The 72,089-nt window shown below is 47.2% G+C and overlaps 1 long non-coding RNA gene across 2 annotated transcripts; it reads left to right on the top strand.

Moving 5' to 3' along the window:
* Window positions 1-48,604: 48,604 nt before the first annotated feature.
* On the top strand, window positions 48,605-52,497 carry LOC147978682 (uncharacterized). Of its 2 annotated transcripts, none has more exons than XR_015599608.1 (3): window positions 48,605-49,209; window positions 50,392-50,466; window positions 52,277-52,497. It is a non-coding gene; the product is annotated as an uncharacterized LOC147978682 (long non-coding RNA). The 2 variants fall into 2 exon arrangements; XR_015599607.1 differs by lacking the exon at window positions 52,277-52,497 and adding an exon at window positions 51,769-52,091.
* Window positions 52,498-72,089: the final 19,592 nt, after the last annotated feature.

Raw genomic sequence — 72,089 nt, 5'->3', positions numbered from 1 at the left:
CACTCAACTCTCTCTCACAGGATTTGAATTTGGTGGAAAGAAGATTTGAGTGGAAAGCAACTTGGGGAAGGCTAGAGATCAAGATTCATATGGTAGGAATGGAATATCTTGGTCTCAACACATGAGTAGGTGGTTCTCTCTCAGAACATATGGGTTGGAAGTGTAGATGTGTTCTGATGGCTCTCTCCACGAGTGAAGAGGAGGTGGAGGGGTATATATAGCCTCCACACAAAATCTAACCGTTACACACAATTTACCAATCTCGGTGGGACCGAATCAACAAACTCGGTCAGACCGAAATAGTAAACCTAGTGACCGTTAGAGATTTTCGGTGGGACTGACATGCAACTCGGTAGGACCGATATTGTTAGGGTTAGGGCATAACGTAATCTCGGTGAGACCGATTACACAAACTCGGTGAGACCGATTTTGGTAATAAGCTAACCAGAGAGTTGGTCAGGTAAACTCGGTGGGACCGATTTGCTCTTTCGGTGAGACCGAAATGTTACAAAAAGGAAACAGAGAGTTTACATTGCAATCTCGGTGGGACCGATCCGCTCTTTTGGTGAGACTGAAAAGTTACGAAAGGGAAACAGAGAGTTTGCAATCCCATCTTGGTGAGACCGAGATCCCTATCGGTAGAACCGATTTGCTAGGGTTTGGCAATGGCTATGACAAGTGAAACTCGGTGGCGCCGGGTTGAAAGAATCGGTAGGACCGAGTTTGGCTTTGGGTTTAGGTCAAATGTGGATATGGAAAAGTAGTTGAGGGTTTTGGAGCATATCACTAAGCACATGAAGCAAGAGGCTCATTAAGCAACACCTCATCCCTCCTTGATAGTATTGCCTTTTCCTAAAGACTCAATGTGATCTTGGATCACTAAAATATAAAATGAAGAGCCTTGAGCTTTTGAGCTTGAGCCAATCCTTTGTCCTTAGCATTTTGAGGGATCCACTTTCAACATCCATGCCATGCCAATCATTGAGCTTTCCTGAAATAATCATCTTGGAATAGCATTAGCTCAATGAGCTATATGTTGTTATGAATTACCAAAACCACCTAGGGATAGTTGCACTTTCACAGAGCCAGTACCTCTGTACCGTCAGGATATATCCCTCTTATCCTGGAGCCACTGAGCCCCTTCATTGTTCCTATGGACTTGGGGTCACTATTGAGATGTCTGTGCAGGATGCAGCCTATTCAATTATGACTATCATTCGAGCCAGGACTGCCTTGCTTCAGAACACCGACTTCCGTTACATGCCAGCCTCACTTCCTGGAGCACATGGGTATTATCAGGCTTTGTACTATGAATCTTCACATGAGGAGTCACTACTCCGCACCACTGCCGAGATGCTCGAGGATAAGGGCCGCGAAAATCGGGCCTTGTGTATGGAGCTTTTCCACACTCATTCTGATCATTGGGCCACTTTGACTCGGTTTGCACCTGCGGTGCAGGCAGGATACATGGACATGAGGGACTTGTACCCTGTACGGTCTGGATTGCCAGATTGTATGGAGTGGTGCGATGTAGGAGGCATCACCCTCCTCGTGGTCCCCGTCTGCCACCACCTGTGGGACCGAGGCCACATCCGAGTCCCTATGGTCTGCAGGATCCGCAGGACCGTCTGTTCCCAGACGATCATGTTCCACTTCCAGGCTTTGGTGGCGACTTCTATGAGGATTACTACGGAGCCATCTGAGCTAGTAGTAGTATCACTAGTACTGTAATAGTTGTATTCTCCACAGTCCTGCGTGGCCGTGGGATACGACTTGGTGTGTATCACGCTCCGGAGGTGTAGAAATATAATGTATAGGAGCTTGGAATGCCTCCGATGAGATGTAATGTCTTTCACCATAGTTGTACTCTAGCATGGGCTTGTACTAAACTATGTACGGTGTGTATGACCAATGTTATATATATGGCAGTTTCTATATTACGATGTCGTGCAATGAACATCTTAGCATTCCATGTTATCCATTACCTTCTGCACTTCCTTGCTAAGTTTGTGCCATCCTTATCTAAACCGTTGTCTTGTTTTCTCCTAGGATGGTCAACACCCGCAGCAACCCTGCTGCCCCGGAGCAGGGGGAGCCAGTGCAGCTAGGGGTGAAAATCTGCCTCACCCGCCTTCTCTGGCCAAAGTTATGCTGGAGGCGGAAAGAAACAAGCGTGAGACTAACCGCTTGCTGGAGCGGATTGAGCAGAACACTGCACGCCATCAGCGAAATGACTTGGTGTCAATCAATGACTTTATCAAGTTGTACCCACCAAAGTTTAATCATTCCGTCGAGCCCCTCGACGCGGATGACTGGCTCCGCAGCATCACACACAACCTACGTTCTGCCAACGTAGCCGAAGCTGATAAGGTTACCTATGCTGCCTATCACCTCGAAGGCCCTGCTAGCCTTTGGTGGGAAAACTTTGAGGCTATGCGCCCGGTCGGCCAAATCACTACTTGGGCTGAATTCAATGAGGCTTTCCGTGAGCATCACATCCCGGAAGGTCTCATAGATCGCAAGAGGGAGGAGTTCTGCAATTTCACCCAAGGAAGACTGACTGTGGATGCATATAGCCATGAATTTGGGAATCTGGCACAATATGCTCCTGAAGAGGTATCCACCGACGCTAAGAAGCAGGCAAGGTTCCGCAAGGGACTTAGCCCTGAGCTTCGCCGCGATCTTCGTCTGCACGAGTGCACCTCCTTTCAGAAGTTGGTCAATAAAGCCATCAGTGCTGAGACAGGCCAGTCTGACTATGACGCTTATGAAGGAAATATGCCCTAGAGGCAATAATAAAGTTATTATTTATTTCCTTATAATCATGATAAATGTTTATTATTCATGCTAGAATTGTATTAATCGGAAACATAATACATGTGTGAATACATAGACAAACAAAGTGTCACTAGTATGCCTCTACTAGACTAGCTCGTTAATCAAAGGTGGTTATCTTTCCTAACCATGAACAATGAGTTGTTATTTGATTAATGAGGTCACATCATTAGTTGAATGATCTGATTGACATGACCCATTCCATTAGCTTAGCACCCGATCATTTAGTATGTTGCTATTGCTTTTCTTCATGACTTATACATGTTCCTATGACTATGAGATTATGTAACTCCCGTTTGCCGGAGGAACACTTTGGGTGCTACCAAACGTCACAACGTAACTGGGTGATTATAAAGGAGCATTACAGGTGTCTCCAAAGGTACATGTTGGGTTGGCGTATTTCGAGACTAGGATTTGTCACTCCGATTGTCGGAGAGGTATCTCTGGGGCCCTCTCGGTAATAGACATCACATAAGCCTTGCAAGCATTGTAACTAAGATGTTAGTTGTGAGATGATGTATTACGGAACGAGTAAAGAGACTTGCCGGTAACGAGATTGAACAAGGTATTGGATACCGACGATCGAATCTCGGGCAAGTAACATACCGATGACAAAGGGAACAACGTATGTTGTTATGCGGTCTGACCGATAAAGATCTTCGTAGAATATGTAGGAGCCAATATGGGCATCCAGGTCCCGCTATTGGTTATTGACCGGAGACATGTCTCGGTCATGTCTACATTGTTCTCGAACCCGTAGGGTCCGCACGCTTAAGGTTACGATGACAGTTATATTATGAGTTTATGCATTTTGATGTACCGAAGTTAGTTCGGAGTCCCGGATGTGATCACGGACATGACGAGGAGTCTCGAAATGGTCGAGACATAAAGATTGATATATTGGAAGCCTATGTTTGGATATCAGAAGTGTTCCGGGTGAAATCGGGATTTTACCGGAGTACCGGGAGGTTACCGGAACCCCCCGGGAACCATATGGGCCTTAGTGGGCCTTAGTGGAAAGGAGAAAGGGGCAGCCCAAGGTGGCCGCGCGCCTCCCCCCTTCCCCTAGTCCTATTAGGACTAGGAGAGGTGGTCGGCCCCCTCTCTCTCTTCCCCCCCCCCCCCGAGGAATCCTATTCCAACTAGGATTGGGGGGGGGGAATCCTACTCCCGGAGGGAGTAGGACTCTCCTGGCGCGCCCCTTGTGGCCGGCCAGCCTCCCCCCCCACTTTGGTCCTTTATATACTGAGGCAGAGGCACCCTAGAACACACAAGTTGATCCACGTGATCTATTCTTTAGCCGTGTGCGGTGCCCCCAGCCACCATAGTCCTCGATAATACTGTAGCGGAGTTTAGGCGAAGCCCTGCTGCTGTAGTACATCAAGATCGTCACCACACCGTCGTGCTGACAGAACTCTTCCCCGACACTTTGCTGGATCGGAGTCCGGCGATCGTCATCGAGCTGAACGTGGGCTCGAACTCGGAGGTGCCGTAGTTTCGGTGCTTGATCGGTTGGATCGTGAAGACGTACGACTACTTCCTCTACGTTATGTCAGCGCTTCCGCAGTCGGTCTGCGTTGGGTACGTAGACAACACTCTCCCCTCTCGTTGCTATGCATCACATGATCTTGCGTGTGCGTAGGAAATTTTTTGAAATTACTACGAAACCCAACAGTGGCATCCGAGCCTAGGTTATTCATGTTGATGTTATATGCACGAGTAGAACACAAGTGAGTTGTGGGCGATATAAGTCATACTGCCTACCAGCATGTCATACTTTGGTTCGGCGGTATTGTTGGACGAGACGACCCGGACCAACATTACGCGTACGCTTAAGCGAGACCGGTTCCCCCGACGTGCTTTGCACACAGGTGGCTTGCGGGTGATTGTCTCTCCAACTTTAGCTGAACCAAGCGTGGCTACGCCCGGTCCTTGCGAAGGTTAAAACGGAGTCTATTTGACAAACTATCATTGTGGTTTTGATGCGTAGGTGAGATTGGTTCTTACTTAAGCCCGTAGCAGCCACGTAAAACTTGCAACAACAAAGTAGAGGACGTCTAACTTGTTTTTGCAGGGCATGTTGTGATGTGATATGGTCAAGACATGATGCTGAATTTTATTGTATGAGATGACCATGTTTTGTAACCGAGTTATCGGCAACTGGCAGGAGCCATATGGTTGTCGCTTTATTGTATGCAATGAAATCGCGATGTAATGCTTTACTTTATTTCTAAGCGGTAGTGATAGTCGTGGAAGCATAAGATTGGCGAGATGACAACGATGCTATGATGGAGATCAAGGTGTCGCGCCGGTGACGATGGTGATCATGACGGTGCTTCGAAGATGGAGATCACAAGCACAAGATGATGATGGCCATATCATATCACTTATATTGATTGCATGTGATGTTTATCCTTTTATGCATCTTATCTTGCTTTGATTGACGGTAGCATTATAAGATGATCTCTCACTAAATTATCAAGAAGTGTTCTCCCTGAGTATGCACCGTTGCCAAAGTTCGTCGTGCCCAGACACCACGTGATGATCGGGTGTGATAAGCTCTACGTCCATCTACAACAGGTGCAAGCCAGTTTTGCACACGCAGAATACTCAGGTTAAACTTGACGAGCCTAGGATATGCAGATATGGCCTCGGAACACGGAGACCGAAAGGTCGAACGTGAATCATATAGTAGATATGATCAACATAATGATGTTCACCATTGAAAACTACTCCATCTCACGTGATGATCGGTTATGGTTTAGTTGATTTGGATCACGTGATCACTTAGAGGATTAGAGGGATGTCTATCTAAGTGGGAGTTCTTAAGTAATTTGATTAATTGAACTTAAACTTATCATGAACTTAGTACCTGATAGTATCTTGCTTGTTTATGTTGATTGTAGATAGATGGCTTGTGCTGTTGTTCCGTTGAATTTTAATGCGTTCCTTGAGAAAGCAAAGTTGAAAGATGATGGTAGCAATTACACGGACTGGGTCCGTAATTTGAGGATTATCCTCATTGCTGCTCAAAAGAATTACGTCCTAGAAGCACCGCTGGGTGCCAGGCCTGCTGCTGGAGCAACACCAGATGTTATGAACGTCTGGCAGAGCAAAGCTGATGACTACTCGATAGTTCAGTGTGCCATGCTTTACGGCTTAGAATCGGGACTTCAACGACGTTTTGAATGTCATGGAGCATATGAGATGTTCCAGGAGTTGAAGTTAATATTTCAAGCAAATGCTCGGATTGAGAGATATGAAGTCTCCAATAAGTTCTATAGCTGCAAGATGGAGGAGAACAGTTCTGTCAGTGAGCATATACTCAAAATGTCTGGGTATAATAATCACTTGATTTAGATGGGAGTTAATCTTCCAGATGATTGCGTCATTGACAGAATTCTCCAATCACTGCCACCAAGCTACAAGAGTTCGTGATGAACTATAATATGCAAGGGATGAACAAGACTATTCCCGAGATCTTCGCGATGCTGAAAGCTGCGGAGGTAGAAATCAAGAAGGAGCATCAAGTGTTAATGGTTAACAAGACCACTAGTTTCAAGAAAAAGGGCAAAGGGAAGAAGAAGGGGAACTTCAAGAAGAACGGCAAGCAAGTTGCTGCTCAAGAGAAGAAACCCAAGTCTGGACCTAAGCCTGAAACTGAGTGCTTCTACTGCAAGCAGACTGGTCACTGGAAGCAGAACTGCCCCAAGTATTTGGCGGATAAGAAGGATGGCAAGGTGAACAAAGGTATATGTGATATACATGTTATTGATGTGTACCTTACTAGAGCTCGCAGTAGCACCTGGGTATTTGATACTGGTTCTGTTGCTAATATTTGCAACTCGAAACAGGGACTACGGAATAAGCGGACACTAGTAAAGGACGAGGTGACGATGCGCGTGGGAAACGGTTCCAAAGTCGATGTGATCGCGGTTGGCACGCTACCTCTACATCTACCTTCGGGATATATTAGACCTAAATAATTGTTATTTGGTGCCAGCGTCGAGCATGAACATTATATCTGGATCTTGTTTGATGCGAGACGGTTATTCATTTAAATCAGAGAATAATGGTTGTTCTATTTATATGAGTAATATCTTTTATGGTCATGCACCTTTGAAGAGTGGTCTATTTTTGATGAATCTCGACAGTAGTGATGCACATATTCATAATGTCGAAGCCAAAATATGCAGAGTTGATAATGAAAGTGCAACTTATTTGTGGCACTGTCATTTAGGTCATATCGGTGTAAAGCGCATGAAGAAACTCCATACTGATGGACTTTTGGAACCACTTGATTATGAATCACTTGGTACTTGTGAACCGTGCCTCATGGGCAAGATGACCAAAACACCGTTCTCCGGTACTATGGAGAGAGCAACAGATTTTTTTGGAAATCATACATACCGATGTATGTGGTCCGATGAATATTGAGGCTCGTGGCGGATATCGTTATTTTCTCACCTTCACAGATGACTTAAGCAGATATGGATATATCTACTTAATGAAACATAAGTCTGAAACATTTGAAAAGTTCAAAGAATTTCAGAGTGAAGTGGAAAATCATCGTAACAAGAAAATAAAGTTTCTACGATCTGATCGTGGAGGAGAATATTTGAGTTACGAGTTTGGTGTACATTTGAAAAATTGTGGAATAGTTTCGCAACTCACGCCACCCGGAACACCACAGCATAATGGTGTGTCCGAACGTCGTAATCGTACTTTACTAGATATGGTGCGATCTATGATGTCTCTTACTGATTTACCGCTATCGTTTTGGGGTTATGCTTTAGAGACGGCCACATTCACGTTAAATAGGGCACCATCAAAATCCATTGAGACGATGCCTTATGAACTATGGTTTGGCAAGAAACCAAAGTTGTTGTTTCTTAAAGTTTGGGGCTGCGATGCTTATGTGAAAAAGCTTCAACCTGATAAGCTCGAACCCAAATCAGAGAAATGTGTCTTCATAGGATACCCAAAGGAGACTGTTGGGTACACCTTCTATCACAGATCCGAAGGCAAGACATTCGTTGCTAAGAATGGATCCTTTCTAGAGAAGGAGTTTCTCTCGAAAGAAGTGAGTGGGAGGAAAGTAGAACTTGACGAGGTAACTGTACCTGCTCCCTTATTGGAAAATAGTACATCACAGAAAACTGTTTCTACGACATCTATACCAATTAGTGAGGAAGTTAATGATGTTGATCATGAAACTTCAGGTCAAGATACTACTGAACCTCGTAGATCGACCAGAGCGAGATCCACACCAGAGTGGTACGGTAATCCTATTCTGGAAATCATGCTACTAGATCATGATGAACCTACGAACTATGAAGAAGCGATGGTGAGCCCAGATTCCGCAAAGTGGCTTGAAGCCATGAAATCTGAGATGGGATCCATGTATGAGAACAAAGTATGGACTTTGGTTGACTTGCCCGATGATCGGCAAGCAATTGAGAATAAATGGATCTTCAAGAAGAAGACTAACGCTGATGGTAATGTTACTGTCTACAAAGCTCGACTTGTCGCAAAAGGTTTTCGACAAGTTCAAGGGGTTGACTACAATGAGACCTTCTCACCCGTAGCGATGCTTAAGTCTGTCCGAATCATGTTAGCAATAGCCGCATTTTATGATTATGAAATTTGGCAGATGGATGTCAAAACTGCATTCCTGAATGGATTTCTGGAAGAAGAGTTGTATATGATGCAACCGGAAGGTTTTGTCGATCCAAAGGGAGCTAACAAAGTGTGCAAACTCCAACGATCCATTTATGGACTGGTGCAAGCCTCTCGGAGTTGGAATAAACGCTTTAATAGTGTGATCAAAGCATTTGGTTTTATACAGACTTTCGGAGAAGGCTGTATTTACAAGAAAGTGAGTGGGAGCTCTGTAGCATTTCTGATATTATATGTGGATGACATATTACTGATTGGAAATGATATAGAATTTCTGGATAGCATAAAGGGATACTTGAATAAGAGTTTTTCAATGAAAGACCTCGGTGAAGCTGCTTACATATTAGGCATAAAAATCTATAGAGATAGATCAAGACGCTTAATTGGACTTTCACAAAGCGCATACCTTGACAAGATTTTGAAGAAGTTCAAAATGGATCAAGCAAAGAAAGGGTTCTTGCCTGTGTTACAAGGTGTGAAGTTGAGTTAGACTCAATGCCCGACCACTGCAGAAGATAGAGAGAAAATGAAAGATGTTCCCTATGCTTCAGCCATAGGCTCTATCATGTATGCAATGCTGTGTACCAGACCTGATGTGTGCCTTGCTATAAGTTTAGCAGGGAGGTACCAAAGTAATCCAGGAGTGGATCACTGGACAGCGGTCAAGAACATCCTGAAATACCTGAAAAGGACTAAGGATATGTTTCTCGTATATGGAGGTGACAAAGAGCTCAACGTAAAAGGTTACGTTGATGCAAGCTTTGACACTGATCCGGACGATTCTAAATTGCAGACCGGATACGTGTTTACATTAAACGGTGGAGCTGTCAGTTGGTGCAGTTCTAAACAAAGCGTTGTAGCGGGATCTACATGTGAAGCGGAGTACATAGCTGCTTCGGAAGCAGCGAACGAAGGAGTCTGGATGAAGGAGTTCATATCCGATCTAGGTGTCATACCTAGTGCATCGGGTCCAATGAAAATCTTTTGTGACAATACTGGTGCAATTGCCTTGGCAAAGGAATTCAGATTTCACAAGAGAACCAAGCACATCAAGAGATGCTTCAATTCCATCCGGGATCTAGTCCAGGTGGGAGACATAGAGATTTGCAAGATACATACGGATCTGAATGTTGCAGACCCATTGACTAAGCCTCTTCCACGAGAAAAACATGATCAGCACCAAGGCTCCATGGGTGTTAGAATCATTACAGTGTAATCTAGATTATTGACTCTAGTACAAGTGGGAGACTGAAGGAAATATGCCCTAGAGGCAATAATAAAGTTATTATTTATTTCCTTATAATCATGATAAATGTTTATTATTCATGCTAGAATTGTATTAATCGGAAACATAATACATGTGTGAATACATAGACAAACAAAGTGTATCTAGTATGCCTCTACTAGACTAGCTCGTTAATCAAAGATGGTTATGTTTCCTAACCATGAACAATGAGTTGTTATTTGATTAACGAGGTCACATCATTAGTTGAATGATCTGATTGACATGAACCATTCCATTAGCTTAGCACCCGATCGTTTAGTATGTTGCTATTGCTTTTCTTCATGACTTATACATGTTCCTATGACTATGAGATTATGTAACTCCCGTTTGCCGGAGGAACACCTTGGGTGCTACCAAACGCCACAACGTAACTGGGTGATTATAAAGGAGCATTACAGGTGTCTCCAAAGGTACATGTTGGGTTGGCGTATTTCAAGACTAGGATTTGTCACTCCGATTGTCGGAGAGGTATCTCTGGGGCCCTCTCGGTAATACACATCACATAAGCCTTGCAAGCATTGTAACTAAGATGTTAGTTGTGAGATGATGTATTACGGAACGAGTAAAGAGACTTGCCGGTAACGAGATTGAACAAGGTATTGGATACCGACGATCGAATCTCGGGCAAGTAACATACCGATGACAAAGGGAACAACGTATGTTGTTATGCGGTCTGACCGATAAAGATCTTCGTAGAATATATAGGAGCCAATATGGGCATCCAGGTCCCTCTATTGGTTATTGACCGGAGACATGTCTCGGTCATGTCTACATTGTTCTCGAACCCATAGGGTCCGCACGCTTAAGGTTACGATGACAGTTATATTATGAGTTTATGCATTTTGATGTACCGAAGTTAGTTCGGAGTCCCGGATGTGATCACGGACATGATGAGGAGTCTCGAAATGGTCGAGACATAAAGATTGATATATTGGAAGCCTATGTTTGGATATCGGAAGTGTTCCGGGTGAAATCGGGATTTTACCGGAGTACCGGGAGGTTACCGGAACCCCCCGGGAACCATATGGGCCTTAGTGGGCCTTAGTGGAAAGGAGAAAGGGGCAGCCCAAGGTGGCCGCGTGCCTCCCCCTTCCCCTAGTCCTATTAGGACTAGGAGAGGTGGCCGGCCCCCTCTCTCTCTTTCCCCCCCGAGGAATCCTATTCCAACTAGGATTGGGGGGGATCCTACTCCCGGAGGGAGTAGGACTCTCCTGGCGCGCCCCTTGTGGCCGGCCAGCCTCCCCCCCCCCCACTTTGGTCCTTTATATACTGAGGCAGAGGCACCCTAGAACACACAAGTTGATCCACGTGATCTATTCTTTAGCCGTGTGCGGTGCCCCCAGCCACCATAGTCCTCGATAATACTGTAGCGGAGTTTAGGCGAAGCCCTGCTGCTGTAGTACATCAAGATCGTCACCACGCCGTCGTGCTGACGGAACTCTTCCCTGACACTTTGCTGGATCGGAGTCCGGGGATCGTCATCGAGCTGAACGTGTGCTCGAACTCGCAGGTGCCGTAGTTTCGGTGCTTGATCGGTTGGATCGTGAAGACGTACGACTACTTCCTCTACGTTATGTCAGCGCTTCCGCAGTCGGTCTGCGTTGGGTACGTAGACAACACTCTCCCCTCTCATTGCTATGCATCACATGATCTTGCGTGTGCGTAGGAAATTTTTTGAAATTACTACAGAACCCAACAGCTTCACGCAAGCACTCTCGTGATTTTGGCTCTTCATCCGGCTCTGGATCTCAGAAGCGCCGGGTGTGGATTCCAAGCACGGCACTGCCACCCAGGTTCATTCCAAGGCCATCCTTTGAGGTGCCTCGCCCCAACCAGCAGTTTGCTCCGTCCAAGCCCTATGGTGGCCCCGCTGCTAATGCTGCTCCACGCCCCAATGTTGTGACATGTTTCAAGTGTGGAGAGCCGGGTCACTATAGTCGAGAGTGTCCCCAGAACAACAACCCAAATCAGTCTGGAAAGTCCATTAGCCGTGGTAAGCCAGCAGGAAAGACATTCTACACCAAGCCGGTCACGACTGCACGTGGCCATGTCAACTATGTCTCAGCTGAGGAGGCTCATGAGAATCCTAACGTCGTCCTTGGTACGCTCCTTGTTAATTGCCATCCGGCTTCTGTTCTTTTTGATACTGGAGCATCTCATTCATTCATATCTAAGAGCTATGCTCGATTGCATAACACAACATTCTGTGACATGCCCACTACCATGGAAATTCAAACCCCTGGCTCTAGATGGCAAACTTCTAGAGTAAGCCATGGGAATGAAATTCTTGTCGATAGACTTGTCTTTCTTGCATCCTTAATAGCTCTCAAGTCCTCGGACATAAACATCATCTTGGGTATGGACTGGATGTCAGCTCATTATGCCAAGATTGATTGTGCCACTAGAACCGTTCAACTTACTCACCCATCGGGCAAGACAGTCAATGTCTTAACTCGAGTGGCCAAGCGCCAGCTTTACTCTCTAAATGCCAACCCCCTTCCAGACCTTGAAGATATTCCGGTAGTCCGAGACTTTTCGGATGTCTTTCCAGAAGAACTGCCAGGTGTTCCACCTGACAGGGATGTCGAGTTTGTGATAGACCTTGTTCCAGGAACCGTTCCAATTTCTAGAAGACCCTATAAGATGGCACCCTTAGAACTAGCCGAGCTTAAGAACCAACTCGATGAGTCCTTGAAAAAGGGTTTCATCCGTCCTAGTTCCTCTCCTTGGGCTTGCCCCGTCCTCTTCGTGAAGAAGAAGGATGGAACGGATCGGATGGTTGTAGATTACCGACCTGTCAACTTGGTCACTATCAAGAACAAGTATCCGCTTCCTAGGATCAACGATCTATATGATCAGCTCGCTGGATCCTCAGTCTTTTCCAAGATGGATTTGAGGTTGGGCTACCATCAAATCAAAATCAGAAACGGGGACATTCCCAAAACAGCCTTCGTTACTCGTTATGGCCAATACGAGTACACCGTCATGTCCTTCGATTTAACCAATGCCCCAGCCACTTTCTCTCGGTTAATGAACTCAGTCTTCATGGAGTATTTGGATAAATTCGTCGTGGTATACCTCGATGATATACTCATCTACTCCAAGAATGAATAGGAACATGCCGAACATCTAAGGCTGGTATTGACGAAACTTTGAGAGCATCGCCTTTATGCCAAATTCTCCAAGTGTGAATTTTGGTTGCCAGAAGTGACCTGTCTAGGCCATGTAATCTCCGGTAAGGGTATTGCTATCAATCCCGAGCGAGTTCAAGCCGTCCTTGATTGGACTCCACCTGAGATGGTCAAGCAAGTCCGGAGCTTCCTTGGCTTAGCGAGCTATTGCCGCCGCTTCGTCGAGAATTTCTCCAAGGTTGCTAAACCTCTAACTGAACTCCTCAAGAAAGATAAAAAGTTCGAGTGGACCCCACAGTGCGAGTTCAGCTTTCAGGAACTGAAAAGACGCCTAACATCTGCTCCCGTATTGGTACCACCAGATTTCTCCAAGGACTTTATTATCTATTGCGACACCTCGCGACAAGGACTGGGTTGCATACTCATGCAAGATCGTCAGGTAATTGCCTATGCTTCACGGCAATTACGCCCACATGAGGAAAATTATCCCACACATGATCTAGAGCTTGCAGTTGTGGTCCATGCACTCAAAACTTGGCGACATTACCTTCTCGGTAATCGTTGCGAGATCTTCACCGATCACCAAAGTTTGAAGTATATCTTCACCCAACCGGATTTGAATCTCAGGCAAAGACGTTGGGTCGAGTTGATCTCGGATTATGACCTAGGAATAACTTACACCCCGGGCAAAGCCAATGTCATGACTGATGCGCTAAGTCGTAAATCTTATTGTAACAACCTGATGTTACAACAGAGTCAACCACTTCTCCACGAGGAATTTCATAAGCTTAATCTTCACATTGTTCCTCAAGGATTCCTATCCACCCTGGTGGCGAAACCTACCCTTACGGATCAGATCATCAAGGCACAGAAGGTAGATCCAGGAATCTCCCGTATCAAGAGAAACATTAAGAAAGGAGTCGCGAATTGTTTCTCCGTTGATGATCAAGGTGTCGTATACTTTGGAAACCGCTTAGTGGTTCCCAAGGCACGAAACCTGAGGCGCCTGATCCTTAAGGAAGCTCATGAATCCCCTCTCACCATTCATCCCGGTAGTACTAAAATGTATCAAGACCTACGCCAGAGGTTTTGGTGGACTAGGATGAAGAGAGAAATTTCTCAATACATTGCTAGTTGCGATGTCTGTCGTCATGTTAAAGCAGAGCATCAACGGCCTGCTGGCACCCTTCAACCTTTGGCTATTCCTGAGTGGAAATGGGATAAAATCAGTATGGATTTCATTACTGGGTTTCCCAGGACCAAGAGAGGGAATAATGCTATCTTCGTCGTGATCGATCGTCTTTCCAAAGTAGCCCATTTCCTACTTGTTCGTGAGAGTGTCACCGCTATCCAGCTAGCTGACCTATACATCTCCTGAATAGTGTCTCTTCATGGTGTCCCATTGGAAATTAACTCAGACCATGGGAGTCTCTTCACCTCTCGATTTTGGGAACGTTTCCAAAATGCTATGGGAACTCGTCTCTCTTTTAGCACCGCCTTCCACCCTCAATCCAGTGGTCAAGTAGAGCGAGTAAATCAAATTCTGGAAGATATGCTCCGAGCTTCTGTCATCTCCTTCGGAATGGATTGGGAGAAATGCCTTCCATTCGCGGAGTTTGCTTATAACAATATTTATCAAGCTAGCTTGGGCAAAGCTCCTTTCGAAGTTCTCTATGGACGAAAATGTCGAACGCCTCTTAACTGGTCAGAAACCGGGGAAAGACAACTCTTTGGCCCAGATATGATTCAGGAAGCAGAAGAGCAGGTTCGCGTTATTCATGAGAAATTGAAAACAGCCCAATCTCGTCAAAAAAGCCAATATGATCGTAAACATAAGCTCATGACTTATGAAGTCGGCGAGAAGGCTTACCTTCGGGTTACTCCGTAAAAGGGAACCCATCGTTTCGGTATCAAAGGCAAATTGGCTCCTCGTTACATTGGACCCTTTCGCATTCTTGCCAAACGAGGAGAAGTTGCCTACCAATTGGAACTACCTCCACATCTTTCCAGAGTTCACGATGTCTTCCACGTTTCTCAACTCAGGCGTTGCTTCGCGGATCCTATCCGTGGAGTGGACCACGAAACGCTTAATCTACAAGATAACCTCTCATATAGGGAATATCCCGTTCGTATCCTTGATCAAGCCGAGCGTACCACTCGACGCCATAACATCAAGTTTCTCAAGGTTCAATGGTCACACCATTCCGAGAAAGAAGCTATTTGGGAAAGGGAGGATCGTCTTCGACTTGAATACCCCTCCTTCTTCCCGACAAGTCCTGAATCTCGGGATGTGATTCTTTTGAGTGGGGGTGAGTTGTCACATCCCTACTTTCCTGTTATGCATTAGGGTTGGTTGAACTTGTGCATCATGTTTAAATTTCTTTTAAACTTGAAATGGGGGCTAATCAACCCCAACACCCCCCCCCTGAAAATGCTAAATTCCAACAATTGGAATTTCAATGAACCCAAAATGCCCTTCATAAAAGCCCACCATTTTTGGTTCTGGTTTAAACTCTGCCAAAAATGCTTCTACAATTTATGGGGCCATTCTGGATTTTTGAACCAAGTCATAAGTATTTGAATTTGGGCATTTTAAATCTTATAAATATTTTAAAGTGCTCAAATAATCTTGGAAGCATTTTTAGGCAGTTGAGAATATTCTCAAATGTGCCTCTGAATATTTCCAGAGTTTTTGGAAATGAAATAGTATTTATTCTATTTCAAAACATAGTACAGAAAATAAATAAAAGAGAAACAGAAAACAGTGCAGAGCACTTACCTGAACCCACCTGGCCGGCCCACCTAGCAACCCAGCCCACCTGTTGTGCCAGCGAGCTGCTTGCTCTTGCCGGCACAGGCAGGCAGGTGCTCGACGGCGAGCACAACATGCTTGCCACGCAGCTGCCCGTCGCCTAGCCGCTCCCCTCGTCAACCTGTCGCCCTGGGACGAACCCTCTCTCTTTCCCCGAGCTCCCAGACACACTCGCTCTCTCTCTCTGGTTCCCTCTCTCGCCCTCCCCGACATCGCCCGAGACGTCACCGTCGCCGCCGCTCGCCGCAGCCGCGTCCAACGCCGTCCCCGCGCCCTCTCACCGTGTCCGGACGGTTCGCCATCGTCGACTACGTCGACCAGCCGAGCTGCACGACGCCGGAGCCCCTGCATCGTCCCTGCCACCGTCGTCTTCAACCTTCGGCCGGCGTCGATCGTCGTCGTCGATCCGCCACGCCCGAGCTTCCCCGAGCACACTGACCCTCCCTGCGGCTTCCCTGTGAGCTGCTGAACCTCCCCGTGCTTTTTGTTTCGCCCTTAGAACACCATAGACGCCGCGCCTCTTGTGCTCGAACACGCCGCCGCCTGACCACGTCGTCGGCGATGCTCCGGTGACCATTTGGTCACGGGCTTGTGCCCGTCACACTCTCCGTGCGGCGTAGATGCTGTAGGTGCTTTCGCCGCATCGCCTAGGCCACCGCAGCCACGAGCACGAGCACACCCGAGCATCGGCCTCCGCCGATCTCGTCGCTGGCGATGCTCCGGCCACTCCCTGGCCAAACCACCACCGTGGTTGGATGCGGCCAAATCCCGCAGCGCGCCGCCGCGTCTGGCCTCGCCGGCGGCTAAACACCGGCAGGCTTTGACCGCTGACTGGCGAGGTTGACCCCGCTGACACGGGTTGACCTCCCCCTCTCTCTCACTAACATGCGGGCCCCGCCCGACTAATTAGTCTGGTTAGTGCTAATTAACTAGGTTAGTTTAGTTAGTAATCACTAACTAGTGGGCCATGCCCAATTAATTAGGACTAACTAGCTTAGTTAGTAAACAGAGACACTGACAGATGGGGCCCACCAGTCAGGTTTGACCTGGGCTGGCGCCTTTGACTCGCTGACGTCACAGTGATGTAGTGCTGACGCAGTTATTTAATTTCTGGATTTATTTTTATATAGGAAATTCCAGAAAATAGCCAAAACTTCTAAAAATCATAGAAAATCAACCATAGCTCCAAATCCAACAAATTATATATGAAAAATGATCAGAAAAATTCAATCTATCCATCTGTAATGGTTTCATGCATGACAAAACACTTTAACCTTGCTGTTTAGGTGAAACAAGCTAATACACTTATTATGCATAAGAACTTAAGCTTCCATTTGAATCTTTGATTCAATTGGACCCATTTCAACTTGTTTCACATTGCATTAGGAAGGACACATCATTTTGCCATGTCATAGCATGCATCATATTATTGCATATTGCCATGTGTTGATTATCTTCTGTGGTGTCTCTCGTGGTAGGTTCTGCCTCCGAGGATATCTCCGAGTATCCAACTGAAGGGCAGTACCCTACTACTACTCCATCAGGCAAGCAGCCCCATTGATCATATCGATACAATCCCTTGTTCTCGCCTCTACTCTCATTTACTACATTAAGACAACAACGTTTCAAACTGCTGTGTGCTGCGGTAGTTGAACCCTTATCCTCTGCATGACCTGTCATTGCCACAGTAACTAGATGAAACCCACTAGCATGTGTAGGAGTTGATTGAGCCATGTATGTGTTTCCTACCTTGCTATGCCTGCTATGCTTAGAGTTGTGTCAGGCCTGGTTCATCTGGGTGATGGGCTAGAGTGAAATGATTATGTCGGTAATGTGGGGAATGTGTTGAACATGATTTGGTAAAGGTATCGATGAGAGGCCATGTAGGAGTACATGGTGGGTTGTTTCATTGAGGCCGTCCCTAAGAACTGAGATCTGTATGTGTGATTTAAGAATCAGCTACTACCATACATTGGGCCCGAAACCGATGGACCCTCTTGGCTTCTTAATCACCCTAGTACTCTGTCCAGGAGTTGCAATTAGTTTCTGGTGTTTGTAGGTTATGTGTTGGCGGCCGTGCGTAGCGCTGACCCTAGGTGTGGGCTATGTTGCGGTAGATACACCGTGGTCGGGTATGCCGGGCGCCCGTTTGGCGTCTCGGGACCCTGTTCACATCGTTCGGGGCCGTATGTGGAAACCTCGACCGGACTCCCTGCGGATGGAACCAGGATAGGCGATAAACCTAGACTAGAGACTTGAGTGTTTAGGTAGGCCGTGGCTGACACCCTCGTTGGGCTTCCGCTTGAAGGTTGCCGAGTACATGTCGTGTAAACGACGGTAAGTGGTGAGAGCGTGTATGAAGAAGTACACCCCTGCAGGGTTAACATCATCTATTCGAATAGCCGCGTCCGCGGTAAAGGACTACTTGGTTGCCTATACAGTTCATAGAAAAGTTAATGGATACTACTAAAAGACTCAAGATAAGTGTGAGTACCGAGGATGGCCCTCTCGTAGGATGACGAGGGAGGATCCCCGGTGGACTATTGTGTTGGTGATTAGTGGACTTGTGTGCGAAAACTATTTTACTAGTGGTGTCTCGTAGGATAGCTTAGCCAAGAGTCAAAGCTGGCTTGCTGCAATAACTCCACCACCTTCTTTAGAATGAGCATGTATAGTAGGTTCTGTTGTAAGACTTGCTGAGTCCTTTGTACTCATGTTTGCTTTAATTACTGTTTTCAGATGACAACACCGCCCCCTCCGATGGGTTTTATGTAGACCTCGACATCGATGAGTGACTTGCCACCCAGGTGGTGATCCTGGCCATGGAGGGCCCTATGTAGATAGACAGGCTTCGAGAAGCCTTCTTTCTTTCTAGTGTCTGTACTCAGACTATTTGCTTCCGCATGTGCTTGTATGCTTGTATGACTTGAGTGTCGGGTCATGTGACCCCTACCTGTATGAACATGTTATGTATGGCTCTCTGGAGCCTTTAAATAAAGTACTTGAGTTGTAGAGTTTTGTTGTGATGCCATGTTGTATTTGCACATATCGAGCATATTGTGTGTATGATTGAAATGCTTGGTATGTGTTGGATCCGACAATCTAGTTGTTTATCCTTGGCAGCCTCTCTTATGGGAAAATGTAGTCTAGTACTCCTTGAGCCATAGTAGTCCGCTACAGCCCGGTTCACCGGAGTCCTGCTAGCCCAGCACTACTGCTCAGGACACTTGACTGGCCGGCATGTGTTTCACTTTGTTCCTATGTCTGTCCCTTCAAGGAAATGTCACGCGGTGACTTCCGGAGTCCTGCCTAGCCTGCTACAGCCCGGGTTCCCTGGAGTCTTGTTAGCCCAGTGCTACAGCCCGGATTCACACGCTGATGATCGACATGCTCGATGTGATTCATGTATGCCTGTCTCCATAGGTCTGTGCCGCTTTGGGTTCACGACTAGCCATGTCGGCCCGGGTTCTCTGTCATATGGATGCTAGCAACACTATCATATACGTGAGCCAAAAGGCGCAAACGGTCCCGGGCCATGGTAAGGCGACACCCATTGGGGATACCGTGCGTGAGGCCGCAATGTGATATGAGGTGTTACCGGCTAGATCGATGTGACTTGGAATCGCGGTCCTGATAGGCGTAGCCAGTGTCGCCGCCCACGCGTGTAGGTCTCCTCTTCTCATGCTCATACAAGTGGTAGAAGAGCTCCCCTTGTAAAGGCCTACTAGAAAAATTCCAACATTGACCAGGCCGTCCATGAAACGGGAGTGGATGCAGGGGACGTTGCGCCAGTTGAATATATGAGCAAGTTACTATGAGATTTAATCCGAATAAGCACAAAATAAATCATGACGGCTATAACAGAGATGAAACTAATAATGTGGACTAGCATAGTAGTAGGATACAGAGTAGAAACATGAATTCTACCACGATTTTGAACAGGAAGGACAGAAACACATACGGTGCAACGGGAGCAGCACCGTTGGCGTTGAGGTTGTCGCCCATGTCCAAACACCACGTAGACATAGTCTTTGAGCACGGTTCGTAGTCGTTCCATGCTCGGGCATTGAAGTTTGTAACTATTTTAGATTAGAATATACTACTCCTCCGGTGCTAGTAGTAGAGCAGAGTCCTACTCTACTACTCTACTCAAGCAAGTTAGGGCATAGCACTGCAGGGAGTACCAATACTGTGATCACTCAAGCAAGTTGTCTGGCATCGACATGACCCTACGTTGTTGGTATGTGTCTCGTAAGTCAAGCGGCGTGCTGTAGTCATCATCACCTGTCCACTTCCCGCAGCACATATTCGCTTCTCCATCTTTGTCCGCACATAATCTCGTCCAATGTTCCATCCCCGCTAAGGCGCCTCCCCCTCGTCCGAAACCCAAGCACTAACAATGGCAGAGCCGAGCAGCATCCGCTAAAAGAGTGGCTGGAATTCCCTCCCCACAGAGGTAATCAAGCTCATTGTTTCACGTGTGGACAATCTCAGTACCATGCCGCTCGCCACGTGCTCGTCGGGGCTGTACCATTTACTCAAAGCCCTCAGGCTGGAGCTTTTTAAGCCAGCTCCTTGCTTGCTGATGCCGCCTGATCTTCAGAAACGGCGTGTCACGCAGCATAACGATCGTAGGGTGGCGAGCATCAAACCCCTTGACTGCGATCCGATCCCCGTTAGCCTCAACTACATTAACGGTATGTACTGGGTCGGCATGAACACGTCTTGGATGGTGCTCGTCGACGGTCGCGGGAGCTGGATGCTCGTGGAGGTCTACACCCGGCGATTGATCCCCCTTCCTTCGATTAACACTGCACTGCTTTGGCACCGCGGCCCAGAATACTTGAAATCTTACAGTAGCCAACATGATACCAAGTTTGATTTGCTCAAGGTTGTAATCTGCCAAGTGCCCACAAGATCTGCGAATTATAAAGACTTCAGGCTAATTGCATTCTTCAACCGCGGTCTCGCCTATCTGACAGGTCACTGCGGTAAGTGGATAAATCTGCACGTCCATCGCAGGATCATACATCCTCCATGGTTCTCTGATGCAATTGAACACAAGGGCTTCATTTACGCTGTCGACTCCTTCTATGGTTGGACGTATTGCTGCCCTACTCCAGTCATCGCTACAAATGGCTGTTACAGCAGTATGTTACTTTCCTATGATATCATGATGGCTTGCTTATATTACTGTCAATATTTGCTGAAAAAATATTCATGCTCATAACATGCTGTTCTTAAGATTAACTAAATTAAGAGCCCTTTTTTATTTGACTCCAACTTGATATGATGTTGTAGGCCGCCTGGTGTCCCTACCCTTCCTAATCCCAGAACCTTTCAAAGAAAAGCGGCATGGCAGTTGCAAGTGGTTCCTGGCTCGATCAGACGACGGCGAAAGATTGATGATCGTTCGCACATACCGGACGTGTTGTTTCGCGGAATACAATCACAGTCACTGCAAGGTCTTTGAGCAGGATCCCAGCTTCTCTGGGCCTTTAGGAATTTTTTACTGGAGGCTGGTAAGTAGCCTTGGTACACGCTCTCTGTTTGTCGGACTGAATTATCTGATTAACCAGGAGATAACCGACGGCAAGGATCATGATGGCAGCGTGGTTTCGTTCACCAGGCAAAATTGTGTGTACACAGCATACCATGCGTCTCTGCATGTACCATACCCTGATATGTGCCGCCACGCTCTGCAGCCCAAAGTAGGAGAGAGGGTCGCAAGTATCAGACTTCGACCTGCTGGCTGGAGTTTCCCCCGTCAGGCACCCATCTGATTCAAGCCGTCAGCCAATCTCCACAGCTTAATAAATAGTAACGTCTAACTGAGCCAGTTAGTTAGATGCGTACACTTGGTGTAGTAGGAACTTTATTTAGTTTGATGCATACACTTGTTCTTTTTTGGTAGCCCTTTTATAATGACGGCTGATGTTTGGTTTGGAAGAGAGAGCTGCGTCTTCACTCTTCTGGCCTGGTTACTGCTTCTGTTGCACCCCCAACCCTGGTTGCTGCTGCTGTTGTTTTCAATGTACAATCAGTAGTATATTTCGTCTTTGGTTGAATAAATGTGTTGTTAGAACGACAAACACAATGTTTTGGAAGTTGTTGCACGGTTCTATCCTTTAGTGCCCCGTACCGTACGTAGCGCATACTATTTATCGTACAGAACACATTTTTTTTGAAACTCGGAACACATTTTCCACTTGTTGATAACATGCAGCCCACTGATGAAGGCCCAATAGAGAATCCCATAATTAACTGGAAGGGAGGCTCTCACATGAATCTGGCCCAGGTACATGCTCATGGTCCCCTAAACATAAATAAGTAAATAAATAAATAAATAAAGCTAAATGCTCATGCACCAGTTCTTTGGGAAAATAGCTAGCCCAGTATTTCTTTTTGAAGAATACCCAAGCTAGGCCTATTTGTTTTCTCTGAATTACTGGGCAGCAAATCTTTCAAGACGAGGAGGGATGCATTCCGAGCTGGCTTAAGAGTATGGTCAATGTCTGTTAAAAGTAATATCAAAAGGGGTTGAAAATTCCAAAAAATTTATAGCAAATGGGATATAAGTTTCTTTTTTTGTTTTTGTTCTTCACTGATATCTTATACGTATTTCATTGGATTTAACATAACATAGTACTAATTTATTTTTAAATTTGTTTTAGTATGGCTATTAATTTTTGGATTAAGAATATTTCATTCCCCAGCAAAAATTTGTGAATTTTCAAAATTTCCCACATATTTAGTTAAATTTTTGACCCTGGTACTGACCAAAAAATGGCCAGCAATTCTAAAAATGGAAAACGGGCTGCAATAAATTCCATATGAATTAGAAAATGAGTAAAAAATATAAAAATAATAGCAAGTGGGCTGTACACGCCATGGATTTTGAGGATGACTTGTTTATGAAAGGCTTTGTCAGTGAACACACGATTCTAGCAGCAGTTAGTGTTGGATGTCCATCCAACGGCCGACGTGCTTCTTTAATCTCTGATCTTCCTGCTCCAGCCGCCTAAACTAGCGCCGGCGGGACTGCCTGCTCCCTCCTCTTGTGGCCCGCTGTGATGCCACGCAGGCTTCCCCGGCCCACCCTACTCCCTCCGCTGGCCTGGCCGCACGCAATCAACTGCCTCCTTATTACGCGAAAAAATGATTCCTTCCACTGACATCTGGGGCGCACCGGTTGGGCGGCTAACCTGTGGGCCTACTAAGTTGACGCGTATGCATGGCTTATCAACTTAGTCAACAAACGATTCTAGCAGCAGTAACCGTTGGATTTGAATTGAACGGTCCTGCTGCTTCTTCAATCACTTCTCTTCTTGCATCAGCCGCCCAAACCAGCGCCGGGGAGACCGCCTGCTCCTGCATACAGTGGCCGACTATGCTGCCGATGAGGCCTCATCACCCCCTACTACTCCCACCGCTAGCAAGGCCCTGCGGCGACGGCAGCCTCACACTGCAGCCGAACCAGTGAACCCTCGTACTCCTCTCCGTGTGGGCATCCACTGCCGCGTCTACACCGGCTCCGCGTCGTCCCCTTCCTAGGCCTCGCCGTCGTCCACCGCCTTGGTGCTCTCGGCACGGTGTGGTCAACGTGGTCAACGACATTCCATCGGAAGAGTACTGTACGTGGAGAGGCTGACAGCTGGGTCCATGGCCACAACCCAGTTTTTTTGTGATTTTCCAAGTAAGTCGCTTTGTCAGGCCTGTTGGGCTGCAAATCTTTCAAGACAAGGAGGAGAGCTTTCATTCGGCTCGCCGAGAAAATGGCCCATCAGTAATGATAAACGGGATGTACATTTTTAAAACACATCAAACCGGCAATTAGTTTCAAATATCTTTTTTTCATTTCGAGATTTGAAATTACATTAATTTTTATGCATGGAGAATTTGTTGGATTTTATAATGATATACATTTATTTTTAAAATCAGTTTGAATTTGAGTCGAAATTTTGGGATTAAAAACAGTTCGGACTGCGCCGAAATATGCAAAATTTTGTATAATTTTTTAACCGTGGCCACAATATGGGCTGTAATGCTAACAAAAAGAGTATGGGCTCCAAAAAAACCTTAATAATTAGCAAATGGGCTGTAAATTATTAGAAATAATGGCAGATGGATTGTATGCTGTTTCCCACAGATTTGAGACTTTCCTAAAAAAAGGATGACGCACAAGCAGTGACTGTTGGATGGTCATCCAACGACCGTCGTGCTTCTTCAATCTCTGCTCTTCCTGCTCCAGCCGCTCAAACAGGCGCGGGCGGGACTGTCTGCTCCCTCCTCAACGCGGCCGGCTCTGCTGCCGCGTAGGCCTCACCGCCCCACTGTACTCCCATCGCTGGCCTAGCCATCCCTCTACTCACCCACACCTGCTGTTATTCTCCGGCGATGGCGAGGCCTCGTACAGTCGAAACGTTCGCCCCGCTGTCAGCTCAGACTCACCGGAAGTGCCTCCTTATTACGCACAAAAAAATGAATACTCCCCCGGCTAGCTGGGACCCACCTTGGTGGGAGGCTGACTTGTGGGCCTACTAAGTTGACGGGAACGGAGGGCTTTGTCAACTTAGTCAATATGAACGATTCTAGCTCCAGTGACCGTACGATGTCCATCCAACGGTCGTAGTGCTTCTTCAACCTCTGGTCTTCCTGCTCCAGCCGCCCAAAGCAGCGCCGGTCGTGCCGCTTGCTCCTGCCTCCCGTGGCCGGCTGTGCTGCCGTGGAGGCCTCACCGCCCCTACTATTCCCACCGCTGGCCAGGCCCTGCGGTGACGGCAGCCTCACACCGCAGTCGAACGAGTGAACCCTCATACTCCTCTCCGCGTGGGCATCCACTGCCGCGTCTTCACCGGCTCCGCGTCGTCCCCTTCCTAGGCCTCGCCGTCGTCCACTGCCCTGGTGCTCTCGGCGCGGCGTGGTCAACGTGGTCAAGGAACGACTTCCATCGGACGTGGATTGTACGTGGAGAGGCTGACAGCTGGGTCCACGGCGGCAGCAAGGAAGTGCCTCCTTATTACGTGGAAAATAATGATTCCTCCACCTGACAGCAGGGACCCACCGGACGGGCCACCGTATTTCGTGAAAAAAATGTTTCCCCCCTGAGTGCTAGGACCCACCAGCTACACCTTCGCACGCAAGGAAGTGCGTCCAGGCAAAAAAACGATTCGCCCCCCTGACTGCTGGGACCCACCAGCTACATCTTCGCAGGCAAGGAAGTGCGTGACAGTCGGGACCCACCTGGTCGAAGCGTACGTAGCGTTGTCATTCTAGTCGCGAACGTGTATGTACATATATACTGATGGATGTAGAGGCGCGCACGTGTCGTAGTAGAGGCGGCCAGGGTGCAAGAAAGAAAATACGGCCACGTATGTGTACATACGGGCGGGGTCTCGAACGCCTACTCGCGCATACATACGGCGAGGGCTCGTGTACATGGCTGGGTCGGAATGGAGAAACAGCGTCGTCGTCGTGTTCATGGGTCGGAATGGAATGCGTGGTCGTGTTCATCGGGAGGGCTTGGACGGAAGAGGCGATGGAAACGAGGCCTGGCGTACCGCACAACGGAGGAAACGGACCTCCTACGGTCGAAACGGGGGTCCTGTTGATCGGGAGGGGTGTGGCGTACCGCAAAATGGAGGAAACGGACCTCCTACGGTCGAAACGGGGGTCCTGTTGATCGGGAGGGGTGTGGCGTACCGCAAAACGGAGGAAACGGACCTCCTACGGTCGAAACGGGGGTCATGTTGATCGGGAGGGGTGTGGCGTACCGCAAAACGGAGGAAACGGACTTGTGTTGGAGCGCTACAGTCGAAACGGGGGTCCTGTTCATCGGGAGGGGTGTGGCATACCGCAAAACGGGACTCCACGGGATATTGTTCATCTCCACCGTCGACCCCCTCCAGCCTTCACGAGCTACTATTCATCCACCGTCGACCTCCTCCAGCCTCCACGGGCTCCTGTTCATCCAGCCTCCACCGCGCGCTACTCCACCGGCTACTGTTCAACCACCCCTCCACCGGCTACTGTTCATCCAGCCCTCCACACCACGGGGTCCTGTTCAACCACCTCTCCACGGGCACCCCTCCACCGCTACTGTTCATCCTGCCCTCCACACCATGGGGTCTTGTTCATCCACCCCTCCACGGGCATCCCTCCACCGTCTACTGTTCATCCAGCCCTCCACCACAACATGGGGTCCTATTCATCCAGAGGCAACGCCACCGCTCACTGTTCATCCACCCCCTCCCCCCCCCCCCCCGCAACGCTCACTGTTCATCCCATCGATCGGCTTCAGTTAGCAGCAGTAGCCAAGGAATTGCTCGATCGGGTTCAGTTAACAGCCATCGATCGATCACTTGGGTTCAGTAATGCGTAGCCTGCAGTGCAATCGCTCGGGTTCAGTTAGAGCCCAACGCCTCGCTCCGGTTCAGTTAGAGCCAACGCCTCGCACACACGCGCGTACGTGTACGAGAGAAACGCGCATCGCTTGGCCCCCAACCTCCCACCGTAACTGGGAACTCCCCGAAATTTTCCTCCCCCTCGCTTCTACCACGGTTTTTTCCGTCATGGACGGCCCAAAGAATGTCATGCAGCTGCGTCTCCGGCCCGCCCAGGACGAAAAGCCCATTTTCTGTCATGATTTTTTGTCATAGAAGTAGGAGCCCACCACATCTATGATGATACCGGGTTTTGTCACAATTATCGTCATAGAAGTGTCATATGTATGACAGAAAAAAAATTCGTTCGGCCCAAAATGTCACGGATGTGTCTTTTTTTTGTAGTGAGAGTACATCTCAACGACTCCTTCACCATCCTTCATCTTGAACTTGTCAAGTTGACTTTGAAGCACATCCAATTTTGATTCCTTGACGGACTCGGCACCTTCGTGCATATCAACCAAAGTATCCCAAATTTCCTTTGCATTCTCAAGGCAGCTAATTTTATTGAATTCTTCGGGGCACAGGCTGTCGAAGAGAATATCGCAAGCTTGAGCATTGTATTGCAACATCTTCATTTCTTCCGCGGACGCTTCACGATCCGGTTCTTTTCCATCCTCGAAGAAATCACCTTGCAAGCCAATGTGCACAATAGCCCAAACGGTGGGGTTATGACCAAGAATATGCATTTTCATCTTATGCTTCCAACTAGCAAAATTAGTACCATCAAAGTAAGGACCTCTATGGTGGTAATTCCCCTCACTAGATGCCATACTCTCCTAGGTTATGAAACCAAGGCTATGATCACCAAAGCTATGGAAATCAAGGCAAATGGAGATCAAATCTTTGATACCACTTGTAGGATCGAAAGTAGGTCTAGAGGGGGAGTGAGACCACTTGGCCAAATAAAAATTTAACATTTTTCCCAATTTTAGTTATGGGCAGATTTTAGCAATTAGCACAAGTCAAGTAATCGACCTACACATGCAATTCTAAGAGTGTAGCAGCGGGAAGTAAACATTGCATATGAAGGTAAAGGGAAGGGTTTGGAGAGTGCAAACACAATGATGACACAGAGATTTTTGGCGTGGTTTTGATAGGTGGCGCTATCGTACATCCACGTTGATGGAGACTTCAACTCACGAAGGGTAATGGTTGCGCGAGTCCACGAAGGGCTCCACCGACGAAGGGTCCACGAAGAAGCAACCTTGTCTATCCCACCATGGCCATCGCCCACGAAGGACTTGCCTCACTCAGGTAGATCTTCATGAAGTAGGTGATCTCCTTGCCCTTACAAACTTCTTGGTTCAACTCCACAATCTTGTCGGAGGCTCCCAAGCGACACCTAACCAATTTAGGAGACACCACTCTCCAAAAGGTAATAGATGGTGTATTGATGATGAACTCCTTGCTCTTGTGCTTCAAATGATAGTCTCCCCAACACTCAACTCTCTCTCGCAGATTTAGATATGGTGGAAAGATTATTTGAGTGGAAAACAACTTGGGGAAGGCTAGAGATCAAGATTCTTGTGGTAGGATTGGTATATCTTGGTCTCAACACATGAGTAGGTGGTTCTCTCTCAGAAAATGTATGCTGGAAGTGTAGGCACGTTCTGATGGCTCTCTCACAAATGGAGAAGGGGGGTGGAGGGGTATATATAACCTCCACACAAAATCCAACCATTACACACATTTGGCCCAACTTGGTCAGACCGAATAGAAGAACTCGGTCAGACCGATTCAGTTCAAAATGTGAACGTTAGGAATCTCGGTGGGACCGACGGGAACAACTCGGTGGGACCGGTGTGCTAGGGATAGGGCAAAACCTCATCTCGGTGGCGCCGATTGCGTGAACTCGGTGAGACCAATTTCAGCAAAGAGCAAATAGAGAGTTGGTTAAGCAAACTTGGTGTGACCGATCACTCATTTCGGTGAGACCGAAATGTTAAAACGGAAACAGAGAGATTGCAGGGCCATCTCGGTGAGACTAAGATCCGTATCGATGTGACCGAACTATTAGGGTTTCTGGCAGTGGCTATGTCAAATGAACTCGGTGGCTCCGGATAGAATGTTTCGATGGGGCCGAGTTGGAGTTTGGGTTTTGGACATATTTGGAATGAGAAAGTAGTTGAGGGCTTTGGAGCATTATCACTAAGCACTTTGAGCAAGTAGACCATTAAGCAACACCTCATTCCCTTTTAATAGTATTGGCTTTCCTATGAACTCAATGTGATCTTGGATCACTAAAATATAAATGAATAGTCTTGAGCTTTTGCCAATATGTGTCCTTAGCATTTTGAGGGGTCCACATCTCTAGTCCATGCCATGCCATTCATTGAACTTTCTGAAATATTAGACTTGAATGGATATTAGTTCGATGAGCTATATGTTATTATGAATTACCAAAACCACCCAAGGATTAGTTGCACTTTCAAGTGATGATGTTCTTTCGAAGCACTGGGCGTCGTGATGCTAGTTTTCTTTTAATTGATGAGGGGTATGGGAACATTGGGGTGTGACCATGTGATTCGGGTTTTTTTGTGGTATGGTTTGTGTTAAGGTAAAATCCGAGGGCTAAATAATTGAAAATATGCCAAAGAGATAAGGTCCTGCTCTTTTCTCTTAGTTAGAAATCATGTTCTTCCATCAATGGGGGGCGCCCCCGTGCGCGGAGGCATCCATTGGCCACTGCCGACACAACGGTTTAGGTGCCCATGATGCCAGGATGCGTCGCGCACCGGGGCTGTTGTGATAGGGCCGGGAGATGAGGAGCCTCGACCCCGCCTTATGCCTCTCGAGGCACTGGCGTAAGTCACACCTGGTGATATAGAGGATAGTTAACCTGGTCAAAATCCATGCGGGGACAAAATACCCTTCTGAGCTTGAATGAACAGTAAAATCTAAAAAAATCTAAAAGCTTTTTATGGTAAACTTTGACAAATGTTCTAAGTATTTTCAAATCTTCATCATGAGATCACATTCGTAGAAGGCGTGGCAAAAAAAATTAGTGCTCCAAAATGCTTTAGAAAGTAGCATTTTCTGAGCATCGATCTTGTTTTTTTGTCACACCTTCCACGAATGTGATCTCACGATGAAAATTTACAAGCACTTAGAACATTTGTCAAAGTTTACCACAAAAATGCTTCCACGAATGCTTTAGAAAGTAGCATTTGAAAGGATAGGGTTTTTATGGGAATTCTATCAACCAAACAAGGTAAAAGTGGGGATTTTGTTCTACTAATTATAACAAGTATCGTACTTCCTTCGTTCTGAATTACTTGTCGCAGGTATAGATGTATCTAGATGTATTTTAGTTTTAGATACATTCATTTTTGTGACAAGTAATTTGGAACAGGGGAAGTATCTCGAGCGTGTCATTTGTCATAGTGATTTCATTTGGTTCTGCTGCGAAGATGCGGTGAGAGCGTTGTCTAAATGGGCCTGAGCAACTAAACAGAGGCCTTGCCGCATTGCCTGGCCACTCCTAGCCCTTCTGGTCTTCTGGCCTTCTCAACCTTTGGCTAAAAAAAACTGCCATTCTCAACCTGGCTCTCAAGAAAAAAATATTGCAGCCGCCGCCGCCATGGCCGGCGACAGCTCTCCAACCGAGTCGCCTCCGGCGAAATTGCCAACCGCATCTAACCCCACCTACATAGACCGCATCGACGAGGACATCCTGCGTGAGATCTTCCTTCTCCTTCCGTCCCTCGCGGCGCTCGTCCGCGCCGCCTGCACCTGCCGCGCGTGGCGCAGCGCGGTGGCCTCCGCCCCTGCCTTCCGCCGCCGATTTCGCGAAGTCCACCGGGCGCCCCTCATTGGCCTCTTCTTCCAGGTTCCCCCGCCCTCCCAAACACCTAACCTTCCCGCCTTCCCCGCCTTCTTCCCCACCCGCCGCCGCGACCGTGACCTGGTCGCCGCCATCCGCTGCGGCGACTTCTTCCTCACCTCCATCCAGGAGCGCCCCGACGAATCCCTCTGCTGGGACATCATCGATTCTCGCCACGGCTACATCCTCCTCATGAATTGGGACGAGGGTTTGCTCTGCTTGTTCAACCCCCTGCTGCGGTGGAGCAAAACTTTCGATCTGGACCCTATGGACCTCTTTGACGGCAGTAAGGGCGCCTACGCGCAACTGGACCCCCAGTTGGTCTACTCCGACGAGAACCCAACGTCGTTCAGGGTGGTGATGCTTTGCACTGACAGGTCCAGAGTGCCGGCTGGGGTCCTCTCCTCCGAGACCTGGGAATGGTCTGTCCTTCCATGGGTGGAAGTTCCGGCCAGGCCAGCCAAGGAAAAATTGTGGCTTCAAGATGAGTGTAGCATGCAGGCGAATGGATTCCTGTACTGGGTTTACACGAATCAGAAGTTTATGATTACTCTAGACGCCAAAACAATGGAATTCTCTGTTGCTGAGCTCCCCCAGTGTCTGCAGAACCCGCGCTGCCACTTTGTTCTAGGTGAAGCAAATCATTCCAGGCCCTGTATTGTTTATGCCAGTGACTTCAGCATAGGTGTGTTGCTTTGTGAACCAGAGGGTGACAATGCTGGGAGCTGGTATCTGGACAAGGTGTTTGATATGCACGCACCGCTTACGCAGATCCTTGAGGCCATACCACAAGAGGTGAATGTTGTGGCGATCATGGATGGCTTTGCTTACTTGGCAACAGTGATGGATGATGAGCCCCAGAACTCGCCTTGGCTCCTCTCCCTGTGCTTAGAAACAATGGAGCTGGTTAAGCTGTTTCGGGTGGCGTTTGATGCTGGTGTTCATCCCTACGTCCTGGCATGGCCTTCTGCTTTAGTAGGTAACTATGGGGCGTTTGCACTGGGTAATTCTCCATGAAATGCATCATTGGACATCTGGCATCAGGATGAAAGGAGGAGAATCTAGCAAAAGAAGCTGTTATCACCATTCTTGAACAAACTACAATTTCCTGGTGATGTTTGAAAACAATTTCTTTTGAAGCCGCATCACCCTGAAGAATGCAATGCAGTACCACGTGTTTTAGATGCAGAGACATGGCAATCTTGTGTTTTCATCCTTCTCACTACTTACATTCTGTTGGCCACTTAGTACTGGTTAAAATTCTGGACCAGGTCTGTATGATTTATATGTTATCTGTTTTTAAGTGGTGTTGGGATGTAAAATTAGGAGTCTCTTGTGTAGCTGGTATGCAAAACCATTCTCCTCAAAGGAGAATTCTACGTAGAAAAATGTTGGGCATGTTAGCCAGTGCATTTTGCTTTCTGATTATTGGATCTGTGCTGCTTTTAGCTTATATTCCTCCGTCCCAAATTACTTGTCGTAGAAATGGATAAAAATGGATGTATTTAGAACTAAAATACATCTAGGTACATCTATTTCCCCGACATGTATTTCTGGACGGAGGGGGTATATAGAAATGAACGTTAACGGAGGGAGTATATAGAAATGAACGTTAAACTACATCCTATATGTATATATGTTCTTGGATGAAATTTGTTGGGTTGATTCATGACAGGAGCTCTTGGATGGTATAGTTATTTTTAGCGGAGCTTAGAGCATCTACATCTGTGCGCCTCAACCCTCCCCCCAAAATATGCCCGGGTGGACGGTGGACGAGTCGGTCACTGACCGGTCAAAAAAATCTGACCCAGATGAACGCCTCATACCGTCCCTACACGTCCAGACTGACCGGCACCCGTCATATCCAGTTCAAATCTAAGGCGGATATTGAGAGGCTCGAGCGCTTTCGCCATGTTGGATCCGGCCACACCGGCACACTCGGACCCCACAAATATTTGTCCCCATCCGCTCCTCAGATCAAATCCTAGCCACTCCACTCTACTTCGCCCCCAAGCTCCCTTCAGCGATGGCGGGCAACGGGTTTGACTCCAACCACTCCCGATCCGTCTACTGGGGTGACGTCCCATTCGAGACACATGAAGCTATGGTCGTTCGCAGGGCCCTCCGCCGCTCCCAAGAGGAGTACGCACGACCAATGTTGGAATCAGTCCAACGAGAATCCATTGTGTCGGTGCAACTGGCGCTTGGATCCGGTGCCGGAGGCTCGAGGTCTGTCAGCCACCGTATCTTCGGTGCACTGATGTATGAGGGCAGTGACCGGTATGCCCGCCGTCATAAGGAGAGGATGCAGGTGGCTGAGACCCGCCTCACTACCGGCATGGTGGAGGTGGAGGCGGCAGATGTGATGGTGTGTGCTGCCTTGGAGGAGGAAGCCGCCAATGCCCGCATATCCTACAGAAGCGGCAAAGGAGAAACACACGCGCCCACGCCCTAGAGTAGAACTGAGCGGTCCGTGCCATGTCCAGATTGCTCCCCAAAGAGGAGACAATGACGGGGCGGACAACTCCGGCGATGGGCAAATGGCTGGATCCATTTTGCATCTTCGAGCAGTACTTCCGCAACAAAGACGGTAAAGGCGCTGGCAAGGGCAAGGGGAACCGTGGATGATCTTTATCCAGAGATGGACAGCTAATCCAGCCTCTGAAACTTCAACGGACGCCCCTGGGTGTGTCCGTAGATAGTGATTGGTCACCTCTCAAAAAAAATTCCACAACCAGGTACCTCATTTAGCAAACTTTGAATCCATACACACGTGCATTGTAAACTATCTCGATGATGCAACACAAAGCGCCCGGATACTACATTAACAAATGGCATCGGACTACCAAAAATTGGCATGATTTAATACGACAGTAGATTCTCTGGTGTTTTAGAAAGGAAGTGGAGCTTTGAACCAAGACCGAAATCAGGGTCAATGTATTTTTTAAACAGAGGCAAAAGCTTTGTCTCATCCATTAAATAAGAGAGAAAAGTGTTTTTCACAAGTCACCCAATTACACGGCATGCAGATTACTTACGCAAAATTAAAGACCCTAGCTTTTTTGCACCAGCGGCAATCCAAAGGTTGCTCTTAGTAGAGATGGAGGAGAGCAAGATTGTAGGTGAAGCGCTCTTATGTTTAAAAACTCTCGTGTTACGCTTGTTCCAAAATTGTCCATGACACGAGCATGGTGAGGGATGCCTTGGCTTGTCTGTTTGGCATGCCGTCGGCACAAGTACTCGTCCACCAATCTTTAACCGAGTCAAAAGAGGGCCAAGCGGAAGTGTCTAGCGCGAGTATGTAGTATTTCTCAATGACCAATGACCAAAGCCTTCGAGAGTAGTGGCATTTGTACAAGAGGTGAGGTATGCATTCTTGCACCCTCATGCACAGACGGCAAAGATCACTGTTTGGCCACCCACACTTTGCCAACCTATAGGCGGTCCAAATTCTATCTTAAAGCGCTAACCAAGCAAATAATTTGATTTTTGGAGGAGCCCAAGCCTTCCAAACCATCTTATCCATTCCGCTTTTATGCAAAGGTCGCCGAGTATTGCCCACTAGTTGTATGTTTCCAAAGGATGTCATTCTCGATGAGATCGTTAAGATGGACCTCATGAAGGAGCATACAAAGAGGGAAGAATTCCATGATGTGCTCGACAGAAAGGGCATGGGGGTGATCTTGAGGATCCACACTTTGTGCTTGAGGGCCTCCCGCACCTTCCATTTTTTTCTCCTGGAGGCCTCATAGATGAGCGGAACAATGTCCTTAGGCTTGTGCCCAAGGAGTCAAGGAGAGTCCCAAAAGGGGTCTTCAGCCATTTCCAACGATGATGGTGGTGGAAGCATAAAAAAAGTTAAGGTCAGGTTTCCCATCCCCACCCACATGGGTCAATCTCTTTGGTAGCAACAATTGGCATCTCAAGCTTTGATACAAAATTTTGTGGGCATGGGCTTACCAAATTATTATTTTATTAGGTATGTGCCTGTGTGTTGTCACGAAGACCAAATATTGTTTAAGTCAACAAGAGGACCATATGAGACCAACCTTGATCCAAAACAAATAGACAAAATAAGATCATAATTTTGTTGTAAGCATAGATTTCCTGCCATTGCTTTTTTGTGACAAAATAGGTATGCAGTCGTGACTGATCAGTTTTATTGGGTTACGGAATATAAGAGATTAGTTGTTATTTACCATCTCCGTTCGGAAATACTTGTCGGAGAAACGGATAAATATGAATATATCTAGACGTCGGAGAAACTGATGTATCTAGATGTAACACCCCAAATTTTCAATTTGGAATGTTATACATTAGGTCATCATTGCATATCATATTGTATTTCATTTTGGCTTGATCCTAGAAATTCTAGGCAACTTAAGGACCCACGGAGAGAGTTGAGGATTTCGTTATTTTCATATTTGAGTTTTTTCAAATTTTGAAAAGAGGATAGTTTGATTTTAATTATTTTCTCTTCGAATATTTCTTTTATGAAAATAAAAGAGAGGGGATAAAATGACTTCCTAAAATAAAGAAATATTGGAGATTTAATATTAAAATCAAATAAGATTTTTTTCAGAGTTTTATTGCTATTTTTTAGGAAAAATATGCGTTTTTCAAAATTGCATTAGAGTCTCAAATAAATGTTCACCTTGTCCGATATATTTTTAGAGGACGGGGAAAATTTATTTCAGGATTTTTGGAGTCCGTTTATTATTTATTTTATTCATTTTTCGGTGCAGAATTATTTAAAAAAAAGTTACCGACTTGACCGGGCCGTGTCCGCCTGGGACACTGTACCCGGCTGGCCCTTTAAAGGCCGATGGCCCGAGCCGCCAGCCCCCGCACCCAAAACCCTAGCCCCGCCACGAAACCCGTGCCGCCGCCGCTGGACTCGCCGCCGAAACCCGACGTCGTCGCCGCCGCCCCTCGCAGCCACGCCGGCGCCGCCGCTGATCCCGTCGTCGCCCCGCCGCCGCCGCCCCTCGCAGCCACGCCGTCGCCCCGCTGCTGACCACCCTTGCCGGATTCGTCGAGGTAGCCACCGCCGCGGTTTTCGTTAGAAAACCGTCGGTTTTTTTAAAACAAACCGCGGATGTTTTTTATTTAGTTCGTTTTTTTTGGTTTAGTTATTTAGTGAACGCCCGTTTATTCGTTCATTTTAACGAACGATTTTCACCGTTTAACCGCAAACAGCAATCGTTCGTTCGTTAGTCTGTTCGTCAGTTTTTCTTTTTCTCGGATTTTTCGCGATTATTTTCGATCGCGATTTCTAATCCGATTTTCGTTTTAGTTTATCTTTTCGCCCGTTTACCGGAATCGGGCGATTCTAGCACCTAGAGTTTCGTCTCGAAGCCCTCTTTCTGTTTAGTCAACTTAAACAAGTTTTTGCTACTATAAAATTTAACTTTAGTCCAGATTGGTAATCGAACCTTGTTTCTTTCGCAGTTTGAGTTTTGTTGCTTTGTTTGTTTTGATTCTTTTTGCAAACCGGAGTTCTTAAGTTGAACTTTCTGGTTAGATCTTCTTATTTTAGTTTTACCCATGCATCTTTGCTTGATTGCTTATTGTATGCTTGTTTGTTTGCGATAGAGTAACCGGAGTGCGAAGCATGCTACTACGAGTCTCTAAGTTTCACGGATCATCAGCAAGGCAAGTAACACTTTGATCATACCTCTTTACTACCCAGTTTTATTGCATTAGATCAACCCTCAAACAATTGCATGGTTAGGATCTAATTAAATTGTGGGTTATGGGAAGTAGATGAGGTAGTACCTATTGTCCTGTTTATTACCAAACCTTTGGGAGATACTTCTACGTTGCTTATATTGCTATGCTATGCTATGCTTGTAGACATGGTTTGGGTTTGAGTGTATTCATGACAGATGTGAGTATTGTCAATTAATGGTTAACTTAAGGTGGCAAATTTAATACACATCTGGGTGGATTGAGGCACCTGGGGAACCCAGTGCTGCCTGTATTTTTGGAAATCCCGGGGTACCGTGTGATTCTCCTATGGACTGCCACCCAGGCTCAAAGGGATCATAAGATTATTCATGCTAGAAACTTCCGTGTGCAGCCACATGCCATTATGGGCTCTGGCATAGTTGAGTAAGTTGTGGGAAACCTTTCCATGATGGGCTAGCATATGTAGGGGATTGTAGGTGTACAGGCCTATCTATCGGTTAAGGGGACCTCTTCAGAAAGACTGTGTCTCGGTCATCCGTTTCTCAAACATCATGTAGTGCAAGAAATCCAACGAAGGAGATCGAGTCTTGTGGGGAAAAGTGTGCAAACCTCTGCAGAGTGTACAAACTAATTATGGTTAGCCGTGTCACCGGTTATGGACATCTTGAGTATCTACTTCTTGGATTATCATGTGAATCTCATCACTCTTAATATAATTTGATTGGTTTTAATGATGATGCTTAATTGGGATTGAGTTGGCTGAACCTTCTCAATGTTTAACAACCACCATGATAGTTAAATAAAATTTATTCCTTTGTTGTAGGGAAAAATTGGCTTTCCGCAAAACATATTAACCATACAGCCTCCACCAGCCATATGTAACACCCCGGTAGTTAAGCTAGAGTAACCACACACTAGTGGTGCCATGACATCGCAATTAAATTTCTAAACCTCACTTTGATTCAAACCGAATTCAAATTCAAATTGAAAAGAAAGTCAAATATTTATTTCTTCAAACAGTAAAACAAAAATGTCCAATGGGTTGCAAAAATTCACTAACAATTTTCCTGAAAGAAACCAACATTTTATGAGTAATCAAAATGCCCTTAAACTAATTAAAATTGGACCAACAACCTGTAATTGATCCTTTTCAATTTAAATAAATATTTGCATGCTTCAAAATAACTTTGAACATGTTGTGCTAGCTCATAGCATTACATAGTATTTATGTGTCAAGTACCCTGTTGAACCAAAAATCCTTTGCCTTTAATAAAAATAGAAAACAGAAAAGAAAACTACAGAAAGAAAAGAACATAGGACCTAACCTACTAGGCCACTTGGCCCAACTAACTATAACTGGCCCAGCCCACCCCCTGTTTTCCCCTTCCTCATGCTACAGGAGGCAGAGGGGATCGTGGAGGCCATCCATGGCACCCCGGCCAGGTGCCGGCCATCCACGACCTTCCCCATAGTCTACAAGACCCTGGCGCCCCTTCCCCAAACCCTAATCCCCTCCCTAGCTGCCCCCAGATCCATTTCTCCTCTCCCTCACTCGTCCTCATCTCCGCAGCGATCGCAGTCGCAGCCGTTGCCACGGCTTTGTCGTCCTCGCGGCCGTCGTCATCCCCGCGTTGAGCTGGGACGTCCAGGGGCTTCACCAACAACTCCTCCTTCATCTACGCTATTGGGTTGGACCGGGGAGGCCCTGTACGCCCGCCATCGTCGTCGTCCCCGTCGCGTACATCTCCGGCCGTCGTCGTCGATTCCAACAGCTCCAGTCCACCCCCGGCCTCCTCGACCGCGCCCCCGAGCTCGCTGTGGGCTCCTCTCCCGGACCCCTCCTTTGCCTGCTTCAACTTGTCGCCGTTGAGTCCGCAACCGCCTCCGACCGCCGCTGTGGCACCTGCTCTGCTCCGTGCACTGCATGCGCCGCTGTCGCACGCCGCCGTGCCGTGCTGCACGTCTCCGTTGCCGCGTGCTACCGCTGCTCTGCTGACGCTCGCTACCCGACTACCGCTAGCCGCGTCGGCCGCGCCCCGCGCTCACCCGTGCATGCCTCGCCTTCCCAGTCGAGCCTGCGCCACGCCAATGCCCACCTCTCTGCTTAAACTGCTGCTAGTCAGTCTAGTATGGCTAGCTTTATGAATATTACACTGAGTAACCCTCTGGGCAGCCCCTAAACTGCAACTAAAAAACTGTTAACAGGAGTAAGAATAATATTTGTAGGTAGTACATTTGTCAAAGCTCAAATGTTTCCATTGAACCAAATCAATTTGATGCATGAATTAATTCCTATGAAAATCACAAAATGCTATCTTTTCTAAACAGAGAACAGAATTAATCCCTAGCACTGTGTGCGCGTGTGTTGTGTATGTATGTGTGTTGTGTGTACGGCGTGCCTGTGTGTGGTGTGCGTGTGTGGCCGGCTGGACTCTGTCTATTAATGGTCGGCCCTTGTTAATTAGGCTATGTTTAGCTTAGGATTAGTTTAGTGCTAACTAGCCCTTTTAGCAAATGACAAGTGGGTCCCATCTAAATAGATTAGATAAATATTTTGGAAATTATTAAATCAGTGTCATATGGGCCACCACCTCTCCGACTAGTCACATTGACTTGGTCAATTCGGATTTAAATTAAACAAAAAATTCTAGAATATTGTTAAAACTTTGGAAATTCATACAAAATTAACCGTAGCTCAGATGAAAAAATTTTATATATGAAAAATGATCAGAAAAACGAGACGAATCCGGATACGCAGTGTTGGGGAACGTAGTAATTTCAAAAAAAATTCTACGCACACGCAAGATCATGGTGATGCATAGCAACGAGAGGGGAGAGTGTTGTCTACGTACCCTCGTAGACCGGCAACGAAAGTGTTGACACAACGTAGAGGAAGTAGTCGTACGTCTTCCCGATCCGACCGATCCAAGTACCGAACGTACGGCACCTCCGAGTTCTGCACACGTTCAACTCGGTGACGTCCCTCGAGTTCCGATCCAGCAAAACGTTGAGGGAGAATTTCGTCAGCACGACGGCGTGATGACGGTGATGATGTTCTACCGATGCAAGGCTTCGCCTAAGCACCGCTACGATATGACCCAGGTGGAATATGGTGAAAGGGGGCACCGCACATGGCTAAGGAACGATCACGAGGATCAACTTGTGTGTCCTGGGGTGCCCCCTTGCCTCAGTATATAAAGGAGGGAGAGGGGGAGGTGCGGCCGGCCCTATGGGTGCGCCTGGAGGAGTCCTACTCCAACCGGGAGTAGGACTCCCCCTCTTGCCTTGTTGGAAAAGGAAGGAGGAAGGGAGAAAGAGGAAAGGGGGGCGCCCCCCCTTCCTTGTCCTATTCGGACTAGGGGGGGAGGGGGCGCGCGGCCTGCCCTGGCCGGCCCTCCTCTTCTCCCTTATGGCCCATGTAGGCCCAATAACCCCCCCCCCCCCGGGGGGGGGGGGTTCCGGTAACCCCCCGGTACTCCGGTAAAATCCCGATTTCACCCGGAACGTTTCCGATATCCAAATATAGGCTTTCAATATATCAATCTTTATGTCTCGACCATTTCGAGACTCCTCGTCATATCCGTGATCATATCCGGGACTCCGAACAACCTTCGGTACATCAAAATACAAAAACCCTAATTACGATCGTCACCGAACTTTAAGCGTGCGGACCCTACGGGTTCGAGAACTATGTAGACATGACCGAGACACGTCTCCGGTCAATAACCAATAGCGGAACCTGGATGCTCATATTGGCTCCTACATATTCTATGAAGATCTTTATCGGTCAGACCGCATAACAACATACGTTGTTCCCTTTGTCATCGGTATGTTACTTGCCCGAGATTCGATCGTCAGTATCTGAATACCTAGTTCAATCTCGTTACCGGCAAGTCTCTTTACTCGTTCCGTAATACATCATCCTGCAACTAACTTATTAGTTGCAATGCTTGCAAGGCTTGAGTGATGTGCATTACCGAGAGGGCCCAGAGATACCTCTCCGACAATCGGAGTGACAAATCCTAATCTCGAAATACGCCAACCCAACAAGTACCTTCGGAGACACCTGTAGAGCATCTTTATAATCACCCATTTACGTTGTGACGTTTGGTAGCACACAAAGTGTTCCTCCGGTAAACGGGAGTTGCATAATCTCATAGTCATAGGAACATGTATAAGTTATGAAGAAAGCAATAGCAACAAACTAAACGATCAAGTGCTAAGCTAACGGAATTGGGTCAAGTCAATCACATCATTCTCCTAATGATGTGATCCCGTTAATCAAATGACAAATCATGTCTATGGTTAGGAAACATAACCATCTTTGATTAACGAGCTAGTCAAGTAGAGGCATAGTAGTGACTCTCTGTTTTTGTCTATGTATTCACACATGTATTATGTTTCCGGTTAATACAATTCTAGCATGAATAATAAACATTTATCATGATATAAGGAAATAAATAATAACTTTATTATTGCCTCTAGGGCATATTTCCTTCAGTCTCCCACTTGCACTAGAGTCAATAATCTAGATTACACAGTAATGATTCTAACACCCGTGGAGCCTTGGTGCTGATCATGTTTTGCTCGTGGAAGAGGCTTAGTCAGCGGGTCTGCAACATTCAGATCCGTATGTATCTTGCAAATTTCTATGTCTCCCACTTGGACTAAATCCCGAATGGAATTGAAGTGTCTCTTGATGTGTTTGGTTCTCTTGTGAAATCTGGATTCCTTTGCCAAGGCAATTGCACCAGTATTGTCACAAAAGATTTTCATTGGACCCGATGCACTAGGTATGACACCTAGATCGGATATGAACTCCTTCATCTAGACTCCTTCATTTGCTGCTTCTGAAGCAGTTATGTACTCCGCTTCACATGTAGATCCCGCCACGACGCTTTGTTTAGAACTGCACCAACTGACAGCTCCACCGTTCAATAAAAACACGTATCTGGTTTGCGATTTAGAATCGTCCGGATCAGTGTCAAAGCTTGCATCAACGTAACCATTTACGATGAGCTCTTTGTCACCTCCATATACGAGAAACATATCCTTAGTCCTTCTTTGGTATTTCAGGATGTTCTTGACCGCTGTCCAGTGATCCACTCCTGGATTACTTTGGTACCTCCCTGCTAGACTTATAGCAAGGCACACATCAGGTCTGGTACACAGCATTGCATACATGATAGAGCCTATGGCTGAAGCATAGGGAACATCTTTCATTTTCTCTCTATCTTCTGCGGTGGTCGGACATTGAGTCTTACTCAACTTCACACCTTGTAACACAGGTAAGAACCCTTTCTTTGCTCGATCCATTTTGAACTTCTTCAAAACCTTGTCAAGGTATGTGCTTTGTGAAAGTCCAATTAAGCGTCTTGATCTATCTCTATAGATCTTAATGCCCAATATGTAAGAAGCTTCACCGAGGTCTTTCATTGAAAAACTCGTATTCAAGTATCCATTTATGCTATCCAGAAATTCTATATCATTTCCAATCAATAATATGTCATCCACATATAATATCAGAAATGTTACAGAGCTCCCACTCACTTTCTTGTAAATACAGGCTTCTCCAAAAGTCTGCACAAAACCAAATGCTTTGATCACACTATCAAAGCGTTTATTCCAACACCGAGAGGCTTGCACCAGTCCATAAATGGATCGCTGGAGCTTGCACACTTTGTTAGCTCCCTTTGGATCGACAAAACCTTCTGGTTGCATCATATACAACTCTTCTTCCAGAAATCCATTCAGGAATGCAGTTTTGACATCCATTTGCCAAATTCCATAATCATAAAATGCGGCAATTGCTAACATGATTCGGATAGACTTAAGCATCGCTACGGGTGAGAAGGTCTCATCGTAGTCAATCCCTTGAACTTGTCGAAAACCTTTTGCAACAAGTCAAGCTTTGTAGACAGTAACATTACCGTCAGCGTCAGTCTTCTTCTTGAAGATCCATTTATTCTCAATTGCTTGCCGATCAATGGGCAAGTCAACCAAAGTCCACACTTTGTTCTCTTACATGGATCCCATCTCAGATTTCATGGCTTCTAGCCATTTTGCGGAATCTGGACTCACCATCGCTTCTTCATAGTTTGTAGGTTCATCATGATCTACGAGGTTCGGTAGTAACTTGATCTGAAGTTTCATGATCATTATCATTAGCTTCATCACTAATTGGTGTAGGTGTCACAGAAACCGGTTTCTGTGATGTACTACTTTCCAATAAGGGAGCAGGTACAGTTACCTCATCAAGTTCTACTTTTCTCCCACTCACTTCTTTCGAGAGAAACTCCTTCTCTAGAAAAACTCCGAATTTAGCAACAAAAGTTTTGCCTTCGGATCTATGATAGAAGGTGTACCCAACAGTCTCCTTTGGGTATCCTATGAAGACACATTTCTCCGATTTGGGTTCGAGCTTATCAGGTTGAAGCTTTTTCACATAAGCATCGCAGCCCCAAACTTTCAGAAACGACAACTTTGGTTTCTTGCCAAACCACAGTTCATAAGGCGTCGTCTCAACGGATTTCGATGGTGTCCTATTTAACGTGAATGCAGCCATCTCTAAAGCATAACCCCAAAACGATAACGGTAAATCAGTAATAGACATCATAGATCGCACCATATCTAATAAAGTATGATTACGACGTTCAGACACACCATTACGCCGTGGTGTTCTGGGTGGCGTGAGTTGCGAAACTATTCCCCATTGTTTCAAATCTAGACCAAACTCGTAACTCAAATATTCTCCTCCACGATCAGATCGTAGAAACTTTATTTTCTTGTTATGATGAGTTTCAACTTCACTCTGAAATTCTTTGAACTTTTCAAATGTTTCAGACTTATGTTTCATTAAGTAGATATACCCATATCTGCTTAAATCATCCGTGAAGGTGAGAAAATAACGATATCCGCCATGAGCCTCAACATTCATTGGACCACATACATCTGTATGTATGATTTCCAACAAATCCGTTGCTCTCTCCATAGTACCAGAGAACGGTGTTTTAGTCATCTTACCCATGAGGCACGGTTCGCAAGTACCAAGTGATTCATAATCAAGTAGTTCCAAAAGTCCATCAGTATGGAGTTTCTTCATGCGCTTTACACCGATATGACCTAAACGGCAGTGCCGCAAATAAGTTGCACTATCATTATCAACTCTGCATCTTTTGATTTCAACATTATGAATATGTGTATCACTACTATCGAGATTCATCAAAAATAGACCACTCTTCAAGGGTGCATGACCATAAAAGATATTACTCATATAAATAGAACAACCATTATTCTCTGATTTAAATGAATAACCGTCTCGCATCAAACAAGATCCAGATATAATGTTCATGCTCAACGTTGGCACCAAATAACAATTATTTAGGTCTAATACTAATCCCGAAGGTAGATGTAGAGGTAGTGTGCCGACCGCGATCACATCGACTTTGGAACCATTTTCCACGCGCATCGTCACCTCGTTCTTAGCCAATCTTCGCTTAATCCGTAGCCCCTGTTTTGAGTTGCAAATATTAGCAACAGAACTAGTATCAAATACCCAGGTGCTACTGCAAGCATTAGTAAGGTACACATCAATAACATGTATATCACATATACCTTTGTTCACTTTGTCATCCTTCTTATCCGCCAAATACTTGGGGCAGTTCCGCTTCCAGTGACCGGTCTGCTTGCAGTGGAAGCACTCAGTCTCAGGCTTAGGTCCAGACTTGGGTTTCTTCTCCTGAGCAGCAACTTGTTTACTGTTCTTCTTGAAGTTCCCTTTCTTCTGCCCTTTTTCTTGAAACTGGTGGTCTTATTGACCATCAACACTTGATGCTCCTTCTTGATTTCTACCTCCGCGGCTTTTAGCATCGTGAAGAGCTCAGGAATAGTTTTATTCATCCCTTGCATATTATAGTTCATCATGAAGCTTTTGTAGCTTGGTGGCACTGATTGAAGAACTCTGTCAATGACACTATCAACAGGAAGATTAACCCCCAGTTGAGTCAAGTGATTATGATACCCAGACATTTTGAGTATATGTTCACTGACAGAACTATTCTCCTCCATCTTGCAGCTATAGAACTTATTGGAGACTTCATATCTCTCAATCCGGGCATTTGCTTGAAATATTAACTTCAACTCCTAGAACATCTCATATGCTCCATGACGTTCAAAACGTCGTTGAAGACCCGGTTCTAAGCCGTAAAGCATGGCACACTGAACTATCGAGTAGTCATCAGCTTTGCTCTACCAGACGTTCATAGCATCTGGTGTCGCTCCTGCTGCAGGCTTGCACTTAGCGGTGCTTCCAGGACGTAATTCTTCTGTGCAGCAATGAGGATAATCCTCAAGTTACGGACCCAGTCCGTGTAATTGCTACCATCATCTTTCAACTTTGCTTTCTCAAGGAACACATTAAAATTCAACGGAACAACATCACGAGCCATCTATCTACAGTCAAACATAGACAAGCAAGATACTATCAGGTACTAAGTTCATGATAAATTTAAGTTCAATTAATCATATTACTTAATAACTCCCACTTAGAAAGATATCCCTCTAATCCTCTAAGTGATCACGTGATCCAAATCAACTAAACCATGTCCGATCATCACGTGAGATGGAGTAGTATCAATGGTGAACATCAATACGTTGATCATATCTACTATATGATTCACGCTCGACCTTTCGGTCTCCGTGTTCCGAGGCCATATCTAATATATGCTAGGCTCGTCAAGTTAAACCTGAGTATTCCGCGTGTGCAACTGTTTTGCACCCGTTGTATTTGAACGTAGAGCCTATCACACCCGATCATCACGTGGTGTCTCAACACGAAGAACTTTCACAACGGTGCATACTCAGGGAAAACACTTATACTTTGATAATTTAGTGGGGGATCATCTTATAATGCTACCGTTAATCAAAGCAAGATAAGATGCATAAAAGATAAACATCACATGCAATCAATATAAGTGATATGATATGGCCATCATCATCTTGTGCTTGTGATCTCCATCTCCGAAGCACCTTCATGATCACCATCGTCACCGGTGCGACACCTTGATCACCATCGTAACATCGTTGTCGTCTCGCCAATCTTATGCTTCCACGACTATCGCTACCGCTTAGTGATAAAGTAAAGCATTACAGCGTAATTGCATTGCATACAATAAAGCGACAACCATATGGCTCCTGCCAGTTGCCGATAACTCGGTTACAAAACATGATCATCTCATACAATAAAATTTAGCATCATGTCTTGACCATATCACATCACAACATGCCCTGCAAGAACAAGTTAGACGTCCTCTACTTTGTTGTTGCAAGTTTTACGTGGCTGCTACGGGCTTAGCAAGAACCGTTCTTACCTACGCATCAAAACCACAACGATAGTTTGTCAAGTTGGTGCTTTTTTAACCTTCGCAAGGACCGGGCATAGTCACACTTGGTTCAACTAAAGTTGGAGAAACTGACACCCGCCAGCCACCTGTGTGCAAAGCACGTCGGTAGGACCAGTCTCGCGTAAGCGTACGTGTAATGTCGGTCCGGGCCGCTTCATCCAACAATAACGCCAAACCAAAGTATGACATGCTGGTAAGCAGTATGACTTATATCGCCCACAACTCACTTGTGTTCTACTCGTGCACAACATCAACGCATAAAACCTAGGCTCTGATGCCACTGTTGGGGAACGCATCAAAAAAATTCCTACGCACACGCAAGATCATGGTGATGCATAGCAATGAGAGGGGAGAGTGTTGTCTACGTACCCTTGTAGACCGGCAACGGAAGTGTTGACACAACATAGATGAAGTAGTCGTATGTCTTCCCGATCCGACCGATCCAAGTATCGAACGTACGACACCTCCAAGTTCTGCACACGTTCAACTCGGTGACGTCCCTCGAGTTCCGATCCAGCAAAACATTGAGGGAGAGTTTCGTCAGCACGACGGCGTGATGACGGTGATGATGTTCTACCGATGCAGGGCTTCGCCTAAGCACCGCTACGATATGACCGAGGTGGAATATGGTGGAAGGGGGCACCGCACACGGCTAAGGAACAATCACGAGGATCAACTTGTGTGTCCTGGGATGCCCCCTTGCCTCAGTATATAAAGGAGGGAGAGGGGGAGGTGCGGCCGGCCCTATGGGTGCGCCTGGAGGAGTCCTACTCCAACCGGGAGTAGGACTCCCCCCTCTTGCCTTGTTGGAAAAGGAAGGAGGAAGGGAGAAAGAGGAAAGGGGGGCGCCGCCCCCCCTTCCTTGTCCTATTCGGACTAGGGGGGGAGGGGGCGCGAGGCCTGCCCTGGCCGGCCCTCCTCTTCTCCCTTATGGCCCATGTAGGCCCAATAACCCCCCGGGGGGTTCCGGTAACCCCTCGGTACTCCGGTAAAATCCCGATTTCACCCGGAACGTTTCCGATATCCAAATATAGGCTTCCAATATATCAATCTTTATGTCTCGACCATTTCGAGACTCCTCGTCATGTCCGTGATCATATCCGGGACTCTGAACAACCTTCGGTACATCAAAACACAAAAACCCTAATTACGATCGTTACCGAACTTTAAGCGTGCGGACCCTACGGGTTCGAGAACTATGTAGACATGACCGAGACACGTCTCAGGTCAATAACCAATAGCGGAACCTGGATGCTCATATTGGCTCCTACATATTCTAGGAAGATATTTATCGGTCAGACCGCATAACAACATACGTTGTTCCCTTTGTCATCGGTATGTTACTTGCCCGAGATTTGATCGTCGGTATCTCAATACCTAGTTCAATCTCGTTACCGGCAAGTCTCTTTACTCGTTCCGTAATACATCATCCTACAACTAACTTATTAGTTGCAATGCTTGCAAGGCTTGAGTGATGTGCATTACCGAGAGGGCCCAGAGATACCTCTCCGACAATCGGAGTGACAAATCCTAATCTCGAAATATGGCAACCCAACAAGTACCTTCGGAGACACCTGTAGAGCACCTTTATAATCACCCAGTTACGTTGTGACGTTTGGTAGCACACAAAGTGTTCCTTCGGTAAACGGGAGTTGCATAATCTCATAGTCATAGGAACATGTATAAGTCATGAAGAAAGCAATAGCAACAAACTAAACGATCAAGTGCTATGCTAACGGAATGGGTCAAGTCAATCACATCATTCTCATAATGATGTGATCCCGTTAATCAAATGACAACTCATGTCTATGGTTAGGAAACATAACCATCTTTGATCAACTCTGTTTGTCTATGTATTCACACATGTATTATGTTTCCGGTTAATACAATTCTAGTAGGAAATAAATAATAACTTTATTATTGCCTCTAGGGCATATTTCCTTCAGTCTCGTCAATTTGTGTAGCACCTTTTTCTTCTCAGGCATCCTGAGTCTGACCTTTGCTTGAAGACCATGCCAATGCTATCTCGAAGCATGTCGGTGGTACTCCGATTTTCAACAAGAACATTTGAAGCCCAGATGCTAAATGTTTCCTGCTCAAATATCCAAACACCGTTGTATGGGTAAAGTCATGAAATTTCGCTCACCTTACCTAAATAGTTTTCTACATTATATCCTGACATGGATATCATGCTCTGCTTGTCCTTGGGAAGGATATACCCCTGAAATATGTGTTTAAACGCATTTTCCTTTCCATTCTTCTGTTTAATATGATAATCATATTTTCTTTTCCATTGTTTTGTTTAACCTTCTTGTAATCTGACTTAGCTGAGCAGTAGTAATTCCCTGCGTATGCAAACACCTCGGTGTACCATCATGTCTGGTGTAACCCTGATACTATTGTTGATGACATTCCGGTAACCACCGATGGATGAGAACTTTGCCTATTGGCCCGCCTCGTTCAACGAGCAGGAAAATGGTTCTCTTCGTCCCTCGCCCTTGGTACCAATGTTGTTGCCGACATAACTGATAGGCTATCCTCTGACACGCCTTGATTACATGATCGTGCAAGACGTCACCGCCCTTCCTACTTTTAACCCACATGGTGGGCCCATAACCCACAGTTCCACAGGATCGAAACCTGACTCTCTTGTACACCTTGTTGACAAAGTTATTCCTTGCTCTTGGTTTCGTAGGTAATTCGTGAGCCACCTTCCTAGTGATCTATTCTGGTATCAGACGCAATACTTATTCTCGTTGCTCTAGACCCCTTTCACACTTGGTTTCAGGCATCAAATGATTGCCTACTCGCTCGAAACTTCTCATGGTACCTACTTACTTTGCTCCCGATATTGTCTTAAGTTTCCATTCGAGAGTTACTTTCCGCCACCTTCATCGATGTTAACGACCAGATAGTCAACCTTGCAGAGGTTCATTCTCCCAGAATAACCACCCTTTATTCTTTTGTAAGTGCGATGGAGTTCCCGAAGAAAGGATGATGACTTCATCATGATGACCTAAAGTAGAGAATTGAAGACATCAACGCGGGAGATCAACTCCTTCGAGAAGAGCAACCAAGAACGAGAAGAATCGTTAGAATTTCGTAAGTAGAACTTTCCCCTTTCCCCTCTCTTAAATCTTGGGACGAGATTTCTTGTAGTGGAGGAGATTTGTAACACCCCGGTAGTTAAGCTAGAGTAACCACACACTAGTGGTGCCATGACATCGCAATTAAATTTCTAAACCTCACTTTGATCCAAACCGAATTCAAATTCAAATTGAAAAGAAAGTCAAATATTTATTTCTTCAAACGGTAAAACAAAAATGTCCACTGGGTTGCAAAAATTCACTAACAATTTTCCTAAAAGAAACCAACATATTATGAGTAATCAAAATGCCCTTAAACTAATTAAAATTGTACCAACAACTTTTAATTGATCCTTTTCAATTTAAATAAATATTTGCACGCTACAAAATAACTTTGAACATGTTGTGCTAGCTCATAGCATTACATAGTATTTATGTGTCAAGTACCCTGTTGAACCAAAAATCCTTTGCCTTTAATAAAAATAGAAAACAGAAAAGAAAACTACAGAAAGAAAAGAACATAGGACCTAACCTACTAGGCCACTTGGCCCAACTAACTATAACTGGCCCAGCCCACCCCCTGTTTTCCCCTTCCTCATGCTACAGGAGGCAGAGGGGATCGTGGAGGCCATCCATGGCACCCCGGCCAGGTGCCGGCCATCCACGACCTTCCCCATAGTCTACAAGACCCTGGCGCCCCTTCCCCAAACCCTAATCCCCTCCCTAGCTGCCCCCAGATCCATTTCTCCTCTCCCTCACTCGTCCTCATCTCCGCAGCGATCGCAGTCGCAGCTGTTGCCACGGCTTTGTCGTCCTCGCGGCCGTCGTCATCCCCGCGTTGAGCTGGGACGTCCAGGGGCTTCACCAACAACTCCTCCTTCATCTACGCTATTGGGTTGGACCAGGGAGGCCCTGTACGCCCGCCATCGTCGTCGTCCCCGTCGCGTACATCTCCGGCCGTCGTCGATTCCAACAGCTCCAGTCCACCCCCGGCCTCCTCGACCGCGCCCCCAAGTTCGCTGTGAGCTCCTCTCCCGGATCCCTCCTTTGCCTGCTTCAATTTGTCGCCGTTGAGTCCGCAACCGCTTCCGACCGCCGCTGCGGCACCTGCTCTGCTCCGCGCACTGCATGCGCCGCTATCGCACGCCGCCGTGCCGTGCTGCATGTCGCCGTTGCCGCGTGCTACCGCTGCACTGCTGACGCTCGCTACCCGGCTTCCGCTAGCCGCGTCGGCCGCGCCCCGCGCTCACCCGTGCATGCCTCGCCTTCCCAGTCGAGCCTGCGCCACGCCAATGCCCACCTCTCTGCTTATACTGCTGCTAGTCAGTCTAGTATGGCTAGCTTCATGAATATTACACTGAGTAACCCTCTGGGCAGCCCCTAAACTGTAGCTAAACAACTGTTAACAGGAGTAAGAATAATATTTGTAGGTAGTACACTTGTCAAAGCTCAAATGTTTTCATTGGACCAAATCAATTTGATGCATGGATTAATTCCTATGAAAATCACAAAATGCTATTTTTTCTAAACAGAGAACAGAATTAACCCCTAGCACTGTGTGTACGTGTGTTGTGTATGTATGTGTGTTGTGTGTACAGCGTGCGTGTGTGTGGTGTGCGTGTGTGGCCAGCTGGACTCTGTCCACTAATGATCGGCCCTTGTTAATTAGGCTATATTTAGTTTAGGATTAGTTTAGTGCTAACTATCCCATTTAGCAAATGACAAGTGAGTCCCATCTAAATAGATTAGATAAATATTTAAAAATTATTAAATCAGTGTCATATGGGGCACCACCTCTCCTTTTGACTAGTCACATTGACTTGGTCAATTCGAATTTAAATTAAACACAAAATTCTAGAATATTTTTAAAACTTTGGAAATTCATACAAAATTAACCGTAACTCGGATGAAAAAGTTTTATATATGAAAAATGATCAGAAAAATGAGACGAATCCAGATACGCATCCCGTTCATCCGCCACACGTCCCTAGCATAGCAAACCTGCAACCGTCCCCCTCCGGTCCGTCTGTCCGAAAACGTGAAACACCGGGAATACTTTCCCGGATGTTTCCCCCCTTCGCTGGTAGCACCTAGTACTGCGTTAGGTCATCCCTAGCACAACGTATTGCCGTGTCTTGCTTTGTGTTACATTTGATTGCTCTGTTATTTATTGTGTTCCCCCTCCGTTACTCCTTTCTGGTAGACTTCGAGATCGCTGTCGATGTCCGTGTGTTCGACTACATCGAAGATGACCCCTCCTTCTTGCCAAAGCAACCAGGCAAGCCCCCCCTTTGATCACCAGATATCGCCTACTCTTCTCTCTACTTCTTGCATTAGAGTAGTGTAGCATGTTACTGCTTTCCGTTAATCCTATCCTGATGCATAGTCTGTCCTTGCTACTACTGTTGTTACCTTTACCTGCAATCCTAATGCTTAGTATAGGATGCTAGTTTATCATCAGTGGCCCTACATTCTTGTCTGTCTGCCATGCTATACTATCGGGCCGTGATCACTCAGGAGGTGATCACGGGTATATACTATATACTTTATACATGATACATGTGATGACTAAAGTCGGGTTGGCTCGAGGAGTACCCGCGGTTGATTCACGAATTGGGGACTGGAAGGACATACTTTCCCGACAGCCTTCTGTGTGGATCTTTGTGGCGAAGCGACAGGGCAGGTTGAGACCACCTAGGAGAGAGGTGGGCCTGGCCCTGGTCGGCGTTCGCGGTTATTTTAAGATAACACGTTTAACGAGATCTTGGTATTTGATCCGAGTCTGGCCACTGGCCTATACGCACTAACCATCTACGCGGGGACAGTTATGGGCACTCGATGTCGTGGTATCAGCCGAAGCCTTCATGACGTCAGCGACTGAGCGGCGCGCGCCGGATTGGACTGGAACGCCTGCTAGGCTAGGTCTGCTTCCGGCCGCGTTCGCATCGTGCAGGTGTGCAAAGGGCGATGGGCCCAGACCCCTGCGCCATAGGATTTAGACCGGTGTGCTGACCTCTCTATTGTGCCTAGGTAGGGCTGCAACGTGTTGATCTTCTGAGGCCGGGCATGACCCAAAAAAGTGTGTCCGGCCAAATGGGATCGATCATGTTGGGTTATGTGTGCACCCCTGCAGGGAAGTTAATCTATTCGAATAGTCGTGATCTTCGGTAACAGGACGACTTGGAGTTGTACCTTGACCTTATGACAACTAGAACCGGATACCTAATAAAACACACCCTTCCAAGTGCCAGATACAACCGGTGATCGCTCTTTCACAGGGCGACGAGGGGAGGATCATCGGTTAGGATATTGCTACACGATACTACTTGGTGAACTTACCATCTACTCTCTTCTCCTGCTGCAAGATGGAGGTTACCAGAAGCATAGTCTTCGAAAGGCCTAGCTATCCCCCTCTTATTCCGGCATTCTGCAGTTCAGTCCACATATGATACCCTTATTTCATTTGATACCAATGCGTACATATGTAGTATAGTTCCTTGCTTGCGAGTACTTTGGATGAGTACTCACGGTTGCTTTGCTCCCCTTTTCCCCTCTTTCTATACCCGATTGCTGCAACCAGGCGTTGGAGCCCAGGAGCTAGACGCCACTGTTGATGACGACTACTACTCGGGAGGTGCCTACTACTACGTGCAGCCCGCTGACGACGACCAGGAGTAGTTTAGGAGGATCCCAGGCAGGAGGGCCTGCGCCTCTTTCGATCTGTATCCCAGTTCGTGCTAGCCTTCTTAAGGCAAACTTGTTTAACTTATGTCTGTACTCAGATATTGTTGCTCCCGCTGACTCGTCTATGATCGAGCTCTTGTATTCGAGCCCTCGAGGCCCCCGGCTTGTAATATGATGCTTGTATGACTTATTTTATTTGTAGAGTTGTGTTGTGATATCTTCCCATGAGTCCCTAATCTTGATCGTACACATTTGCGTGTATGATTAGTGTACGATTGAATTGGGGGCGTCACACCATATATGCATGTAGTGATAGCATTATTCTGTTCATTACTCTCTTGTGTTACATTGCCAGCATATTCCATGTGCTGACCCGTTTTTGGGCTGCAACGTTCATGTTGCAGACTTTTCAGACGGCGAGTAAGGTGCCTTAGGTCGTGGTCTTTCACTCAGTGATGCCGTTGGAGTTGATGGACTCATTTTATCTTCCAAGCCTTCCGTTGTTATCGTATTAGATGGCCTTAAGCCATATTTATTGTAATAAGTTCTCTTTTGATACATTCGATGTAATAAGTGTGTGATTCCTACTCTGTTATAAATCCTCAAGTACTGTGACACTGATGCACACAGATCAGATTGTTTGAGGTCTGGTCGCTACACTAGACGTATTTTAGTTCTAGATACATCCATTTTTATCCATTTCTCCAACAAGTATTTCCGGACAGAAGGAGTATTTATTTACTGACCATAAATTTATTTCTATTTATTTGTGTGATCGGTACCAAGTTTTACCACAAGAAACACTTTGTTTATGGTCATGCATTTCTTGTTATACCGTGGATTGATATGGTTTGTTTGGTTACCAAAAGATTTGTTTGATGATAGCCAAAAAGTGATGGAAAACCGGGAGATCAATGGAGGGTGGGGTGACGGACGGAGAGGTGGTGGGTAGAAATAAATGACGTAAGATGGAATCTATAAGGAAAATACATCCTACCACTCGGTGGTAGTTACCCCACATGTCTCATATACTATCATGAAATAGTATATATATATATATATTAGTTTATCATTATAAATATGTTCATATAATATATTTAAGATATTTCAAAGCAAGTTCCATGAATTTTTTTCATATGAGTCCATAGTTTTTGTTGTATTTACGAAATACGTACATATTTGTACATAAAAAAGAGTATACTGAAAATATGGTACATACTACAAAAAAGTAGTATATATACTACCTAAACATTGTTATATACTACGTACTACACATACAAACTCTCGGTTTTTATAGATACTATGTACAACATACAAAACGCAAGTGGTGGTAACTACCATTGGTGGTAGGAAAAAATTGTGGTTTAGGCATGATTTGGTAATATTAACTTCCCCCCCCCCCAAAATTCCCGGAGCGCCGCACCTAGGCGATTAGGGTTTTGAGGGTGGATCACGGTAGCGCGCGCTGAACCTCGGCGAGGCGCACAGGATCGGAGCCCGGGGATGGCAGCATCTTCAGGGCAGGGCAGAGGGAAAGATCCCTTGTCGCCGCGGGCGGCTAGGGCAAGACTGGCGGAGGCTCTGGGGAAACTCCACATCACCGAGGAAGAGGCCACACCACTAGTGCTTGACGATGCGGATGATGGGGCGCCGACGAAGTGGAGGCTGGCTGGAAAAGTCCCCCACATGAATCTCCTCCACATCCAAACCATCACCAACACGCTTCGTCCGGTGTGGGGTAACCCTAAAGGTCTCAGCTTCAGATCGGTGGGGGAGAACACGTTTGTGGCTGAGTTTGCAAACCAGAGGGATCAAGACCGTGTCTGGCAAGGAGCGCCATGGCATGTGAGCAGGAACGTCGTCGTCCTCTCAGAGTTCGACAAGTGCATGCGCCCCTCAGAACTTAGGTTCGAAAAGCTTCAGATGTGGGCTAGGGTTGTTAACCTCCCCTTCAATCTGCGTACTGACAAGTGGTGTGCTGCGATTGCAAAACAGATTGATGAGCACGCTACTGATGTGGTTTTTGACCATGTTAATGGATACTTCAGAGCCAGAGTCACATTGGATGTGAGCAAGCCTTTGAGATGATGGATTCTGATTGAATCGACTAGGAGGAAGAGTACAAATGCCTATGATATCCATTACGAGAACATACCACACTTTTGCTTCTCTTATGGCCGGTTGGGCCACTCTGATCTGCATTGTCTGACACCGGGAGCCATAGACGCTAATGGTGATCTACCTTTTGGGAGAGAACTCCGTGCGTCGGACGAGCGCAAAAAAACCCAACTCTGGTGAGAACATGTCCAGGGAGCACACCTCCAATCAGAATAATAAAGCTGAGACAAGAGATTCCAGCACGGCTGCGGATAAAGGAGCTGAGGTGACCTCACCTACAAAGAACAAGTATCAGAACAAATGGAAGGGGGGCCGCAAACTAATAAGCAGGTTTACAGAAGGGTGGAGCTGCCCTTGCTGTCTAATGAGGCCTTCAATCCAACCGACCAAAATCAAGTCGTAAACAGCACAGAAGGAGATGCTTCTGACCAGTCAGTTGGTGCGGATGGAGAGAGAATCCCTAAGAAGAAGAAACCCACCCTAGTTAGCTCGGGGCAATCGGCAGAGGCTGCAGGGCAGCCCTGCTAGTCACAATGAGATGCCGAAGCTGGAACTACCTTCTCCTCAAGCTGCTTCTTGGCACGCCCGAGCTCTTGCTCGGACTTCTCAAGGCTCTGCTTCAGTACGTCCACTTCCGCAGTCAGTGCGGCGAACGCTAGTAGATAAGCCTGCACACGCATATTGACTCCTTTTGTCAGACTCCTGTGAATTCTTTGATCCTCTATTCGGCTTTTCCTCCCGAACGCCCAACAGAGCATCAGGGGCTACTGTCTATGTGGTAATATTATTTAAACATTCTTTACTTACTTCAAAGCCTGTTAAAAGGCTTGTGCAAGCTTCAGTCAGTCCGTTCTTGGCGGACTGAACCTTCTGGACCACCGCACTCATAATAGTGCGGTGTCCCTTGTCGATGGAGGCGCCTTCGAGCACCTCCAACAGATTGTCCGGAGTCCCCGGTTGGACGGGGGTCACCGACACGGTGGGTGTCGGTGTCAAAACCGGCGGATCTCGGGTAGGGGGTCCCGAACTGTGCGTCTAGGCCGGATGGTAACAGGAGACAGGGGACACTTTGTTTTACCCAGGTTCGAGCCCTCTCGATGGAGGCAAAACCCTACTCCTGCTTGATTAATATTGATGATATGGGTAGTACAAGAGTAGATCTACCACGAGATCAAGGAGGCTAAACCCTAGAAGCTAGCCTATGGTATGATTGTTGTGTATGGAGTTGATTCTGTCCTACGGACTACAACCCTCCGGTTTATATAGACACCGGATAGGGTTAGGGTTACATAGAGTCGGTTACAATGGTAGGAGATCTTGAATATCCTCATCACCAAGCTTGCCTTCGACGCCAAGGAAAGTCCCATCCGGACACGGGACGAAGTCTTCAATCTTGTATCTCCATAGTCCTGGAGTTCGGCTGAAGGTATAGTCCGGCTACCCGAACACCCCCTAATCCAGGACTCCCTCAGTAGCCCCTGAACCAGGCTTCAATGACGACGAGTCCGGCGTGCAAAATTGTCTTCGGCATTGCAAGGCGGGTTCCTCCTCCAAGTCCTTCATAGAAGTTTGTAAACACCAAGAATAGTGTCCGGCTCTGCAAAATAAGCTTCCACATATTGCCATAGAGAGAATAATATTGACACAAATCAAATCTGCTGACGTATTCCGCAGTGTGCCAAGACACTACAGCCAAGTCCTTCGAATCGTTTTTACTTTTTCACCTCAACATGTTTTGCGAGGCGGTTTCGTTGGCACGTCTTGTCAAAGCAGAGATCATGTACCACCCTTTTACGGGATTCTCATCAATACGGACGTGGGTAACCCAATCGTGCCCGTTAGCCTGCTTTCTCGATTAAAGGCGAGTCCCAAACGGTCACGGGGAGGGCTCCCGGTATTCAACCTCTTATAAAGAGACCAGGGCCCTGCTCCTTTTTTCGATCTCAAATGAGTTCGCCCGTCGCCTCGAGTTCCAACACCCTAGGTTCCAGATTCCAGGCGCTTCGGACCTTCGACAATGTCCTGTTCCGACCTTCAGGGCCGATGGATGCCCTCCTCCGTCATGGAGGAGGACGTGCTAAAGTTGAGAGAGGCTAAGTTCTTGACTGCCGAAATTCAGCACAGGTTGCCTGCTCAAGGGCAGGCTATCCCCAGTCCCCAGCCTGGTGAGAGAGTGGTGTTCGTGTCTCACTTCCTTCAGGGGTTAGGCTTCCCGATAGATCCTTTCGTGAGGGAGCTGCTGTTTTATTACGGGCTGGAATTTCACGACTTAGCCCCGGAGTCTATCCTCCACATTTCCTCATTCATCGTCGTGTGCGAAGCATTCCTCCGTGTTACTCCTCACTTTGGATTATGGCTCAAGACTTTTGGAGTGGAGCCGAAGATGATCAAGGGACGGCACGCAGAGTGCGAAGGTGCTGTCATAAGTAAGAATGCTGATGCTCCATGGCCCGAGGGCTCCTTTCAAGAGGAGCTCGGCTTGTGGCAACGAGAGTGGTTCTATATCACCGCTCCCAGGAGCGCCAAGTGGGTGGTGCCTCCTGCCTTTCGCTCGGGTCCCCCACCACGGCTAGCGTCATGGGTTAACAAAGGATTAGATTGGGGGTTATCCAAAGACGTGCCCCTGTTGCAGGGTCGCATTAGGGATCTCTTAGAAGGAGACCTCAACCTGGTCAAGGTGACGCAGGTCATGCTGATTCGCCGAATATTTCCCGGCAAACGTCGCCCCCTTCGCCTGTGGGAGTTTAATCCAGAGGGACCGCGAGCTCTCCAGAATTTCATGGGCGCAACACCCGTGGAGATGTATAAACTGTTCTTCGGATCACAAGAGATGTGTCCGGATTTAACCGAGGACGCAGGTCTAAGCTGCAATCGCCCGGATACTCAAGTAAGCAACCTTGTGCCCAGACCTTCTATCCGTATAATACACTTGCCCCTAAAAGAGCTGTCCTTTTAAACAGGAGTGGATAGCGAAGGCAAAGCTGATCAGGTGTCCGGCTCCCCTTCCTGAAACCAGGCCGGATCCCGTGCTAGCCAGGATGCTGGAAATAATGCCTTTGGAGGGGGAGGACAAGGAAGCTATGGCCTCCTCGAAGGAGGCTGCTTCGAAGGGAGGAACCGACAATTCCTCTCCTAAGGGGAAGAAAAGAGCCTCCTCTGACGATCCAGAAACCATGGTCTCGAAGCGGGGGAAAAATCTTCGTCAGAGGGTCCGACACCGGGGAGTCCCTCGGCCGGACTACGCCCTCAAGGGGATCAGCCCTCCAGCGAGCCGTAAGTAGAGAGAGGTTTTCCTTTTGAGGGATGAGAGAAATCTTTGATTTATATCTGAGAAGATTAACCGAAATTTTACCTTGTAGCTCGGACCTCAGCCCTTCTCAACAGAGCTCGTCTTCGGGGGATCTTCTTCCGGAGATGATGGAGAGCGGGACGCCTCCCCCTGCCGTGCCGCCTAGCGAGGCGGGCAACCCTGAGGTGTCGTCGCGGAGGGTTTCTTCGAATCCGGCAGGGGCGGAAGGTGGCAGTGCGGCCCCCCGAAGTTCTCCGCGTCCGGCCTTCGAAAGAGGCCATAGGACAAGTCCGGCATCGTCTGGTGCTCAGCTGGAGGAGCTAAAGATTCTGCTGGGGCGAGCTTCTATCTCAGAGGAGCACCATGCATTGATGGGCACGGTGATTGAAAGGATTTCATCCGCAGAAGACGGATTGCATGAGGCCGTCAAAAGCTTGCTGACGGGTTTTGAGGTATGTTAGATGATGTACACTTTTGTCAGTTGCGCATAAGTAAGATGCGCCCTGTGTAGATAGTAGCCCCTGAGACTCTACGCGTTGTCAAGAAATGACGGCACGCGGAGGATCATAATCCCAGGTCTAAGATGTCGCCTTTTAATTTAGGTGGAGAGGTGTTCAGAATCGAGCCGAACTGATGAATTTGCTGAACTAAAGCGGCAACTGGACGTGGCAGATGCCGACATCGCGCTTGTCAACAAGCGGCTTGATGAGGCTCAAGGTATGTAATTCTTCGGGCGGCGCCAGGTAAGAGGAGCTTCATGCCAGTGTCTTACAATGTGTGTGCTTGACGCAGATGGTACGGCCGCCGTGGAGAATCTTAGGGCAGGACTTGCCCGAGCTAAGGAGCAAGCCGGAAAAAGCGATGCGGCTGCCCAGAAGGCCCTTGAAGAGCTGAGAGCCGAACATGCTGCTCATTGCCGAAGCAAAGAGGAGATGGCCGAGATGGCCAAAAAGTTGAAAAGCGCTACCGACCGTTGTAGGCTTCTTGAGAAAGAAGACCAGGCGAAACAGATGGACTTAGAGAAGGCCGTCGCCAATGCCAAGGACGCACGCTCTGCAATGAGAGCTGCGAAGGAGGAGCTGCGTCAGGCTGAACAGATTGTGGCTGGAAAGCCCTTTATGCTGCGAAGGAAGGTTTGTGATCCGAAGTTTGCTCCGTTGGACCGGATGTGGAGTGTGGAGGACACCTATCTGGATTTGGCAGCGAGTGCTGCTGATGCGACCGAACACTTTCGAGATCATAAAGATCGCGAAGTGGAAAGACTTTTCTGGTCACAGTTTCACAATCCAGAGCGTCCACTGGCAGTGGGTGATCGTTTGGCTCAATGGGCCGAACTGAATAGGTTGTCTGGACTCGCCATGAAGTACGTCGTGGGTCACCTGTGGCCGGGGAGTTCGGAGCCGACGCATCTTCTCCCCCTTTCTCGTATCTCCACAGAAGTAAGTACTGGTATGATCGGAACTAGTATTTAGATATATGTGACCCTCTAGCGGTTTGACTCCGTTGATGGTATACGGAACTTCCTTCCTGCGAAAGGTCGAGTTCGTAAATCAAGCTTGTAGAAAAATTCAGCTTGGTGCAGCAATTCCTTGACACGGTGCCGCGTATAAATGCAATTAAGAAGTCAGCATGCATAGAGGGCGCTAGGATGGCTCTAGCCCATGTTAAGACATACTGGGCAGAGATGGATACCACCGTTGTTGCGTCCCGAGACTCGGACCAAAGCCGAGTACCCTTCGAGCACTATTTTCAGGAAGTTCTTGAAGGCGCTTGTGTAATAGAGACGCAGTGCCCGAAAGATGCTATGTTATGATAGCATATGTAATTATAAAGTAATATTTTGATAAGCTGTAGTGGCCTTTTTTTATACTTGTGCCTCCAAGTATTGTAAACACCACCTATGCGGCCGTTTTAAGATATATATATATATATATATATATATATATATATATATGTATAGAATCTGAAAGATGGCAGTCGTTGGCTTCAGCCCCCACGCACATAGTGCGGGGGTGCTCGCAAAAGACGCATTTTCACACTTAACCCAACGTCTTGGTCCTACAAAGGAGGTGATAGCGCAGCGGGCCAGGTAACCGGACTATAATGCTTTAACACTTTCACTTAGCCATAGGAGTTTGAAAATGAGACTCTTTAGGTAGCTCCTTGGTGGCAACTGCGCTCGTCCGAATTCGGGGCGCGTATGTGCCTGACCAGGAAGCGGCCCTTCGTTAAAGCAGAGGAATCCGATAGATTCCGATAGGTCATCGAATGGCTGACCAGTCTCACGCTACATCATGACAGTCAGTTTTCGGCTTTCTCTACTGAGGTGCTCGCCCTGGCCGAACCGGGGGCACAATCACAGTAGTTCTCCTGGTGCTACCTTAGCCGATAGAACAGAACGTAAGGTAGCCAAACTCAGGAGCCGGGCAACCCAACATTTGACCAAAGACATGATTCGGAGTTGATGCATATAATGCCAAAACTCGCGACGCCAAACACTCCCTAAGGTGTTCGGTCTTTATGAGTGCGGGCCAAACGACACTCTTTATTAAAAAAGCCCCTAGTGTCCAGGTACGTGCAAAAATTCTGACGTGGACACATGCCAAGACGCCAGCCTCCTCCTTGGTTATACTGGAAGGAAAAAAAACCAGGGGATGTGTAGCAACAAGAGACAGTAAAAAAGGTTTACGCAGGGTCTTAATCTAAAAAGAATCCTTTAGGACGGGTCCCTACTGCACGTCTGCGCCTGTGTCTCCGTTGTGCCATATCCTGGACGGGCGCCGCACGATGTTCGTCTGTAAAAGGGAGGAACTGAGTTTGAGAACGGGTCGTGCCAGAAAAAAAGCAAAATATAAAGTAAGATATGAAAGTTTGAGCTTTATTGTCTCTTATTGTATATGCGTGGAGCCCCTTGTGCGGGGGTATATGGCTTCTAGGCCTGCATCAATGACGATTTTGCACCAAACTCGTCTATCCGCGTTCGTGGTCTTTAAATGACCTATTTTGGAGTTTTTTTGGCCGGTGAGGCCATTTTGCTGTGGGGCTGTTAAAGCGGCCGCACTGTCCTCCGCTTGGGGAGGCACACTTTAGTGTTTTCCCATCAAAGAGATGATGCCTCGTGGACCGGGCATCTTAGGCATAAGAGATGCATAATGCGGTATTGCGTTAAATTGAGCGAAAGCTTCGCGTCCCAGTAGTGCTTGATAGCGACTTGAGAACGGGACGACGTGGAAGGTCAGCTTTTCGCAGCGGAGGTTATCGGCAGAGCCGAATGTGACTGTGAGCCGGAGAAAACCCATACAATGGGTGTCCGGACCGGGTATTACCCCTTGAAAGGAGGTTTTGCTGTGACGGATTCTTGCTGGGTTTATCCCCAGGTGCTGTATTGTATCCTGATATATCAGGTTTAGTCCGCTGGCGCCGTCCATAAGGACATTTGAAAACTTGAGTCCGCCAATTATTGGATCGAGTATCAAGGCAGTCCATCCTGCATTCTTGATGTTTCTAGAATAATCTAGCTGATCGAAGGTGATCGGTTTTGACAACCAGTGGCAGGATCCTTTGGGGATGGGCCGTGTGGTGCGTACCTTTACGGGCACCGCACGTTTTGTTATGTGAAGTGAGTTCACTGTTTTTACTTCTTGCGGGAAGTTCTTTTGTTTCCTGGTGCTCTGCTGTTGGGGTTCGTCCTCGCCTTCGCTTGGTGTGTCGAGCCCCTTGTGTTCGGCATTGAGTCTGCCGGATTGTTTGAAGACCCAACAGTCTCTGTGGGTATGGTTCGCAGGCTTCGCGGGAGTACTGTGTATCTGACATATCCTGTCCAGGATTTTATTTAGGTTGGATGGATCGTCCCTGTTATCTTGGGGGGGGGGGGGTTCCTGATTTTGTCGTGAGCCTTTGAATCCGGCGTTGACTGCCGTGCTCTTCGGACTTTTGTCCTTAGTCCGGCGACGATCCTTGTTACGTCGCGGTCTTCCGTTTCCATCCCTGGTTTCAGATGTACTTGGGTCGCTGGGGCTGCACCTTGCCAACCCGCTGTCCTCCCCTGCACAAAAGCGGGTCATGAGGCTTGTAAGTGCGGCCATTGTTCTTGGTTTTTCTTGGCCGAGGTGTCTGGCGAGCCATTCGTCTCGGACGCTATGCCTGAAAGCTGCTAAGGCTTTGGCGTCCGGACAGTCGACTATCTGATTCTTTTTAGTGAGGAATCTATTCCAGAACTGCCGAGCTGATTCTCCGGGTTGTTGAGTTATGTGACTAAGGTCGTCTGCATCCGGAGGACGGACATAGGTCCCTTGAAAGTTTGCTCGGAAGGCATCCTCGAGTTCTTCCCAGCTTCCAATTGTGTTTTCTGGAAGGCTTTTAAGCCAATGTCGGGCTGGCCCTTTAAGCTTAAGGGGTAGATATTTTATGGTGTGGAGATCATCTCCTCTAGCCATGTGTATGTGGAGGATATAGTCCTCGATCCAGACTCCAGGGTCTGTTGTTCCATCAGATGCCTCTATGTTTACGGGTTTGAATCCTTCTGGGAATTCATGGTCCAGGACCTCATCGGTGAAACATAGGGGGTGTGCCGCACCCCTGTATTTGGGTATGCCGAATTCTGATGATGGCTTCATAGCGTTGCTTACGAGAGCTTGCTTTCTTGGCCCATAAATGGACCTGACTGGGCCATGATGTGAATCCTTAAGTGGGTCGCATGCCGATTTAGGTGCGGCGCCGCTTGTCGTTTTATGGGGTCGTCCATCCGACCGTGTGGCTTTTTCATTTTCCGAATGCGAGGGCTCTAGGGCCTCTTCGTCGAATTCAGGCAGTAGCTTTCTTTTCGGATAGCTTCTAGTGCGGCGACTGTCGCCGTACTTATCTGTGGCATTCATTACCTTGCTCCATCTGATCCGGAGTGCGTCTTCCGCTGTTTTTAGCTTCCGCTTCTGCTTTTTTAGGCTGTGTGCAGTTGCAAGAAGCCTCTCATGGAGATTCTTCTGCTCCGTGAGTTTATTCGGCGTGAGGTCGTCCGGAATGCCGTTTTCGCCGGAGGAGGGATGCTCGGTTTCTCTATCCGTGTTGCCCTGTTCGGACGGTTGCTCTAAGGCCTGCCCGTCGTTTACCGGCTCGTCCTGCTCTATGGCTGGGTTTGTGTCGAGGCGGGGCTTGGGTCGGCGTTTACGCGACTCCTTGATTGCTTTTCGGGGGGTCAATCTCTCGTTTCCTCCCCTTTTTCCTCGTTGTCGTCTCCCTTAGGGGTGTCCACCATGTACACATCGTGAGATGAGGTGGCTGTCCAATGCCCTATGGGAGTTGGTTCGTCGGTATCTCCTCCATCGTCATCCATGCTATCGATGTCTTTGGAGCCAAAGTCGGGCATGTCGGTTAAATCGTCGACAGTTGCTATAAAGTGGGTGGTGGGTGGGTTTTGGATTTCTTCGTCGTCCGCATCCCAACTTTGCTGACCGTAGTCCGGCCAGAGCTCTCCTGACAATGAGATAGAGTTTAGAGAATTCAGGATGTCGCCGAAGGGCGAGTGCTGAAAGATGTCTGCGGTGGTGAACTCCATCATCGGTGCCCGATCGGATTCGATTAGCAGGGGCGCGGGGGTTTGGAGTCCGGAGTGGAGTCCGGACCCTTGGAGTTACGGGTTGTGTAGAGTGCGGGGCTAGCGTTCGGCTCGATCGCTTTTGGGATCGCAGCCCCTGAGATGACGTCCAACCGCTCATCCTCGATTGGCGCAGTGGGCTCCGAATCAATGGTCGGAACCGGTGCGTGTGCGGCCTTCAAAGCGCTATTCGGCGGCAGAGCTATATCATGCCCATCGAGACAGTGCGGCGCGCTTGGCTGTGGCTTGAATCCGTTGAAGATCAAGTCCTCGTGGGTGTCAGCCATGTAGTTTAGGCTTCCAAGCCTGGCCTGATGGCCAGGGGCGTAGCTTTTGATCTGCTCAAGGTGGCCAAGCGAATTGGCCCGCAGTGTGAAGCCGTCGAAGACTAAGATCTGTCCGGGGAGAAGAGTCTCAACCTGGACTGCATTGTTGTTGATGATCGAAGGAGCCATCGGGCCTAAGGGCGACGACACAGAGGAACTCTCAATGAAAGCACCAATGTCGGTGTCAAAACCGGCGGATCTTGGGTAGGGGGTCCCGAACTGTGCGTCTAGGCCGGATGGTAACAGGAGACAGGGGACACTTTGTTTTACCCAGGTTCGGGCCCTCTCGATGGAGGCAAAACCCTACTCCTGCTTGATTAATATTGATGATATGGGTAGTACAAGAGTAGATCTACCATGAGATCAAGGAGGCTAAACCCTAGAAGCTAGCCTATGGTATGATTGTTGTGTATGGAGTTGATTCTATCCTACGGACTACAACCCTCCGGTTTATATAGACACCAGATAGGGTTAGGGTTACATAGAGTCAGTTACAATGGTAGGAGATCTTGAATAACTGCATCGCCAAGCTTGCCTTCCACGCCAAGGAAAGTCCCATCCGGACACGGGACGAAGTCTTCAATCTTGTATCTTCATAGTCCTGGAGTTCGGCTGAAGGTATAGTCCGGCTACCCGAACACCCCCTAATCCAGGACTCCCTTAGTGGGCTTGCTCCTCTTGGAAGGAGGTCGCCCACCGGACTCTGGAACCTTTGAGGGTTCCGGAGTGGCGTCCGGCCTTGGGCCGGACTTGGAGCCCTGGGGGGTATCATCCCCTTTACTCCTGGAGTCCGGGAGGTCGCCTTGCGGCGCCTCCAGGACCACCTCCTCCCGGCTTGGAACCTGTTGGGACAACACTTCGGTGTCATCCGTAGGGCGGGGGGATGAAGCCGTCGGTAGCGAGTTCACATCCGACGGGTCCAGTGAGCCGCTCGATGATGCGTCGAGCCGGTCTTTGGGTGGCTGCATAAACATATTTCGACATAAGGGAAAGCTGCACAAAAAACGAATACTATGAATTACTCCAGTATCCGGATGCTTACGATCTCGCCAGGGGCTTGGCCCTGGGCTGCCACTCCTCTCCGCCGTCGTTGACATCGGGGGAGTAGTCCGGAGGATGGGTCTTTCCCTTCTTGGACCCCCCGGCTTCCTCAGAGAGGGCGGCCTTCCTTTTCTTCTCTCCTCCCGCTGGAGGGGGAGAGGTTTCTTCTCCTTCCTCTTGTCTTCACGGGAGGAATGCGCCTCGGAGCCGCCGGATGATGAATCCGACACCTCCTGGCGTCGGGCACTCCTTCGAGTCCTCGCGGCCTTCTTGGACTTCTTCTCCGGCACCACGTAGGGTGCCGGAACCAGCAGCTTCGCCAAGTGGGCGTCCGTTGGGCCTTCGGGCAAGGGAGCCGGACAGTCGATCTGTCTGGACGTCACCTCCCAATCCTGTCAAATATAAAGGAGCTTAGATCCCGCATAGAGTCAAACTATGAAAAGTTGATACCTTGTAAAAAGACAAAAACAGCTTACCGCCAGAGCGCGGCGCTGAGTACTGAATCAGCGATCCTCGGCAGCGGATGCGGGAGCCTCGGCGCCCTTGAAAAGCATCCTCCAGGCATCTTCGTACGTCGTGTCGAAGAGCCTGTTAAGAGTTTGATGCTGCGCCGGGTCGAACTCCCAAAGGTTGAAGGCCCGTCGTTGACACGGGAGGATCAGGCGGATGAGCATAACCTGGACTACGTTGACAAGCTTGAGCTTCTTGTCCACCAGGGTTTGGATGCATGTTTGGAGTCCGGTCATCTCTCCTTTTTTACCCCAAGATAGGCCTGTCTCCTTCCAGGAGGTGAGGCGCGTAGGGGGGGCCGGATCGGAACTCAGGGGGTGCGACCATTCGGCGTCGCGCGACTCGGTGATGTAAAACCACCATGATTGCTACCTCTTCAGGGTCTCCACGAAGGAGCCCTCGAGCCACAGAACGTTGGCCATCTTGCCAACCATGGCGCCGCCGCACTCCGCCTGGCTGCCGCGCACCATCTTCGGCTTGATGTTGAAAGTCTTTAGCCATAGGCCGAAATGGGGGCGGATGCGGAGGAAGGCCTCGCACACGACGATAAACGCCGAGATATTAAGGACGAAGTTCGGGGCCAGATCGTGGAAATCCAGGCCGTAGTAGAACATGATCCCCTGGAAAAATGGATGCAGAGGGAAGCCCAGTCCGCGGAGGAAATGGGGGAGAAATACCACCCTCTCATGGGGCCTGGGAGTGGGGATGAGCTGCCCCTTCTCGAGAAGCCGGTGCGTGATGTCGCCGGCCAGATATCCGGCCTTCCTCAGCTTTTTTATGTGTCCCTCCGTGACGGAGGAGACCATCCACTTGCCTCCCGCTCCGGACATGACTGGAGACGGTCGAGGTGGTAGTGCGGACTTGGGTGCTGGAGCTCGAGTGCGCAGGAATGGATAGGCAAAGGAGGAAGAAGGCATGGGTGAAAAGGTGGATCCTTATCCCCTTATATGGGTGGACGCGACTACATGTCCCCACCAGCCTAGTAAAACTTGCTTATCTCCAAGTGCCGTAATCAAAGGCGCGGTTGGGTTACCCACGCCCGTATTGATGAGAATCCCGTAATAAGGGGACACGATCTCTGCTTTGACAAGACGTGCCAAGGAAACCGCCTCGCATAACACGCTGAGGTGGGTAATTAAACGACTCAGATAAAGGCTTGGCCGTGGTGTGTCGCACCACGGGATATGTCAGTAGATTAGATTTGTGTAAATATTATTCTGTCTATGGCAGTATGTGGAAACTTATTTTGCAGAGCCGGACACTATCTTTGTGTTCAAAATCTTCTATGAAGAACTTGGAGGAGGAACCCGCCTTGCAATGCCGAAGACAATTTGCGCGCCGGACTCGTCGTCATTGAAGCCTGGTTCAGGGGCTACTGTGGGAGTCCTGGATTAGGGGGTGTTCGGATAGCCGGACTATACCTTCAGCCGAACTCCTGGACTATGAAGATACAATATTGAAGACTCCGTCCCGTATCCGGAAGGGATTTTTCTTAGCGTGGAAGGCAAGCTTGGCGATACGGATATTCAGATCTCCTACCATTGTAACCGACTTTGTGTAACCCTAACCCTCTCCAGTGTCTATATAAACCGGAGGGTTTTAGTCTGTAGGACAACATACACATCAACAATCATACCATAGGCTAGCTTCTAGGGTTTAGCCTCTCTGATCTCGTGGTAGATCAACTCTTGTACTACCCATATCATCAATATTAATCAAGCAGGACGTAGGGTTTTACCTCCACCGAGAGGGCCTGAACCTAGGTAAAACTTTGTGTCCCCTGCCTCCTGTTACCATCTGGCCTAGACGCACAGTTCGGGACCCCCTACCCGAGATCCGCCGGTTTTGACACCGACGGCGGGCTTGGGAACCCAGTGGCAGTTCGAGAGCTTCGCAGTGTTGTGAAGCAAGAAGGGCCATGTTTTCTCTTCTTGATGGAGATGAGAATTTCCGCAAAAAGAGTTGAAAATTTGCAAGCTAGTCTAGGCTTTGCAGGATGGTTTGTCGTGGGAAGTAATGGCTTAAGTGGAGGTATTGGATTATTCTGGTCAGCTGATATTAAGGTTGATCTCACGACCTATGTTTATGGCCATATTGATGTTATGGTGCAGAAAAGTGACCTGAGCTCTGATCCATTGAGGTTCACGGGCTTTTACGGTGCTCCAAGGTGACCGACCGTCATCATAGTTGGAGATTTCTTCGCACACTAAATGCAATACCACACTCGCCCTGGCTGTGTGTAGGACATTTCAACGGGACTTTGTATGCCTCGGAACACTTCTCACGAGCTGCTAGGCCCGAATGGCAGATGCGAGCATTTCGGGATGTCATTGATGAGGGCTTGTTTCAGGACCTAGGATGGACGGGGTGTGAGTACACATATGATAACGGACAATTGGGTGGTGACAATGTTAGAGTTAGGATGGACAGAGCCTTTGGGAGTCCAGACCTAATGCATCGGTTCGGACATGCAAGAGTGAGACACATCAGCACGACCGAATCAGATCACTGTTTCGTGCTGGTGGAACTGAGGGCACATGATATTGAGTACAAATCAAGGGGGGCAAGCAGTTCCGGTACGAGGATGTCTGGCAAACTCATGCAGATTACGACCAAGTGGTAATGAACAATTGGCAAAAAGGGTCGGGCCAGCAGGGTTGGGCCGGAGTTCTAAATGCGCACAACAACACGCAAAGCTCGCTCTCTGCATTGGGTGCAAAGGAGTTCGGTAGCCTAACAATCACTATAAGGAAGCTCCGGGCAAAGTTGGACAAATTAAGGAGCAGGGCTACTGGCAGGGGACTAACTGACGAAGAGAAGGCCACTGTAAAGAAATTGAGAGAGGTACTTTGTCAGGAGGAGATCGGGATGTGCCAACGGTCTCGTGTACCTTGGCTGCGTCATGGTGATTGCAACACCAAATTTTTCCACGCACAAGCTGCAATGCGAAGGCACATTAACAAGATAGAGAGGCTTACGCGTGCGGACGTCTCCATATGCCAAACTCTGGACGAGGATAGAAGCAAAGTCCAACAGTTTTTCCAAACCTTATACACATCTCAAGGATTCAACTCTCTGGATGAGCTTATTGATCTAGTACCACCACGTGTGATCGAGCAAATGAACGCACACATCGATATGTCGTACACATCACAAGAGGTGAAAACGGCGTTGTGCCAAATGGTGCCATCGAAAGCTCTGGGAGTGGATGGTTTTACTGCGAGGTTCTTCCAAAGACACTGGTCTCTTCTTAAGGATGATATTATCTCGATGGTTTTGGGTTTCCTGAATGGGGGCGAGTTACCGGAGGGCATGAATGATAACCCACAAGTATAGGGGATCAACTGTAGCCTCTTTCGATAAGTAAGAGTGTCGAACCCAACGAGGAGCTAAAGGTAGAACAAATATTCCCTTAAGTTCTATCGACCACCGATACAACTCTACGCACACTTGACGTTCGCTTTACCTAAAACAAGTATGAAACTAGAAGTACTTTGTAGGTGTTTTTTGATAGGTTTGCAAGAATATAAAGTGCACGTAAATAAAAAGTAGGGGTGGTTTAGGTAAAGAAGCAATAAAGTTAATATAACGAGTGTGGAAAAGTGGTGGTAGGAGTTGCGGAATTGTCCCTAAGCAACTGACTACTTTACTAGACCGATAGCAAGTTTTATGTGGGAGAGGCCACTGCTAGCATGTCATCCCTGACTTGGAATTCTATGCACTTATGATTGGAACTATTAGCAAGCATCCACAACTACTAACGTTCATTAAGGTAAAACCGAACCATAGCATTAAGATATATTGGTCCCCCTTCAATCCCGTCTTCATCAATTTCCATGCTAGGTTGAAGCTTCTGTCACTCTTGCCCTCCAATACATAGTCTTATCAACATACAACTAACCCTATGGTGTGATCTGTTCGCACACGAACATGTCACCGTGTACCCTCGACGCCGGGGGTGATGCACCGCAGCTCGTGTCGAAGGAGATCTGACCGGCAGTGTGATACGCAGGACAGCCGGCAGATGCTTTTGTAGACCCGAAGCCTCGTTTGCCCAGGAGGGACCTCGTCAGGGCTCGCAGCGGCTATGGGCTTCTCCAGGTCGATTCGTTTGCCCCTAGAGCCTCGTGGATCCGCAGCCCTCCAGCATGAAGAACTAGCAAAGAAAGAGAAGAAAGATACAAATGAGAGATGAAAAGTAGATGAACACGAAAAAGTAGTAGATGCGTTTGTTCGATTGGTGTTGTTTCAATCGGCCGTCACCCCAACATATATAAGAGGCGGCTGGACTTCCCGTACAAGCAAAAGATTCATCTAGGCTTTCCTTACAAGAAAATTACATCAATTCACGTCCAAAACCCTAGTCAAATTTGGATTTGTTTATCCGAACTTTCCCAAACTGTTCGGTTTAAACTAGCTGTACCTTGCGGGTCTTTTTTGTGGTGGCAAACAACCTCCGATGGAAATGAGTCCAAAAGCAATCTTGACCGTTTCGACGAGACGAACAACTTTCATGTTGAACGTGTTTTCACCAAAGGTCATCTCGAGGGTCAAATCGCTCGTTCAAGACAGCTAATTATTCACGCAGCACATCAGACATACCCACATATGTGTCTGGTTCCGGGCGTCATATTTTTGCTCAATGGAGGGTCACGCTGTGCGGGCTCTAACTTTTGCATATGACCTCGAATTGAGACAATCTTTATGTCAAAATCGATCGTTTCGACGAGACGAAGACAATTAATGTAGATGAGTTTTCAATATGGGGCAGTCTTGGGGGTGTAATCAGCCGAAAAGTGTTCTAGATACAAAATCTCAGTACTTTGAACACAACTTCGGCCTGAGAGATGAGATCGGATGGCTATGAACCAAACATCAAAGTTTATCCTTTTGACGACCATTTGACGCCATCTTAATTAAGTTCTTGGCCGTGCCAAAATCTGGTGTCAACACATGCCCCCTGTTATTCGGCAAAATTATGTGTCGAAAAATAACTTGCACGATGCATTTCTTAAGGACGATGTCAACACTCCATCATCCATTTTATGTGCTTAGGGCAATAATTTCTATATCGGCCATGTTTATGCTTATGGCGATAGTTATATATCGGCCACTTTGATTCGCAGCAAACGTTAAGCTAATCGAACATATGATGAATTGGTAATACCCTTTCATGATGTAAAAATATACTGCATCCATGGATTAAAATAAGCCCACTGAGGGTAACAAATCATACCTAATGATGAATTCCATGGCATAGGCATTAATGGCATAGTTGAAGAATATGGATAATGTGTGGACCGAAAATGTTGAAACCTTTGGCTTGGTCCTTCATAGTTTTCACTCTTTTCCTTTTTCACCTTTGCCGCTCTTCTAGTAATGGAAGCTTGCACATAATTCTTATTTTGAGCACTTCCTTTGGGAACCCATGCCATATTCCTTTCTTCAAGTTCTTGTGCACTAACTTTTTGTAATTTCTTCTTTTGCCAATATGATAAGCCGAGTGGGCATCCTGGCTGTGATTTTGTTTGAAGCAATGGCAATTCTTGTTTTACCATGTGCACTCTCAACTTCTTCTCTTCAGATTTGGTACTTGATTGACTTGCCTCATCGCCGTTAGTAGCCAATGTCAATACATTATTGGTCCTTCTCATTTGAGATCAAATCTGAAGTAGCACTCTTACGACCATCTTTTTTAACACGATAAATTTGTTTGACCACCTCTTTCTTGTTCCTTGAGCTCCGGACCGATTCCTTATAATTGAAACGGTCTTTGACATGTGATTGTTCAAATGTTGATCTTTTTGGAGCTGCATAATGTTTGTGAGATGGTCTAAAATAAGATGAAGAATGCGCCCTTGTATCATACTTGTCCCACGATGGATATGAATTTACATGATGATAGGAAGGTATCCATGGCATTGGCATTGGCGGCACAAAATATGGATATGAATATACCGCATTAGAATTCTCATTTTGCCAATACCAATTCTCGGGTTTGCACCTAGGGGGTGATCTTGATGCTTTTCCATTAGTTGACCGATAAGCACTTTTCTCTTCACTCTTCTTTTGATATTTATCTAATAATTGTGCAAAAGCGACCTTGGATTTCTTGCACTTGTGCTTATTACGGCCTTTATCTCCTTTGTCTTGACTTGCATCGATCTTTGGATTTTCTTGTTGCCCCCCAGTCCTTGGCGTCTTCATTGTATCTTCGATAGAACTCATGCCTTCAAGAATATTTTCATTGTGCTCTTGAACAACCTTTCTACTTGAAAGCTTGATCCCATCACTTGTAGTTTTTACCTTCTCATCTTTAAAGGAATCGTCTTGAAGCAACCGATTCAAAACCCTTTTTCCAATAGGACCAATCAGAATAGACTGGTCATCCCTTGGTGTTTCAACAAATTTTAATCGCCCTTTATCAATGGGCGATTTAACTATTTGACGAAACATGTTGCAATCCTCAAAATTATGCTTGGACGAATCATGGAACTTGAAATACATTCATCCTTGGATCGATGGCTTCACATGGTGATCAAGAACTCTAATGTAATTATTTTTCAGCAACAAATCAAATATTTGATCACACATGCTTGAATTGAAGGTATACTTCTTATTTTCTAGCCGATCTTGGTGTGCAAACAGCTTTGGAGTTGAGCAAACGAATGGTTCAGATTTAGAATCTCCCCATTCGGCTATGCATTGTGTTTTACACCCTATCTCCGATGTATTTGGAAAACATATTATATTAGCATCGGATTTTCCAAAGAATTTGACCTTGGCTTTAAATTTCTGAAAGAAAAATAGTTAGAATACACATGTCTCAATTGAGATCAAGTGCAAGCCAAGTAAGAAACAAGCAAAGCTACCCAATTAGATATGAAATTTTGATAAAGCAATGGGGAAAACTTTGGCTGCAATAATAGGTCACTATCGGTCTTTATAAATGGCAGAATAGACTGACCGATATGTTCTATAATAGTTTTATTGCTAACAAGTAAATTTCCCTTTGTCATTGATCTTTCAAAATTACTTATGAGAATTTCTCTTATAGAAGCTGAAAGCACAAGTGCTCCCTAGGTGGTTTTGGTCATTGATCTTTCAAAATTACTTATGAGAATTTCTCTTTCAAAATTACTTACGACGGATTCCAGAAAGCCCTTCTTGGAAATTGATGTCAAAGGGGGAGAGAGAGATCACATCAAAGCTCAAGGGGGAGAGAAAGTCCCAAGGACCAAACCTACAAGAGAGAAAGTATTAAGGGGGAGAAAGAGATTTCCAGGGGGAGAGAATACTCAAGGATCCCAGATGCTTGATGTTTAAGAGGAGAGATGTCACAT

The sequence above is a fragment of the Triticum urartu genome, chromosome 3A (assembly GCF_056163025.1).
Source record: "Triticum urartu cultivar PI428250 chromosome 3A, HENAU_Tu73, whole genome shotgun sequence".
Classification (NCBI taxonomy): Eukaryota; Viridiplantae; Streptophyta; class Magnoliopsida; order Poales; family Poaceae; genus Triticum; species Triticum urartu.
The sequence above is the reverse complement of the archived record's forward strand: the minus strand, read 5'-3'. Positions and strand labels throughout refer to the sequence as shown.